Below are 70,077 nucleotides of genomic sequence, written 5' to 3' on the forward strand. Positions count from 1 at the left end.
AATCTGATGGTGCCTCCCTTGCACAGCAGGGTCTGAGCTGTGGGGCCTCTGTTACACCACTGGCTCCTAGTAGTTTGACTTGCTACAATAGAGAGAGGTATGGATTAATATCCTTAGTTCATAATATTAATCCTCATTCCTCAACCATAACAAGCATAAAGAGTACCTAATATCACTGCAGAGGGAATAACAGAGTATCTGACTGGAAAATGTAGAAATCAATGAATATCTAGAAAATAACCCTTTTTAGCTAAATGTCCTAAACTTAGAATTTGTATTGTAATTTCGATCAAAGCAGTAGAATTTATAATGCAGATGGGGGCTTCTCTGGGATCTAACACATCCTGAAGCAGCTCAACACTGTCCCAACACACTGGTTTTAGGATGTCTACCCCGGCCCCACGCCGGAACCTGCATGGTCAATAAAGCAGTCAAGCCACATGTTATGTTGAGCACTCTCAATCAACAAATGTGGGAACTCCCACGATGAAAGACATAAAATTGATCAAGAAAATTAACAGATATAAATAAACAGACATGAATTTGTATAAACAATTTTATTAAGAGTATGTTATTGTCCACTTGAAGGGGACGGTTAATAATTAGTTTAATTATTTGCTATTTTAGATTTAATAATTATGTCAAAATTCTATGATATTATGGTTACTAACTAAAAGTTCATATTTTAAAATTCAGATTAGCAATGGTTGCTGAAATTGATGACTCTGACGTGCCTTATGAGGAAGAAGTGTTGAGGAATTCCTACAATGTCAAATCCTGGATGCGGTATATTGAACACAAAGCAAGTGGCCCCAAGATCCCCTTGTACATGGTGTACGAGAGAGCTTTGAAGGAACTTCCCTGTAGCTACAAGATATGGTACAAGTATCTGTGTCTAAGAAGGAGGGGCACCAGGGGTAGATGCATTGATGATCCAGAAATGAACAGAGTTACCAACTGTTATGAGAGAGCTCTTGTCTTCCTTCACAAGGTTTTTACTTGATGTACAATTTTCGATATTCAGATGAAACATGGTTCTACTATACATTCAATGGCCAGTACAATTGATAAGACTTATTATCTAATACTGTCTAAAACATTTTATTTTTCAGATGCCCAGAATATGGATAGACTACTGTCAATTCACAGTTGATTTGAACTACATTACCAAAGCAAGACACACACTTGACCGAGCCCTGCGCTCTCTTCCGATCACCCAACACTGTCGGATTTGGCCCATATACCTGAACTTTATTAAAAAGCACACCATTAAGGAGCAAGCACTCAGACTTTACAGACGGTACTTACAACTTGCTCCCGATGATGCTGAGGTTTGAGAAGCTTTCATGTTATGTTGTATTTACAGCATATTTTATGCTGTGGGGTTATGTGTCGAATTTGGGTACAATTCATTTGATGTCCAAGTAATAAGAGCAAATTTGGTATCCCGATATTTATTTCAAACTATATAGTAATTTTATTCTTTTTTCACTGCCTATGTGAATTTATCTGCTCTCAGATATTGATTGATTTTCTGTTGTCTGTGGAGCACCTTGACGAAGCAGCAGTTCTCTTAACCAAGTGTCTGAACAACGAAGATTTCCAGTCGAAGAAAGGTTTTCTTCAAGTTTTAATATTCTAATTTTGATATTTTGTACATTTTTTCTTTTTCAAAAGTTTTTAAATTCGAAACCATTATTTAGCTTTTTATTATATTGAGTTGTTGTTGGTTAGCATTTAATTAGTGAGTGACATTACGATAAGCTAAATTATTGATAATACACAGGTCAGTCTAAGCATCAGATGTGGGTACAGTTGTGTCAGCTGTTGAGTGAGAATCCCAACAAGATCACGAGTATCAAAGTGGAGCCTATCATTAGACAAGGACTTCAGCGATTCACTGACATGACAGGTGAGTAGTTGAGTTTTATTAGTTTCAACTTTTCAGATTAAAATATCATTTTCTGGTTCACTTTCAATTTTTGTTTCATTTTAAGTACCAACTTCAGTTTCAGATTCATGTTACTTCAAGTCAATCTTATCTCGTTAGACGTTCCTTAATCCATTCCATTCTCGATCTCCACATAATGTTGACTATACAACATCCAGGTAAACTGTGGATATCACTGGCAGACTACTACATCAGAAAACACCAGTTTGACAAAGCACGTGATATTTACGAAGAGGCTGTGAAAACTGTGATGACCGTCAGAGATTTTGGCCAGGTTTGTTTTGCTCCTTCATAAAGATATTTGTTAAATGTTAACTTGCACTTCTTCAAGATGATCTGCTCCGAGCAACCATGTCCCTCTCATCATTTGTTATGGAGTCTCATTTTGTTGATGCACTCTAAATCAAATTTACAAGTTCCGTTTAGCAAACAAAGCATCTACGCTCAAGCATCATTGTCTCTCTTTGCTAGGTGTTTGACGTGTATGCGGAATTTGAAGAACAACTGATAACACTGAAGATAGAAAACAGGAATAAGAACGGCAAAACACCTGATAATGAATTAGATCTGCAGCTCAGACTCAGGCGATTCGAAAAGTTAGTTACTCTTGAAAGTTGTACTAGCCCTTTACGATTTTTCGTTCTTAGTCTTCATTAGATTTAATGTGATATTGTCTTCTGTGTGTTTAGGAATATTGTGAAAATTATCTTTGGGAGTTCGTGATATTTATGAACAGATGAATGCGGGATATGTAATTATGAAATACTCAATATTATCGTTATCCGCACTATTATCCGTACTACTATCCGTAGGTACTGTTATCTGCACTAATATCCGTACTATTAATTATTATCCGTACTGTTATCTGCACTAATATCCGTACTATTAATTATTATCCGTACTGTTATCTGCACTAATATCCGTACTTCTAACCAGGTTGATGCAGAGAAGACCACTCCTTCTCAACTCTGTTCTCCTCCGTCAGAACCCTCACAATGTAGATGAGTGGCTAAAACGTGTCTCTCTGTTTGAAGGTTGGCAGATCAGTAATGTGCATTAGTTTATTCACTGTACTTTCTTACTTTACATTACTTTAAGGACATGATCATTGATCAATACTTTAACATGATCAATACTTAGTGTTTCACCCCCGAGTTTGAAAGCAGAAAACAAGACTACTAATCGATCACTCCTTTGAAAAAGCAAATTGATTAATTAATTAATTAATTAATTGCTCGTTACCCAGGGAAGCCGCGTGAGATAGTTAACACCTACACAGAAGCGATAAAGACAATAGACCCGAAGCTCGCTACAGGCAAACTCAGCTCCCTTTGGATTGAGTTCGCCAAATTCTACGAGGACAACAAACAGCTGAAAGAAACTCGCGTTATATTCGACAAAGCGGTCCTCGTCCCATTTGTCAAGGTGGACGAGTTGGCGGACGTGTGGTCTCACTACATTGAGATGGAGCTGCGCCACGAGTGCTACGACGAAGCGCTGAAGCACGTGCGCACCGCGACCACGCCTCCTCCCCACAAACCAAGCTACTTCGACCGCACGGAATCAGTGCAGAACCGCGTCTACCGGAGCCTCAAACTGTGGTCAATGTACGCAGATCTGGAGGAGTCACTTGGAGACTTCACTACCACTAAAAACGTGTACTACAGAATCCTAGATTTGAGAATCGCCTCCCCACAGGTCATCCTCAACTTCGCGGGACTTCTCGAAGAGAAGAACTATTTCGAGGAGTCCTTCAAGATCTACGAACGGGGGATAGGCATGTTCAAATGGCCACTTGTCTACGATTTATGGACTACGTATCTGACTAAGTTCGTGACACGTTACGGAGGAGACAAGCTGGAGAGAGCACGTGACCTGTTTGAGCAGTCTCTGGACCAGTGTCCTGAGAAGTTTGCTAAGTCTATATTTCTGTTGTATGCTAAGTTGGAGGAGGACTTCGGGTTAAAGAGACACGCCATGGCGGTGTACAACAGGGCCACGCAAGCTGTGCTCAAGGTTGGTTACTATCTGTCATTTTAACAGGTGTTGTAATGTCACAACAAAGTAATCGCTTTATTGTTCTTCGTGCTGATTAATGATGTATAACTTCCTAATTCAGAACTTTTCTTAAGAATCCCATGGCTAATGACTAGATAATTGTGATTTTATTGATTATCAAAGCAACAAAGTGAAAAGTAAAACAATACTAAATCACCAATAATCAGGAGGAGCAAGCGGAAATGTTCCAGATCTACATAACCAGAGCAACAGCCTGTTTCGGAGTGACCCACACTCGTCAGATATACGAGCAAGCGTTGGAGACACTACCCGACACTGACGCTCGTGTCTTCGGACAGCGCTTTGCGGAACTGGAGACAAAACTTGGAGAGATTGACCGGGCGCGCAGCATCTACATTCACACTTCACAATTCGCAGATCCTAGACAGTGCAGTGAATTCTGGAGGGTAAGTTAACAACTTTAAAAGTGTTAAAACATGTTGTTATTGTTGATGGTGTGTGTAGTTATTGTTGTTATTGTACTTTGTGAGTGCGGATACCACCCTGATATCTCTACTAGTATGAGGTTTACTTTACACTCAAATTGTGCAATTATAAAGTAGGTAATTGACTTATGTTTAAGTAAGTTAAATCTAACCCCTGCTCCAACAGCTATGGCAGACATTTGAAGTAGCGCACGGCAACGAGGACACATTCGGGAGATGCTGCGTATCAAGCGGAGCGTGCGTGACAAGTACAGCACCCAGAGCAGCTTCAACCTGCCACCTGATGCTGACACTACAACTGCGGCGGCGGCTGATCCCATGGCACAGTTACAGAAGGACGTACAGTTCGTCAGAGGTAATGTTTTATGTTTCAAATATTTAGGGTTGGTCACAGTTTTAGTGTTTTGAAGTTAGTTTTTAGAGAATGTGAGTTTTAGTGGGACTGTCACATAATATTTTAAGATTATTGTGATAGATATTATACTACCTAAACAACTATAAATTTAAAATCATAACTTTCCTTGAATTAATCAATTGTACTGATAAGCTTTCTAATATCTCTTTCATTTCAGGAAATGAACAGACCCAGGCAAGCACTGTACAGAACCCAGATGAGATAGCTCTTGATGACGATGACGAAGACGAAGACGATGAAGATGAAGATGATGAACAAGAAGAGGAAGAAGCAGGAGAAGAAGAAGGAGAAGATGGTATAGTGAAACAGTGTGTACCTGATGAAGTTTTTGGGAAACTTGCAGAGCAAGTCAACCAAGACGAGGACGAACTGCAGTGAAAGTGGAAGTGAAAGTGGAAGTGAAAGTGAAAGTTAAAATTTATAAGCCCATCAATATTTGACTGCCCTTTTAAGCTTTAAATTATTGCAGCAAGACGTTTTATTTTAAATTTTAAAACACAAATTTTTTAACTTTTTATCAAAACTTCATAGTTTCAATTATAAATTGACCTTGGTATTGAAAGATGTGTAACCATATATTCAGTATATTCCGCTTCTAATTCGAAGTTTGTTTGTGCTTTATTGTGCATAAAGGCTATATTTAATCATCGCATTATCTTTTATTTTAATGGTCGGAATTAAACCTTAAAACTTATGAGTCAGGGAGTGTGCATTTTCAGCCGAAGCTGTTTTAGTATATTAGTGTAATCATATATTATATGTATAAATACTAATTTAAGTATATTTTGAATTACCGAATTAGTGTAGTTTTGGATAATAAACCTTCAATTCATTTAGGTCTCTGATCAGTATGAGTTTATGTCTATATCGGACAAAGACTCTCTCAAAATGGCAAGTTTTAGAACTAATTCTTTATTTGCTAAATGAAGTTAAGTATCTAGCAATTCTAAGTTTATCCAAATATTTCGGTTTGTGACATTTTGACGGCGGTTTGTGACATTTTGACGGCGAATATGCAAAGTTTAAGTAATTTCCCGAATCCCGGCCTTAGTATTCCAAAAAGTGGGTAGTACTGTAATAGAAATCACTGCACCCAACATTTTGAAGTCAAGCAAAGTACGATTTAAAAATAAGTTAATTAAATACTATACTGATAAACCAATGAGTTATCTCTCTGCAGTTTAACACCAGTGATACAGCAAGTTGCTCATTACAATGACAAGTACGTCGCCAGAAAGAAAAGGTGGCCTGAACACGTTAACAATATGAGAAAAACAAAGGTCCTCAGGAAGATTCTTAATGAAGTAGAGGTAACTTTCAAATTCACTCTCACTTTCACTTTCACTTTCACTTTCGCTAACTAAACTGGCTAAACTCACAAATTTACTCTCACATTATGCTGGCAAACAAAGCCCCCTTTTCGGAAGGCTTGTAACTAAATACATAATAGACTGTCGACGACTCGACTATCATGATATTGAAACTTGTAGCAAATCTTCTCTGAGAATTTCCAGCCAATCGTTTAGTGTGGATCAAACAACTATTACACAATAATCTATTATTGATTTTGTAATTTTTGTTACAAGTCACTAATTTTAAAGTAAATTTGTTTTGACAGCCGACCCCACACGACACGATGCTGGAGGAAGCGTTGAGATTCAGCGAAGGGGAGTTTAGAGCCCAACTATTACATCTTAGAGGTGTTTATTTTATTTTATAACCATTACTATTAGCATATTTAGTGGGTTGTACTTTTTTAATTTCCTATATTGTCAAATTAACTGTCAGTTTGCAATGTTTGCTATTGTTATCATGATACACTGCAATTTCTAAAACTAACTACATTATTTTTAGCTTTCAAAATCTAGATTTCAATGATGTACAGTTTAAAAAAATCAGATCACAGAATATGACTCTTTCTAAGTATTTCTCTCGTTATTAAACAGATTTATTTTCTTTTAGAGGAGTGGGGTAAGATGTACAATGTCCGGGAAGAAACAGCACGTGCAACAAGTGCTGCGCAGCACAAGGAACTGGAAAAAGAGCGATGGACCTTTGTGAAGCAGTTAAACGCGAAACAAGCTAAAAAGAGGCGCAAGAATAACAACAAAATACCTATGATACATTCTGAAATGGAACGGTTCGTTTTTAATTTGTAAATTCAAAATTAGAGGTTTTATTGACGACACTAACTGAGCTTGTTACAATTTGCAGAAATTGTACACAAAACATCAATGCGCGTTTCGTTGCTTTAAATGATTTGTTGTGATAAGCTGACATTAACGCTCATACTATACTACCGTAAAATATCGATCAGGGAATATTTAGAACTTTGTTATTATCGACGAATAAAACTGCGTACGGTTTTAAGTGGTACTATATAATGACGAATAAGGATATTGTACTGATGTTAAAAGTTGAAACTAGTGAGCTTATGAAAAATGTCTAGGACATTGTTCGTTTTCCTAAATCTAAGCGATGATGGGCGTTATTAAATTATTATACTTTTTAAATTTGTTAAAAATTAGAAAAGTTTATTCACCCAATGACTCCGCAATTCATTTTTTAGAAAAAACAAAATGAAATAAAAATCATGAGGAGTACACAAACACACGCTAAATATTATATCAATCATGTAATTGGTAGTTATGTATTTATTCGGTATGCCATAAGGATCGGAATCTGTCAAGCAAAATTGTGATAAAATGATCACAGGCACATTTTATATTATATAGAAACATATTATCATGATGGTCAAATTATGAAGGAAAAATATTTATTCAGACAGTTAATTTTAAAAATATAACTTGAAACATCTTCTTTCATATCAAGGCGATATTGTCTTTTTCGTAAAATAATTCACAAAATAGAGATGAATTCCGATATCAATCGAACGAATTTCAATTATTTCAATCATCTTAATCATTAATCAATAACCTTTTTTTCTTTTTTTATGATCATCAATCTTCTTAATCATTGAACATCTTAATCAATAATATTTTTTTCTTTTTTACATTTTTTAAAAAGGCGTGACTTCACGTCACGCCTGTGACGTGAAGCAAAATTAATTATTTTAACAAACCATCTTAATCATAGCAAATTTAATTATCGGCCTAAATCAGAGTTTTAAAACAAAAATAATCACTTAATGTGGAAAGAGGGTCCAGAAATCAAATTGTCCAACCGTTCCTTATGTCATAAATGATCAACCATGTATAAGGTAGTTATGATCAGATCTCTAATTGTATATCATATATTATTCTTTGAGCAAAATAACAAACTTTGCCGAGTATGTAGGTAGTCCTGATCAAATCTCTGCATATCCTCGTCTTCTTTGAGCCAGATAACGAACTTTTCCATAGATGGTGAGTGGCAGAAGGAGGACTTTTGTTATGTAGTTTCTGTACCGTGCTCTCAGTTCCGGTTTACGAAGGATCAGGATGGTTGGGAACACTGCTGCGTTTATCAAGGGAAGGGTGAATTCTAACAATACGAGGAGGGGTGCTGGGAGGATGTTATACACCCAGATATCAACAATCACAAATACACACCGATATAACAATCGCTATCTGCAGATAGCGATTGTATTCACCCCAGTCATGACCGTCTATAACTATGGAGGTATTAGGAGGCGAGTTTGTGGTACTCATATTGTTTGTCCAGATCATTGTTCTGCGGGGTAACTTTACGAGGTTTTGGAGGGAATAGAACGAACTAACTATACGATCCAGAAATGAACTGCGAAAAATATTAGGAAACTTGCTCTTTTATATAAAAGTATCTCTAAGGAAGATAATGCAGCTTGAGAATCTCACTTATAGTAGCTACAGTGACATTTGGATTGTAGTGACTTTATTTCCTATTATTCATCTATACCAATATTTGTATCCTAAAAACATAATCTTTTGTATCAAATTTCGTATTAGGAAGATAATTGATAATGCACCATGGAAATTTCACGTATAGTAGCTACAGTGAGTTCTGGCATCTGGATTGTCATGACTTTATTTCCTATTAGCAATTAGCATTATTTATTTCCTATTTATTCTAATACAAGAACGTTGAGACAAAGATGGGTAAGAAAATGTTATTCGATCACCAATTTACAAAAAAAATATACCAATTTTAGGTCTTTGCTGTTTTTCCAAGGTCCAATGTTAGCATCTACGCCGCTACAACATCTTGATCGCGAAAGATGTATCGCCTTCATCGTTTCACAAATCATAATTTACATGAACAGTAAAATCGCTATTATTTACTTAGGTACCAGACAGAAGGCAACCCAAACGAATGGATGAGCTCGAATAATTTACTTAACAATATTCCGGGACTGCCAAACGCTCACTGCTCAGTCATTACAACAGAAATCAATAATCTAGAATTGTTTTAAGCGTTCACCCTGACAAACTAATAAGCTGAGTCGTGCGACTTACGACTTCTTCACATATATTATATTGTTTTACAATCACAGTGCTGACAAGCTCGACCATCAGCCTGTATAGTGTATACCCCTTTTACAATTTGTATCCATTTGTATTCATTGAATATTCAATAATAGCAAGTCAAAACAAATTAAATTATGATATCAGCTGATAAAATCGTGGCTGATTATTTAACAATTAATCGACACTGAATGGTAAAAAGTGAATACATAGTTGAGAACAGATGTTACTTTACATTTACATTCAAGAAGCAACTAATAGTAATATCAAGATTGCGGTATGCTTTTAAAGAATCCTATATCAAATAAAAGGCTCGATAGTCGATGGTGCTGTAGATGTGTCGAGTAAGCATCAAATGTGTTAGTTTATGTTAGATACAAATAATAACTAAGACGAGACAGAATATTTTATTACAGTCAATAAAGTTGGCATACGATGCAATAATATGACGTGACATGATACGCATCGTTAACACGAAACGAAACCGCGCAAAGTATGAAATGATCTACAACCAAACCACATACAGAGCCATCGCTGTAGCGAGCAATCTCGGAAAGCTCTTTGCAAGCATATTGCTGAAAAGATTGATATCATTCCGTGATCAATGTGATCCTGATACAGCCAACCAACTAGGTTTCTGTAAAGACGCACAGACAGCAGACCACATTTTCACACTTTCAACCTGCGTGGAAAAGTATGTCACCAAGAAACGCCAAAGGCTATACACATGCTTTGTCGATTATGCCAAAGCGTTTGATTCCATCTGTCGTGAGGCACTCCTATACAAGTTGTGGAAAATGGGTATTCAAGGGAGATTCTTTGAGTGCATTAAGTTCATGTACTCAAACTCCTCAGCCAAAGTGAAGCTACTAGACAAGCTGTCACAGAAGATCGACATATTATGTGGTACCGAGCAAGGACACCCCATGTCCCCTGAACTGTTTAAATGCTTTGTCCACCAGCTTTCACATGATCTCAACAACATCGAAGGAGTGAAAGTCCCTGTCCTAAATGATACAGATATAACTCATCTGCTATGGGCAGACGACCTTGTCCTTCTAGCCCTCAACAAACACAGTCTTCAACAAATGCTTGATGTCCTAAACAATTACTGCTCAGAATGGGGCCTGACAGTAAACATTGGAAAAACTTCAGTCCTTGTGTTTAACCCAACAGGAAGGCATCTGAAGGAAAGTCATGAGTTCAAACTGGGAGAACAACAGATCCCCTCCGGGAGAGAGTACTGTTACCTTGGCATTACATTTACTCTGAGCGGATCACTTAAGCTAACACAACAAAAGCTGAGGCAAAAAGCATTAAGAAGTTATTTCTCTTTGAAAAGCTACATTGATACCCGCCACATCAGGAAATCTATACTGTTCAAGCTATATGATACACTTATTGTACCTGTGGTGTCGTATGGTTGCCAAGTGTGGCTGCCAAGCACAGCTCTGTTCCGCAACTTCCCCACAAACACGAGCACCACACCAGAAACAGGAAACGTGTGTACACTCATAGCCAGGGACCCTCTAGAGAACTTTCATCTGTCTCTTTTGAAATGGACCTTAGGGGTGAGGAAGTCAACATCCAATGCTGCGATATGGGGTGACACAGGCAGGCATCCACTAGGCATCACGCTATCAAAGCAAGTGTTTAACTACAAAGAAAGACTTGAACAAATGGTTGTAGACGGTCGTGACTGCTTTGCTAGACACGCTTTCGAAGAGCAGGCGACCCTAAACCTGAGCTGGTTCTCCACTCTCGAGCAGATGCAAGAAACCATCGAGGCATCAGAGAGAAACCAAGGATTAAGACCAAGCCAGATTAGAAAGAGTTTGCAAAAGTGGTTTATAAACTCATGGGAAACAGAAAGGACATCTAACAGAAAACTATCATTCTACAACTTAGTGAAGAGAAAGTTTGCTCAAGAGACGTATCTAGCCCTTGATCTTAAACCTAACTGCTCAAAGAAGATCGCGCAATTCAGAAGCAGCTCCCACCGCTTTAACGTTGAAACTGGTCGCTACGGCAAAAAGCGGTTTAACATAAAACATCGGGCCTGCAGACATTGCTGCTCAAATGACGATGACTTGTTAGATCTTCTTTATGAGCTACCAGGGGCCTATCCAGTGATAGAAGATGAGCATCACATCCTCTACGAATGCCCCCTATACGAAGACCTACGCAAAAACCTGCATCAACGAACGAGGGACCTGTTAGTAATGAGAGAAGAACCGGGAGAAATCTTCGACGACTCAACAACTATTAGAGACATTGGACGGTTTTTAAATAAGGTCGATGAACGGAGGTTCCCGAAGAAAAATACTGAATGAATGTCGTGTTTTGTATATTTTGATAAGTGTGTGGACATTGTATGATACTTTCTTTGTCATTGTTGAGTGCTCTTGGCTGAGTTTTTTCTGCATACGACTGTGCTATCTGTGCTTTATTCTTTTACATGGCTATCTACTTTTACCACCTTGTTTGGTTATTTGTTACTTTGGGGTAGTTTTGAATATTAAACCTTCTATTCCTATATTGGTCAGACACGGCATCTGCCGTTTGACCCAATTTTGTTTAATTCCTGGGCAATTCCACCGTGACGGACACCACGATTTTGTTGTTTTTTAAAGTTCAAACGAATGTTGTACTCGAGATGTTGTTTATTTATCAGCTCCAACTGTTTATTAGTCCACATTTAACCTTTCTACAGGTTGTGTGAAAATTTCAGACCCCTACCATTATTACTTTCTGAGATAGCACCCCTGTGACGGACGTGACGTAAATATGACACTTTTTTTGGGTGTCTACTCAGATGGTACCCAAATTTATCTCAAAAAGTTATCTATTGTATCTAATTTGGAATTACAATGATAGAAGAAGGTTTAGGGATTTCTGAGATGCCATTTTCTTAGAGATTGCTCAATTTTTGTTTGCGTGGCGCCATTTTCAAATTGTGACAGACGTGACTGTGACGGACACACGTTTTTTTTCAATTTTTCCAAATCTTCCACTTGACACTTTTATCTTGTTCAGTGACATCTACTCTGTATTCATGCCAATTTTTAGGCCTCAAATACCCCCAAGAGGTCTGCAACAGCCAAAATCGTCCATTTTGGGCATACGCTAGGGTATCAGTCTAGGGGCATCAATTATTTCTCTACTTGAACAAATTTATAACTCTGGTAAAACATTCATCACTGTTCAACGCATCATACTGTTGAGACCATCTCCTAAAAGTTTCATTACTTTAGTGTTTAAAATGTGGAAGATATTGAATTTTTACTTCAAAAATATGCGAAAATAGGGTTAAGTCCATTTTTTGTGCCTTTTACCTCTGAAAAAGTTGTAAGCAAATAAAATGGCAAAAAATCAGTAAATTAAATTATTGAATTACATATGATGTTATTTGATAGTCTAGTCAACATAGTCAACACAATCCAACCTTATTTGACTTCTATTTGTCTTGGTTTTAGTCAAAATAATGGAAATATGGATAAAAATGGCTAAAAGTGAGCCGTATGCCCATATATGGGCATATACAAAATTATACATAACTCGGTCATTTTCTGTCCAATTTTTGATTTGACGACATAGTTTTGTTGAGGACGGCCTCAGCTTTAAGAAAAATGCCTTTAAAGTCTGTTTAAAGATTTTTTGGAGCATTTTCAAAAAAATGTGACGGACGCGACAAGTTGGGACCCCCCTTACAAAATTTTTTTCTTAAAAGATACAAGCCTGATAATTTCTACGGTTCTCCCTTACCTTCAGAAGAGATAGGTTAAAGTGGTTTTTTGAATATAAATAGCACTATGTGGCTCTGAAAAAACTTTTTTGCTTAATTTTGTGACGGACGTGACACCATCTTTGTGGAAATTTTTTAGAAAAAGTATTTGAGTAACGGTTTTGAAACTTTGCATAGCTCTCATTCTTATGCATATGCCTAAGTGTATGGAATTTCATAGAGAAATATTGCTGCATACCCAAACTATGGCCCTTTGAAAATTTGAACGATTTTTTTCATTTCCGAGTAGTGTTCCTTTGAATGAGAAAAATCAAAAGTTAACGCAATATGAAACAAAAAACTTTTGTTGACTTGTAAGGTTAAGAGTCTAATGAACATATTTTAACCAAAATTAGGTGCCTATCTTAACATTTTTCATTTTCACCAAGTGGAACCTTACCGTGGAATTGCCCTCCTGTTTAATTCCTGTTTAATTCCTGTTTACAGATCGACGGCGACACCTCAGATGCGCGCAGAATTTTTCAAGTTCTGCACGCCTAATATAATGTAAACAATTATCACGTGCGTCAAACACCACTCTGGGATACAATAAAGTAGAACAATTACATTGTAGAATGTAGGCAGTAGGGAAATTTGATCGTGCATGGTGTTACCGCGGCGAAAATCTTGTACTTACTTTATAATATAAGGAAATTGAAAAATGAAGAAGTATAATTATTATCTCCAGGCTCTCGATAGAAGAAGACTACAGAAGATCCCAGCTCACTTCCCCAAATGTAGAGGTTGATAGTTTCCTTCAACAACAAAGCGACCAGTCTATTCTTACTCCTGATAATTTTGATTCCATTCTCGATCAGTAAGTTGATCGTGAAAGCGAAAGTGAAAGTGAAAGTTGTAGCTTCAAATTGAAAATTAAAGTGATTCAATCGTTTCTTATAGTATTACTTCGATGATCATCAGTCAAGTCTCATTTAGTGCTATGTGCCGGATTCAATTATAAATATCATTCATTTGTCCCCGATTAAATTCCAGTAATCTAGTAAAGCGCTAAAATTTCTTTAGCGGATAAATTAATATGCTAATTAAGATTAATCACTTGATTAATTAATTATTGTATCCGCAGAGTATTGTCCGAATCTAAAGTTGACACAGCATTCAGATTGAATGTGAAGAAGAAAACAACACGTCTTGCTCCGTTTGTCACCCACAATATCGAATTCCTGCTTGACAACGTCCCTGCAAATAGATAGCACGGAAATTAACGTTGAAAATTAAAACGTCTGAGAATTTTTATAAAATCACTTTCCCATTGATGTAAGGGACTTTTCTTACTTCAATAGTTTGATTCCGAGGAAACTATAAACTTTTCGTTTGGCCCTATTTTCGGAACTTTTTTTCAAGTTTTCTTATTAAGGTTTTGTTGGCGTATTGAAAAGGTTGTATTAAACATACTATCCCGAATACAATGCCATTATCAATCACAGTTATTATTAATTTATTAATCGTTTCGTACATGATTTCATATTGTGTTCAGTTGGTACAGGTCATAATATTACATCAAAGAATTCGAATCGGTGCAAAGTGTCCAGCCAGTCAACTTACTTGCAAAGTATCCAGCCAGTCAACTTAATTGCAAAGTGTCCAGCCAGTCAACTTAATTGCAAATTGTCCGGCCAGTCAACTTAATTGCAAAGTGTCCAGCCAGTCAACTTAATTGCAAAGTGTCCAGCCAGTCAACTTAATTGCAAAGTGTCCAGCCAGTCAACTTAATTGCAACGTGTCCAGCCAGTCAACTTAATTGCAAAGTGTCCAGCCAGTCAACTTAATTGCAACGTGTCCAGCCAGTCAACTTAATTGCAAAGTGTCCAGCCAGTCAACTTAATTGCAAAGTTTCCAGCCAGTCAACTTAATTGCAAAGTGTCCAGCCAGTCAACTTAATTGCAGAGTGTCCAGACTCCAGCCAGTCAACTTAATTGCAAAGTGTCTAGCCAGTCAACTTAATTACTTCCCTTATTGCTATCTGATAATCAAATATATTCGAAAACATTTGAAAGCAATAGTTAGGAAAACTGAAATAAATAGTGTATACTGATTATTGAAGCTATAATTTAGGAAAAAAGGTCTGTTTTTCAACAAACAATTTTGCGCAAAATGTGCGCACATTTATCACTTTTTCTACTGTTAATGTAACCTAATATATTGAATTCCCCCACCAGAATAGGAGGATAGGTATGTGGAAATCTATGATCAGCAGTCCCAGAGCCTCAACGTTAGTCTCCGCTATCAGACTACGTTCCCTCCAACGGACCCTCTCAGTAGTAGCTAGTGAAGAAGTGGAGACTCAAATTGTGGCAAATGAGGCAGTGGAGATAACAGAAGTGGAGTCTGAGATTGCAGAGGACACCATGTCACGTGTCAAGATGGGCATTCCTTTTTGGGTTACTAAAACATTGATTGGGGTGGGGGGTGCGAATATAAAGCAGATGAGTAGCGAGTTTAATTCCCTTATCAAGGTCTCAAAATATGGAAATAACTTCCCCGGTACCAGTGAGGCAGTGGTTTTGATTGAAGGTGAGCGAGATGACGTTATTGCAGCTGTCAACAAGACTGTTGATTTTGTCCGCTCCACAGAAATTCCAGAGGGGATAAAAGATCGAGAAAGAGCTGAAAGGAGGCAAAAATATTCTCGTTTGATAATCCCTTCGTCTTTGTCTGGTAAATTCATCGGGAAAGGAGGAGCAGTAGCAACGAAAATACGGGAACAATTTGAGCTAGAAACCTTCAGTGTTCAAGGTAGGGAATATATTCCAGAAGGGTTTGAAGAGAGGTCAATAATTATTTCAGGGGAGGAAGAAAACGTCAAAGAGGCCATGGCCCATGTGATGGAGGAGTTGCGATCTCAATCTGGACGCGCTCAGTTAGATGAAAACTTAAACTATTAGCGATATAATCCTAATTCATAGACCGAGTTGAGATTTTAATGTTGAACTGTTCCTGTTTCCATGCAATTTCTCAGCAGTTTCGGACATCACGAGAACAAAAATACTTTCCTGTACTCTCTCGTTCAGCTGAATTTGATTTGAACTTAATTTTTAGTTGAAACGGAATGTATCACAGTGATTTCTGGGAGTTATGATCGGAATCTGTATAAATAGCTCGTGTAATTTCATTTGGGATATTGTGGTATTCAAAGTTTGGTGTGTCCTGCTCAATCAGAATGGATATTATCAGCTGTACAATGACCCTTAAAAATGAAGCTTTAAAAATGAACCTTATTAAGGTTCATCATGATCTGTCATCTGCTATAATTTATTAATTTATTAATTCATTTTTCATAGCAACATGTTTTTTACTACGGTTTTATACTTCATAATTATCTGCTAAATTTACAGAACTTTCTCTTAAATTAAAAAAACTATGTGGGTTCAAATTTAACTAATTGTTTAATCATTAACTTCTTTTGAAAAATGGTTAATTATGCTGATGGTCTGGGCTGGACAGCATATTTTGAACCACAACTAAATTGTTTTTTTCAGTTTAAAGACATCCTTGAATAATGTTTGCTACGAACAATTAATGTTATATTATGTTAATTTCTATATATTACTAAAGTTAACAATTCAGGAAATGCGGTTCCAGAATGGCATCAATAGAGGACGATATAGTGATCTCGTGTATCCGGACAGTGGTGGTAAAAACATGCAGTACTGCTGCTACACTGACAAAGTTCACAGGTGAACGTCTACTTGACCTGGTTGGACTCGTGTTTAATCTAGCTGCTATTTGCACCATCGTCAGGGCTTACCCCACTGTAAAGTTGATCTGGCGGTATAGAGATGATAAAGCGTGGAGGTTCTGGGTGTGGCGGGGTGGGGGGTTACTGCAACTTGCTATCTTTATCTCTGACATTCCTTTTGCTGTCATGTTCATCCTTGAAACTGTTTTCTTCTGGAGATTAGCACTTCTGATACGCAAGAAAATAAAGAAGGATAGGAGTTGGTTTGAAAAGTATTGCTGGAAAGATTTTGGTTACATCGGATTCCAAATTCGTGCTGATATTTTCAAATCCTTTTTAGGCTTGACAACTGACATTCTTGTCATACCATTCGCAATAACTGTGTTCTCGTCGTGGCGATTTAAGCGTGCATACGATAAGTTAAAAAGTGAGGATAGGGATCTAAAACGTAAACTGATACTCCTGCAACAGTTTCTCTTGTTACTGCTCGACATTGCAGTCTTGATCATGTTTCTTATCCAGTGCCTGACATGGAGATTACCTGTTATGATCTTACACTGTAAAAAGATAGGCGAAGAATACAGTGCAACGTCCGATGCAACGACTATAGATGAGTTTGACAAGATCGACTGGGACTTTCGGCGACGGACATTCCATAATTTTTTGCGTCTCATCCTGGATATTTTAATGCTACCACTGGTCTTACTTCTCTTCTTTTCTTGGAGAGCTCCAATTCTTATTAAGAAATTTAAGAAGTTTGCAGAAAAATTGTCCGATAAAAGCAGCTCGATGTCGAGATGGGATGCCGAATCGCAGCTCAGAGGTGGAATACTAACACATTTCTGGAGGTACTGTATTGATCTGGCAACACTGGTCCCCATTCTTGTGGTGCTGTGCTCTTGGAGGTTTCCAATTCTAATCCTGAAGTTTCAGCGGTTCTTCAAGACAAAGATGAAGCGGCAAGATGAACTCAAACTTAGATATTCCATTTTCTTTCATGCTGGACAGGTTTTGATTGATCTTTTATCCATTCCACCAATGCTTATCACGATATTTTCATGGAGGTTAGTTGTCTTCGTTCAAATCTTCCCATTAGATTCGAATAAGACAGTAGCCCGAAAGTTCAAAAAAGTGAGATTGCAATTTTGGTGGGAATTCCTGTATTTTTTGTTGGACTTACCCGTTATCGTGGCCTTTTGTGGCACAACTTGTCTTAGTTGGTGCTTCCCTTGGAGACTCCTTAAAATATTCAAAGAATTTAAAGAATTCGGGGCAACATGGAAGTGGAAAACTACAGTACCAGAAGGACATGCGAATGATAATTCTAGCCTCGTTTGGTTTTACTCTTTGCGATCTTTTTACCGCCATATTTTGTGTAATAACAGTCGTAACAGGATGGAGACTTCCTTTCCTCATTAAATCAGTACAGAAAGAAAGAAACGAGCAGTCAAAAAGGAGAACCTCGTTCAGTTCGCACTTTGTTATTCACAAGGCTGTTTTTAAGCAGTTTGCGTTGCTCTTTGTCGACCTAGTAATGCTTGTGTTTCTGGCTATGATATTCGGGACCATTTGGAGAATACGACCAATGGTAAGAAAGATTCTCAAACACAGTAAATATGAGGATCCTAATAAGAAAAGTGATGATGATGATGATGATGACGATGCAGAAGATGATGAAGGTGAAGGCTTGGAAGCCAAATATACTGGTGAAACATCTGATGGTACCACAGGAACGAAGCAGCCATGAGGGCAGTGATGCCATTAAATCTCAAGAGGTTACGCAGGAAACCATCGAGTTGGGACAAGTAACGGAGTCCACTGCTATTGGAATGACTGAGGCTGATAGTGCAGCGAAACCTGAGGATAGCTCAAATATAGTGGATAAAAAGGATGAAGACCCAGTACCAAGCAATCCATCATTCTCTGACAAATTCTTCGGAGTCAGAGGCTGGAAAATCCGCAAAGCAATCTGCCTGAACATATTTGGTCTGCTGCTTGACATACCATCGTTTATAATGCTCATAATTAACTGTGCTTTTATGTACCAAATACCCTTCCTTCTACAAAGGTTTTTGGAGTGTGGTGATTTCTATCAAGAGTTTTTCTTCATCATGGTGGATGAAACCAATCATCTGCTCCAAGACATTGCCTTTTTCCTCCTGTTCCTTGTTCTCACAATCGTTCGTCCTATTTCCGTTTGGATCAACATTTTCGAAGACAACGATCACCTAAAAGCAAAGAAATCAAAAGAGTACCTAAAGAAACTTCGTCACATCATCAAGCAAAGAAAGAACATGCAGCTACGCATAGACTCTGCTTTGTCTGTTTTTGTGAAGTACAATCAGCTTTATGCTGCAAGTCCAGACTCTGTCACAAAGAGGTTCATTGACGAAGTGATGGTATACAATGACGAGATAAAGGACTCAAGAGACAAGATGCTTGACAGAGAACTAGATGATAAGCTTATCTACATTCTCGCCAACATTTACTTTTATGAGAGTAAAAAGCCATACTTATTCACACGACGATTTAAACTTGAAGAGATGTACTGCCTAAGACCTTGTGTAGCAGCAAGGGAATCAAATCTAAAGATGTGGACTGAGGAGATTAAGCTTGTTAATGATAAACTGGAAATATTTTATGAGCAAATTGTATCCTTTAAAATCAAGACGCCTCCTCTGTGGGGTGACAAAAACGGCTTCTTTTTGAGAACCAGAAAGCAAAACCAAAAAGTCATCATCCACACAATAACATCCGGCTACTTCGGGACTGTTGCCCTGTTTGTTCTGAACTCCATTTTCATATACAGGATCCCAATAATGATAAGGAACATGCTGAAGGTGTCCTACTGTCGATTCAGAGTCCGTGATGCTTGCCTGGAACAGACGAAGCAGTATCTCCTAGACTGGCTCGCAATGTTTAAAGTTCTAATCGTTGTTTTGTCATTATACCGCTGTCTTGCTCTTCTGAGTGACCTTGCTCACGATATTCTGAGCAAGAGAAGCCTCTCTGCTGCAAGAAAAACTGCTGATAAATACCCAGTAAATATACTGAAGGACCTGTTTAAACTGCTAAAACTGTTTTTCAAATGGGACACGGTCGTGTTCCTTTTTGCATCGATACTGTTTATCATCCTCATTCCACTCTCTGTTATCATCAATACCATTCGAGCAGCCAATGTAATACAGAGTATCGGAATAGTGTTCATTCTGTCTTTACCCTATTTACGGTGTAATCATGGCTGGACCGTTTGTTATCGTCCACAAAGTCTCTGATATCGTGCTGAGCAATGAAGGGATCAGCAATAACCACATCGCTATCTACATAGCAGGTTACCTTGGTATCGTGTCCCTCATTTTGGCAGCATTTGTGATGGCAAAGACCAAAGAGAAAGACGCCGTTAGCAGAAAGGTTAAGAGTATTGACTACATACGGTTCAATTGGTTCAACGCACAAGTTGTTTTCCTTGAAGTTCTAGAGCTTGTTCAGCTCCTTGCACTTGTCTTCTCCATTCGGAATCTCATCATGCCTTATGCTGAAGACATAAGAACAGTTGCACAATACATTCTACTTGATATCTACAGCTACAAGCTAAGATTCGGCTTCTCAGTTGCTTTGTTCATTATCTGGCTTGTTGTTTGCACTGTTCCTACTCTCCTGGAAGGAGTAACAAAGAAATTCAGCAAAGGACACTTCAGTGAAAGACATTTTGTGTGGCGCTCTTTTTTGAGCTTCTTTGGAATAACTCTGTTTGTCAGCCTACCCGAGATGAACATATCCCTTCTGGCATGTGATTACACTGAGTGCTCAAATTCCATTGTTTGTCCCTCACTTTTTGATGATCCCGATATAGCATGTTGGTCCGGAATACACCTCATCATAGCACCAATCAGCTTCTTTATGATGGTATGGTATCTGTTGACTTCACTGCTGTACTGTTTGCAGTACACTGATGTCGGCAACAAAAAGGTTGACTTGCAATTCTCTCCACCTTTCTCTGCGCTGGTCAATCTGTTCAAACTGGCCTTGATTATCGGTGTTGGCCTGTTCAGCGAGGAGAAGGTTGCAGTTCTTGGATTTGTAGTCGCTCTGATGGTTCTTCTCATTATTGCCTCGTTACTGTTTCCTCTTGTCACTGGAATGGAAGTCTGCAACACAAAAGCACTTCTCATTTGGAGAATCGAAACGTTTGTTGTTGTTGTTCTCGTTGCTTTGGGGATATTGGCTTTTGAAGTTATTGAGATGACAGAATCCTTTAAATCGTGGTCAGACGGAAAGTTCATATTTAACGAGACAACAAAATTTATTGATTTCGTCATTCCTCTGACAGTTCTGATATTGATTGTTATCAGTGTGATTATTTCTCTGATTCTCACCAAAATATTCAAAACAACTTCTAAAGAAGAGAAAGCAAGATCCCAATTTAAAGATATCATCAAAAAGATCGTGAAGCCTAAGATATCAGAGCACGAACCTGACTTCATCCCTCATTGGAGGAAAGTTCACAAGCCCTTCATGAGAATGCTCCAGGCTGTAAGAGTCGCCGATAAAAACGACAAAGACTTCACGTCTCCTGAGGCGGAGTACGTGCAGGTTGATGGGGTTCCTCCACCAAGTTATGACCCAGACATGATGTATCTCCCTCCCCCACCATCTTATGATAATGTTGTTGACAGCCCTGAACATGCCGTGAACTCTGTTTCTGGCCTTGAAGTTGAAATTGGTATCCCCAAACCGGGAGACGACGAGTTCTTCCTTCCTACTCCTGCAATGTATCTCAATCCTATTGGATCGTATGAGAAATATGATGCAACCTGCCTTCTCGACTCCATTACAACTAGAGATCCTAATCCAGGTGGTATTTTCAAAGCAGGTTGGGTACTGAATGAGACAGTTCCAGGAGGGAAAGAGAAGCAACTAACTGATTCACACTGCACCGGGATTGACTTGCTACTCCTACTAGAAGAACACATATATTACACCGCTTGCAGCTACGATTTTATTGTCTGCTTGCAAGGGTGGCGGGACGAGGTGAAGGAATCTAACTGGATTGGATTACGAGATTGTGCTCTGAAACTGCGTGACAATCTCACGGCCTCCTATCACAAACCCCGGGATATTGTCAAAGCTGAGGAATATGACATTCTCCCCCCTCACGTGGACCACTCTCATATTCCTGAGTATGTGGCTCTGTCTGATATCACGGCCCTGAAACTGGACCTACATCGTAGAGGAGTGGAGAAGCTAATGTCTATCTTGCCTGAACCTTGGGTTACAGTCTTCCGACGAATCATTCCCTCCTCCGACTCCGACACTCCACTCATCTATAAAGTAAGCTCGGGAAGGGAAGACAGCAGTAACATGTGGGATATAAAGGTGGAAATGTTCCAGGAGGTGGAGATTGTTATAAAGGGGATTGAAGGTGAGGGGTTCAAAGCTGCAGTGGGAGCAAGCATCGTGTTGACTAACCCTATTGTCATTTCGAGGATCCGGAAGTGGAACAAACGGATTAACTTTGGGAAACCTTACCCGTACGGCAAGAAAGGAATGTTGTCCCACAGTATCACTTCGTGTGGGTGCAAGAGGAAGAACGGGGAGTTCAGTCTGGTTGCTGCAGGGAAAAGTGTGAAACTACACAAAGTGCTGTCCAGTCTGGCTGACTTGGAGTGGAGATTCAGAGATTAAACTGGATGTTTTACTGTACTATTAAAAACAATGTAACAACTTTAATATTTGATTCTTTGTATTGCTGTTGTTTTGTTTCTTTTCCATAATGTAATATTGTATCCTTGATGATTGCCAGGATGATGTTAGTTTTAGATTTTTCATTTAAGTTTTGAATTGTTGCTGTGTTATTCAGATTAGAATCATAATATTATATAATATAGAAATTTTGATTTAAATCATAATACACTTTTATCCTTTTATCATATGAATATCTTTTGTGATTTGTTGGCAGTTTTAGTTTTAGTATTAAGTATTTGCTCCTTTTTCAACTTTGATATTAACCGGTTTTGTGTTTTCAAAATGGAACTTAATGTGTTTGTTCTGTTTTTGATATACATAATAACTATACAGTTGACATTGACGCTGTATCACCTGACATAAAATAGTACAAACACGTTGGGTTAAGTTTGCATAGCAACCTTACAGCAACAACCACGTTTTCATTTAACTTAATAAACGCATGTTTTTCTACTTTTTAACTTTTAAGAATAATGTTTCACAGGTTTTATGAACTGGTAATAAATTAAATATTATAGTGCCATGTTTTGAAATTATCAGTCATACCAATTTTTATAGATTGCTGCTTCAGTAATTGCTGAATTTTGTAATTACATGTATTTAGATCCATGTCTGTTTTGTACAATTTGAAGATAACGAATGATAAAGAATGAAGTTTTGCTGTATTATATTTGTGTTGTTCAATAGGTTGTAAAGATTGAGTTAGTTTCTGTATAGATTGCTCTTTTGCTGTTTACGATATTCTAGTTTTACTCGGTAAGATGATAACTTCAAACATAAAACACGGTTATAACTATTAAAGTAAAATAAGTAGTTGAATGGAAGTATTAAACTCACCGTACAAGATAAAGTTACTGAAAATTTAAGAACAATTTAAGTACAATTTAAGTACAATTTAAGTACAATTCAGTTACAATTTAAGTACAATTTAAGTACAAGATATAACAACACGTTATGAAAACTAACATTCCACTAACTTACACATCACACCAAGATACAATGTGAATGTAGAACAAGCTTTCTTGTGATGTCCCGGTTAAACAGAGCTACGTCTCTGTTGAAATCCTCTCTTCCTGGCAGAGCAGCTGCCGATTCTGGTTAGTTATTATTTATTGTATATCATTAATACATACTTCCAACTCTACTAACTGTCTTAAGTAATAATCTGTGCGTGCGTGCGTGCGTGCGTGCGTGCGTGCGTGCGTGAATGCGTGCGTGCGTGCGTGCGTGACGAAGCCAATAAGCAAATCTTTTAAAAATCGGCCGGTGGTAAGTGGTTTAATTGATGGTTTTGTAACACAAATGTGACATAAAGTGGCTGACTTTTTCTCCCTCCTCGCTCTCTCTCTCCCATTACTGCATATTACGCAGCGTTGGTACATGAATCATAATTAGGTTCACTGTAATGTAATACTATAAGCTTATTAGGGGAAGGCACTCATTGCAGTCTGTTTGGACTGTAGAGAGTTCATACTTTCATTATTCATACGACAATGTTATCAGTTGTGCGTGTTTTCAAATATAATAGACGGGTTTATACTGCCTATCAACTTCGATAGTTAAGTCCTGGCCGTAGGCACGGGTTACACTAGTATAGAAAATACTTTGGGTTTGATAAAATTGCGGCCACAGATAAATCAATCAAAGATATCATTCATTCCAATAAGTTGTGGTATTAATCTGTTCAACAGTCAAGCTGCTAAAAGAATTAACTAAAATCAACATATTCAATGGGGCTAGTAAACAATCGCCCAACCATTAAACTATGTACTTCTTATTTCAGCTAATTATATAACATCTCATTAATTAATTAATTTCATTAAAGGTGAAAAGAAGCCCCCTGGTAGATTGAAGCGGATGTTGCTATGGTTGTACAACCCAACTGTCCAGGCTGGTAAAGATTACAAGGATGTTGTTATTGAAACAGGTATTTTTCTCCTTTAAATTAGCAATAAACTTGATTATTTTTCATCTTCTCGTTATTTCGCCTACTTACAATACATATTTTACACGAATCTCATTTACCAAGTTATGAGGTTCGGACTGCAGCAAAATATACAAAATCTTCATAAGAATAATTTTTCAGGAAAGAAAATGATCAAGAAACCTGTGAAGTCGACCATAATATTGACTTTTCTGGGGACATGCACGTATCTGCGATATTTTAATCCAACTCTGGAGAATTACAGGGACACTTCCCTTTATAACCATCACAAACTGCTCATGCTCAGGTACGTCACTACACTCTTAATTCCACTTTCATTTTCACTTTCATTTTCACTTTCACTTTCGCTGTACTCTCACCTGAAATGGTTAACCAGTTGATTAATAAATGCAATAATTTCACTGAAATTTGTTTATCATTTTATTATTGATTTAAATTAAATTTCAATTTAAAATTGTGATAAAATGATAAATAAATAAACTAAAAACTGTAAACATTCCAGTTGGAGAGTTCGGAACAAAACCTCGGACGAGTTCGTGGACACAGTCCGTAAACTAGACCGAGAAGGTCGCCTCGGACACCAGTCCTTCTTCCTGTTCTCTGTGGTATACAGCGCGCATGTTAACACTGACTTGTGTGAGTTCAGTAAAACATACCTATCCCCTCGGTGGAGTGGGTATTTGGATAGGGTGGTGGATGTGGGGTGCCTGGGCAAGTGGTATTATATGGACAATGCTATGTTGGACTATGATATTAATCAGGATGAGTGGAAGTAGTGGGTGAAGTAGGGTGGGACTGGTTCAGTTTGTTTGATGAAGTTTTTTAAATTGATGTTTTTATATTTATTTTCGTTTCTATGTTTAAGTAGGATTTTTAGGATATAGTTGGCGATAGTAATTTATTAAGCTTTATGTATTTTTGGAAGATGTTGGAGGTTGATGTATTGTTTGAAATGATTGACCACTGACACATTTTGATTAAGTTATTGTTTGAGAAAAAGCTGAGTGCTGGGTAAAACAACTTAAGTGTATTCAATTAATAACAATGTATTGTTAGAGAAACTATTTGAAGATGAAATCCATCGAACAAAACAGTTTACAACTCAATATTTATTAGCATCGTTTTTTTTGAACATTTAATTTTCATTTTGAATATTGCTCTCTTTTGCGCTTGAAGTGGGGCCTGGATCAGGGATTTATAAGCAATGTCGGGAGATTTAAGCAACCTTACTGACTCTATACTTTTACTAGGGTGTTAGTTACTTAGTAACCTTAGTAACCCTAGTAACCTTAGTAACCTTAGTAACCATGTAACCTTAGTAACCTTAGTAACATTAGTAACCTTAGTAACCTCAGTAACCTTAGTAACCTTAGAAACCTCAGTAACCCTAGTAACCTTAGTAACCCTGTAACCTTAGTAACCCTAGTAACCTTAGTAACCTTAGTAACCATGTAACCTTAGTAACCTCAGTAACCTCAGTAACCTTAGTAACCTTAGTAACCCTGTAACCTTAGTAACCTTAGTAACCTTAGTAACCTGTACCCTTACTAGGATGTTAGTAACCTGGTGACTGTAGCTCTCCATCAGTAAGATACACTGACCAGAATGTTGCAGGACCTAGTAAAGCAGCATCTCTCCAGTGTCATTATCACTGGAGCTGTTGCTGCTATATCTGCTTACGTGCTGTGGGGAGGCGAGACTAAGAGCTGGAAAAAAGGTTTGTCAAACTGTTTCACGTTCTCTTTCCAAACTGTTTCACTTTCTTCTTCATGGGCGCTATACTATGTACGTGATGTACCACGCCCTTTAATGAAGGGTTTTAAAATACCATTTAAAAAGTGCCAGAAGTGCTGATATTACAACTTTAACACGTTATTTTGGATCCATGCATATCACGATATTAGTGATTACTCTGTATTATCATAGTGTCAAATTATTAGATAAACTTAAATAGTGTGGAGAATAAGGATATTTAATATGCTCTCTGATTCTGATTAGTTATTGATTGGTAGTATCTTTAATTAATAGTGCGTGTATTGCGATATCAGATTTCAAAACCCCCATTAATTGAACCTCTCACTTTATTGATGTCTCTATTACTGTTGATCTTTGTTTGCTCCCTGTAAAAGGTTTGTCAGTACAGTAATTTAGCAACATACTGCAAATCGTTCATGAAATTAGTTATCTTTTTGCTGAAAGCTGAACCCTGAAACTGCGGCCCTAGCTATCTTCAAATATATCGACATATTTATCTCTAATTTTTGTTTTGACTGAATTTTGGTCCTTTTAGTACCAAATTAATAATGTTTGAACTTCAAACTTTGAAGAAAAATTATCTTGAATAATTGTTTAGCTTGAACACAAGGGTCCAACATACATTTTGTACAAATTTTTTTACAAATTTTGTTAATCACATCATACAATACCAGTTCTGCTCTCCCACAAGCTACTCAACAAATAATTATCTCAAGCCCAAGTTGGTAGGCGTGAGACTGATTATATTATCTCTGAGAAGTTCAGAGGACTAATTAATCTACTCTCTCAGAAATTCACAGGGCTTGTTAAAAAACTGCCATTGAATTATAATACTTTCTAACTCTGAGAGCAGTTCTTTCTAAGTTAGGTAACACTTTCTAGTAACAACATAAACTGGTTAAAAATATACCCAACTTAAATGTTCTCGTCAAACTGTGAAACAATGACACCCTGCCTGTAATTAAAGTTAGCAAACCCAATCGACGGTGCTTTGTTATAATCTACCGGGTTATATGATCTTATGATGAAATATTTACAGTTCTACAGTATAAACCCTAAAATTATGATTGGTAAAAGTTTCTTGCAGTACTCTGTCCAAATTATTGCCTACGATCTTAAAATGTGACCGACAATTACTGATAACTGTACCATTATGCTTTATTGCTTTATTGCCGTTCAATGAAAATGTTCTGTACAAAATATGTTCGTCATTAATAACTCAACAAATACTCAGTTTAAATTCATAACCCATATTACCATACCATCTACCTCTATAACACTCAGTTCGCTCTCACAGGGAGGCTGCGTCCGTCGCTAGAAAACCTGGGAAACACATGTTTCCTGAACTGTGTAACACAAGCACTCTCCTCCGTGGACAGTTTCTACGACTGGATACAAGAGATCCTGCTGGCCCAGCACAGAGAGAGTGAAGTGCAGCATGTGCAGCATGTGCAGGATGTGCAGCATGTTGAGAGTGTACCGCCGCGCTCTGAGGTGGAGATATCGGAGGAGTTAAGGAAGTCAGCTCCCATGATCTCAGCTTTGTACGAGGTGCTGACTACACTGCAGTTATCTACTGATGGTTCACAGAGTACCTCTCTTGGCAAGGTACTATTTTAATGAGAGGTTTTCACGTGATCGCGTGAGGTCACTTGATCGTTTCTTTGTTTTAATACTTGGGTTCGATTTATTCATGCTATAGAATTATCAGTCACTGTCTCGTTTCAAACTTGCACCTGCCCGCTAATTTACACTGTTATTTATAATATGTATTATGTACCGTGGAATCTTTGAAACAGTCAATTAGCTGAGTCCCCTGTTTAGTTTAAGTCAAAATCAGCCTTCTGAAGTGAACTCAAATTTAACAGGATTGGTCTGCCAATCATGCATATTTGATTCTCTCAAGGTGAGAGGATGATGTGTTTCAAGGATCGGAAACTTTTAATGTGGCTCGGAAACATATGATTGATACGATTGGAAAATAAATCTTAAATTTCATAACAACTTCTTATAATATCCACCAAGTTTCTATTTCACACTTCACAGGTGCACAGAGCTATGACAGAGCACGGTTGGGATACACTATTCACACAAGAAGACGCCTATGAAGCTTTCCAAGTCCTGATCACATCCATTGAGCGCGAAGCACATATGCTCCTCGAGTCCGACACCAACCGTCAACTAACCGCACCCGTACAAGGGAAATTCCTCATCTCCTTGGAATGCACGGAATGCCACACAGAGAGCTCCAAGAAGATTGAACCCTTTGATAACATAACCCTGCACCTGTCCCGGAAACAGAACATTAGCCTGATGAACCTGTCGTTTAACAGTCTGCGCGACATGCTCCACACTTACTTCTCCCCCGAAACCCTGTCTGATGTGGAATGTGAGGCATGCTCTGAGAAGCTGGCTATCACTACTGCCTGCGACTTTAAGAAGCAGGTGAAAATAGCTAAAGCTCCCAAGTGTTTGTGTATTCAGATCAATAGAACAGAGTACGAGAACGGGTCCATGACTAAAAACAACCAGCATGTATCATTTCCTATCGGCTCAATGGACCTGACATTGTTCGCATACCAAGCATTGCTGTTTGATAACGAGAATGAAGTAATAGAGCAGGAACCAGCTGTAAGTAGACCAGTAGACGGGTACGAGGTAGTGCGCACTTACAACATCAAGGACAAATCCCCACCCATGATGGAAGGCCTGAACTACACGTTGAAGTCTGTTATAGTGCACCATGGGACTGCTAACTCAGGTCACTATGTCACGTACAGGAGGCTGAGCAACAGCACGTGGCTTTACGCGTCTGATGATGTGGTGCGGTTAGTTACGCGCGACGAGCTCGAGCGGCAACAGATTTACCTGCTCTTCTACGAGCGCGTGTCAATGCCTGAGATACTGACTGAAAGTGCATCACGACGGGAGGTAATTACTCCGGTAACAATGCCTAAGGATGATATCCTGCCTCTAAAAGAAGACAATATGTCTGATATTTCTCAAGATAACGTCTCAGAAACTATGTCGTTAGAGCATGTGCCTCGAGATAACATGTCACCCCCGCTTATTGTGAGTGAGCCAACTAGCCCGGGTGTAATGGTTACACCCCCCTCATTCGACCTAGATATCAACCAACTTGATTCTTAGTTGGTACCTTGAAACTGAGTTTATCTTGTAGGAGTGACAAATGGGAGTGTCCTTTTCAGTCACTCATAGTTGAGTTTTCAGCGTTTATATATGAAATATTCTATGAGATATTTTACATTATGAAATAAAGTAACTTTAAAAAAGTTTGTTTTGAGCAGCATGTTTGAAGGGAAAGAAAAGTTAACAGTAATGTGATCAAAATCACACGTTACTTTTCTTCAGATTGATCAGGTCTATTTTGAGACCTTATCGATGGATGATCATGAAATAAGAATTATTTTTATCCAGCTACTTTATGATTTGATAACGTCTTAATGAGAATTTTTTTAATTTTCTGTGCGTAAGAATTTTTCCACCATGAAAAAAATGTATTTGTGAATTGTTTTACTATATTATTATAATATGTGTATCAAATATGAATCTTCTTTCGGGTCAACCGGTTTGTACCAAATTGACCGTATTTACTGTCTTGACTACAATTAATAAATTCAAATTTCCTAGATAACAAAAACATGCCATTTCGCATTTATATATTCATATATTTTACATTTGTTTTTTAGCTCAAGTTGTGAAACATTTTTGTTACTATTACTAATCTACAATTCCCACTAGCAATGTTGACAGAATGTACAATTGAACGATCAATATGGTGAGAAATATTACATTTTTGTTTAAATCCTTTGGTAAGAATGTATTGTTACTTTTAACTGTTGAAGTACATGAATGTGTTCGTTGCATTCCTCTGTAGGTATTTCATCACGTGATTTCCCAACATGTTCCCTAAAACCACGTCACATGGTTTGTAAATTCCCCAAGTTTATTTTCTGTGCCGGTATGGAAGTCCAGCGCTGGCTCCCCAAAAGAATACGGAGTCCTGTTTAGTTTAAGATGTAAGAGAGTAAAAGTACAGGCTCTCCTTGGCAGTAAGTAGTAACCTAACATAGATTAAACTATTAAAGTTGCCTGAACGTTGTAACCGATCCTATTGGCCTAGTTACTAACCGCTGTACCAAATGGTGTCCATTACTTTCTTGGCTATGAGTAGATGGCTCTGTTTGACCCTTTACTGCTCAGTTTCTGACTACATTGACACTTACTGCCGTGGTAAATGGTAGACGTTATGATGAAGTTATGAAGCTGTGCAGTAAAAGGAAAATAAGAAACTTGGTATTGTGCAGTGTGAAATCCCGACTTATTGATTCTGTTAGGGAAATTTCAATAGCAAATGTGTGCTGTGATTTTTTCCAAAACCGAAAACAATACTCAAATCCCCACGTTACAATCTAGCATTTATACTTTAAAGCATACTTTATGAAGGAAAACATCCTTTATGTGATATCCGTTCTAACTAAGAAACGATAATATTATAAAAATGTGTCTGACAATACCAACGATAACATGTTGTTAACGTGTACCAACTAACCTCTCTGTTATTTGTCTTATCTTGTGTAAACATACAATTTGCAGTTTTAACAACACACAGCACACTCGTTAGATGGGGGGTATTCATACTTCCACTGTTCAACTCATTCATTCAATGAACACAAGGTTCTGTCACAGTGGCGTAACGTTACGCCACTGTTCTGTCACCAAAACCAAGTTTACACCTCACCTCTAATCTTGGTTAGGGATAGTAAACGCGAACTGTATTATGTTGTTATTTTCTATGCGGAACCAAAAGGATAATACAAATTGTAGCATTTTATGAAATGGGTGAGCTAATTTTTTAATACATCAAACTGATGGGGATAGAGTTTGACTCAGGAGTTCGGGCTTCTATATTCTGCGCTCTAGATAAATTTAAATTTCTTTTCCACAGTTTCGTCACCACTGCGGTACCAGTTTAAAATAGCATAGTCGTTACGCGCGGTGACTTTTATTTAACCAAGTGCAATAAAACAGTGTTTTTGTTGCGCGGCTCTTATGCAATGCGCTGCGCGCAATCAGAAAATATGGTCCGGTGATGCGCATGCAGTCGATATAATATACCTGTATTTGACTGTTTAATACCAGTCTTCAGATCATATACTAGATCATCAAGGGAAATTGTATGATTTCCATTCTCTAAATTTTAATTTCAATCGTGATCCATACTCATATTTTGTGTTAACAATCTCCGAAACTTATTCCAGCCATGTCATTGACTTCTGAGACAGTTAAAAGGGGCGAGGAAGCGGCAGGAGAAGAAGAGGAAGAAGAAGAAGAAGAGGAAGAAGAGCGGTACTGTGTTTGTCGTGGACCGTACGGTAACAAGTTCATGATAGCATGTGACGGGTGCGAGGAGTGGTTCCACGGCTCATGTATCAGCATCAACAGCGATCAGGCTAAAACCGTTGACAAGTACTATTGTCCGTTTTGTAGAGGTTAGAATACAATTTATCTTGAATTAAGGGCCGATCGGTTGCTAATTAACCTTAAAATTTCTACGTTTTCGATTATTTTACCCTCACTTTACCAAATTACCCTTAAATCAATCATGCATCCATAAAAATGTCCTCAATCAAATGTTAACTATTTTGCTTTCAGAAAAAGACCCATCCTTAAAGACGGTATTCAAGACAAAAATAAAAGACAAGGAACGGGACAAGCATCGAGAGAAGAGACACAAGGAGAAGCTGAAGCGCCGTGAAGAGAAGAAGAAACGAGAAGAAAAGAGAGGCAAACATTCGTTAAACAGTGACTCGGAGGATCAGGTGCCCGTCAAGAAAGTGAAACCAGAACTATCGTTCAAGAAGAAGTCAGATACCCGTGATGCTTTGAACAAAGAGGAACACAAGAAATTGAAAAAGTCTAAAGAAGACCTTCGGATAAAACCTAAGGAAAGGGATGAATTTAAAGCGAAACAATCCGACGAATCAAAAAGTAGACAACCTCAGCCGGATGTAATCCCAAAAGTGAAGCCGGAGGAACCGGCAAAGTTTAAAATCCCGAAAGAGGCAGAATCTGTGAAAACTAAGACTGTAAAGATAAAGGATGAGAGGGAGGTTCGTGCTCCTGCTCTCGCTACATCGACAGAGGAACCTTCTAAAAAGAAGGAGAAGAAAAAGGTTGAGGTGCCAGTTAAAATAGACGAGGTGAAGGATTTTAAAAAAGATGAAGAGAAGAAAGAGAAAGCTGACGAACCAACACCGCCATCGAAGCCTTCAAAATCCGTACAATCCCCAAAACCTACCAAAGCCACACCTCCCTCAAAGCATTCGAAACCAACGCCGCCCCCAAAGCCTTCTAAACCTTCGGTATAGTAAATTTTTACAAAAATTAAAGTTGCCATTCGCATTATATTAAGTCATGCTTATATAAAAATCATACTCTTGATTTAAAATTTCAAAAACTACACGTCCTCAATATACGGAAAGTTTCATTTCTTAATTATTAGATATTAAATTGATCCCTTTTAGGAGTCGGACGACGATGATGCTGATTTTGACGTTTTCTTAAAGTAAGCGTGAATAATTTGAATAAGTCTGCATTCTGATTTTCTATAGAGTCTATATATCTAGATACTGGCATATTTTGATCGATCTGTTTTTATTCAACATGTTAATTATAATCAGCAAGTCAGCCATCGGTAAACAAACTATTCCCTCAGTGCGTTATCAAAACAATCCAAACCGAAAGACCCAGTCGTTTCAAGTTCTGAAGATGAAGATGTCGATGTAGGAATGGACGAAGTTGTGATGGACACGAACAAGAAGCTAACTAAAAGTGTAAAGGACCAGTCTGTAAGATTGGGGAAACCTGCATCCGCACAGGGCCGGAAGAAAGTGCTGAAGAAAAAGGGCAGACCAAAGAAACAGATCGGAGCTAAAAATGAAGTTGTCGGTGGTCAGAATGATAAAGGTGAGGGTGAGGGTCGATAAATCCGTTACATTCAATGTTATTCCTAATAATAATATTAATTTGGGCGACCGCAGTCGGGTAGCTGATTTACCTATCTAATAGCGTTTCGCTTTTAACGATTTTCATTATTCTTCGTTGGTAGTCTTATAAATTTTATAACCTTGTGTGATATTTCCTTGTGTTTCAGAATCGTCAGAAGAAGAAGAAAAGCAGTGTTTAGGACCAGGTTGTTGTAATGAAGCCCGACGTAGGTCTCGGTATTGCAGTGACGATTGTGGTGTCCAGCTAGCTGTGAAGAGAATCAGGTTAGTGAGTACACACTTTCTAACTGGGGGTACTGATCCTAGATAGACGGCACGTGATAGGTTCGCAATAAATTCCTGATTGAAATACAAATTGATAAAATTGTGAAATTGTCAGAACCTTCCTACCGGAGCGAAAGGAAGAGATGAAGAGAGGTGGAACAGCCAGAAGGTTCGACGAGGAAATGATCAGTGATCTGGAGAAACAACAGACTGTAATTATCATCTTGCTTTTAACTTACCTGATAATCTGTTGTAGCTGTATGGTTGTTGTCTTACTGAGATTCAAGTATTTTAATTGTTCATCCATTGCGCTGTTCTTGTTCTTTAATTTGCAGGCTTTTGATTCTTCTTGAAATGACAGCACATGATTTAAAATGACATTCCTTCTTGCAGGTGGCACATCAGAAGATATTAGAGCTGCAGAACCAGAGAATGGTGATAATGAACCTGGTAGAGAACGCACGTGCTACTATTCTAGATAATAACAGTGAGGAGGACCTAAGTGATGAGGAGATGCTGGTTAGTTCACACTATTATCCTAAAATCTAACATATCTAACATATTTAACATATTTAACATATTTAACAAATTTAACATATTTTTTTACTATCATCTGATCTGACGACTTTCTGCTCCAGTGCTTTTTGTTTCAGATATTTCAGATTCTCATTTGGGAAATTTTACCTAATCAGTGCTAACAATATCAGTGAGAGAGTTATGACTAATTTCCAGAAATTTATTAAATTGTCTAAAAGTTTATATCCTTCCCTCTTACCCAGGGTGATAATGAGGAGGTGGACTGTGTGATATGTGGCATGGCTTGCACTGACAAGAACGCTGTGAGGCACATGGAGAGGTGCTACAATAAGGTATTATATAATCTTTTCATTGATTTATGAGTGATCTTTATATATTGGTCTTGTGATTGGTTTAAAATTGTTCTATTAGGTACTGTGTGATTTACATACGGCTTGGGCTCCAGTTGACTTGTGACGAAAAAAGGTCGAGGTTGTATAAAATGTATAATGTATATCTTAATAACCTCTATATTAACGCTTCAGTTCGAGTCTAAGCTAGGACTGGGCAGCACGGTGAAATGTCACGTGACTTGGGAGAGCCCTGTGTGTGACGCTTACGACAGACAGCAGGGTACTTACTGTAAGAAACTCAGAGTTCTCTGTCCTGATCACAACAAGGACAAGGTACGTTTTGAGTTAGATAAATCTTTAGTTTATGTTTTTAAAAGTGAGGTTTTACATTTTCAAATCTCTCATAATGTACCTTTCACGTGGACCCCAATTGATCATTTAGAACAAATCATTTTGATTGTCCAGGAGGAACATGATGGGGTATGTGGTTGTCCGTTGGATCTGAGTGAAATATCCGAGAACAGCACTATTTGTCACAAGGGTAAACGAGCTTGTAACAAACACACCGGCTGGGAGAAACTCAGATTAGGTAAGTCCTTACTCCTTACCTTATTTGGGCATGTACCCTATTTGGTGAGCTGTTTATGTAAGATGTGATTTCTGGTGAATGGTTTTCCCAGCGTAACTTTATTCAGTATCACGTTTAACTTGTCTTCTTTAATTATTATTTATTATTATTACTTAACAGGATCATACCAACAAAAATGATTTAAAAGATTAAATACCTTAATCTGGTAATCTGTGCTCATAACACAAATTGTCCCAACATTTATTGCACGTAGACATTTTTAATTAATTAATTTGTCTGATCCATTTCACCTCTCCAGCCGAGATAGACATGGAGCGAGTTCTTCAGGACTTAAAACTAGAAGACAGTTTCGAGGAGATGAGGAAAGTGAAGTACAGGATGGCGTACAGAACTAACTTGCTTCAAATACTGTTAAATGGAACAATTTGCCACGGCCAAGAGAGTCGGTCTAGTGTCACGTGAGCTGTCAGGCGAGATCACATGAGCTGTCACGCGGGATCACATTTGACCATATCTGGTAAAGATCGTGTTTTAAAGTTTGTTTTTACCTTATGAACTTATGAAGTTCATTTCACATTGTGCTCTAAGATTAGCCTAATATTTTAGCGCTAAAAACTCTCGCCCTGTTGACGGAAATATTGAAATTCTACTCAGATTGTAACATTGATTTTATTTTGTGTTTGTTATATGTATTTTGTAATTATCTTTATTTATTGTACCTGCTGATATTCCTATGTATCTGGTAAAATGCCTCATTCATCAATCAGTGGACTATGAGTTTCGTTTAGATAAAATATATTCAGTAGTTGTTTTCTCTAATCTATTCCAATTATTTTAAGTTGTGTTCATTTTAGATGCTCCCTACTAAACACTGCAATCTTAAAAACTCACGCTCAACCTTACGAGATCTATAAATGGATGAAAGCATATCAATTACTATCATTGATCAATTTATTATATTATACTAGTTTCATAATAATCTAATCATATAATTAGTTCCCAGCCAAGGAATGTTTTCGCAACTCTTCAACAGCATGGCGGACATACCGTTCGAACATGACTACAAGTGTTACCCAGTTTCTTTTATGGCCGGTAAGTGTCATGTTAACCACTGAAATTGTCTTGGTAACCAGTATAGAAGTGTTGTTGTCATGGTAACCAGTATAGAAGACTAGAAGTGTTGTTGTCATGGTAACCAGTGTAGTTTTCAGGGGAAAATAGAAAAGATGTTGACACGGGAGGTAAAATAATAATGCCGCCCTCCGCGCTGGACGCAGTTACTCGACTCAACATTCCTTACCCGCTCCTCTTCTCCCTGAGGAATCCTGTAGCGGATAGGACAACTCATTGTGGTGAGAAATCACGTGATTTTTGACATTTTCATGTGCCTCACTTTGCGAATAATCATGTTTACATATTATATAGTGAACCTTGTTTGGTTTCACTTTTTCTTCACAAAGTTTAACTTTCAATTCCATTTAATTAGGAGTGTTAGAGTTTGTGGCTGAGGAGGGACGCATCTACATTCCTTACTGGATGTTCAGAAACCTTTGTTTACAAGAGGGCCAGAGAGTTACTGTCAAATCAGGGAACCTGCCCAAAGGAGACTTCGTCAAGTTTCAGCCTCAATCTCCCGAATTTATTGATATTCACAACCCAAAAGTAAGAAAATATTCATTCATACCTTACGTTTCCTTCACAGTTGCAGCTTGTTATATACATAATACATATGTATGTGTAATTTCAAATTTGTTTTAAAACAAATTAACGTTATGGCTACTTGAACCTTTTAGAACTATTTCCTTGATATTCTCCCTGATATATTTCCCTGATATTCTCAGGCTGTTCTGGAGCGAGTGTTGCGGAAGTTTGCGTGTCTCACAAAAGGGGACACAATCAGTCTCAACTATAATAACCATGAGTACGAGCTCTGCGTTCTCGAGTGCAAACCAGCAGACGTAAGTGGCTTAGTTCTATCTCTAAACTTTCTTTTAATACATAGTTTAATCAATCTCAGAATTGCCAAATAACTCGGAAAATTTATAACACAGAAATTTTAACTTTGTTTAAATAAGATGTATTCGATATAATGATGTCATATCCCCAGGCTATATCCATTATAGAATGTGATCTAAATGTAGATTTCGCCGAGCCGATAGGTTACGTACCTCCCACGAAACAGAGAGCCCCAGTTGAGGAGGACGAACCAGCCCCACTCGTGGTCGACTCTGCTTTCTCTGCATTTGCAGGTTTCTGCTCCTAAAATCTTTTGTTTCATCAAATCATTTATTTGTCGCTTACAATTTATTTCTCTTTCAATGTTTCTCTATCTGTTTTTGGGTATGTTTTAATCCCCAAACTATTTCTCCTATCCTCATTATCATTAAACTGACTGGAACCTCTTTCAGGGCAAGGTAACGTGTTAGGACGTCGCAAGAAGAAGATCACCACAGATTCAGCAGTGTCTCCAAATGTAATCATCAGAGGACCCGACCTGGACTTCAAGATCGGTAAAATTGTCTTCACACGTGCAATACCTGTTGTAGGAGGGGGTGATGGGTTTGAGGCTGGGTTCGAGGCGTTTACTGGCAGTGGCAACACTATCAAACAGAAGAGAAAGAAGTGAAACTGAAAAGAGTTGGAAGTGAAACTACCTTGAGTTTGGGTTGCAGATGAGCTAGTAGAGTCGCATAACAGCTTCGTGAATCGTGATGCTACATTGTTGAAATAAGACTGAAGTTTTCCAAAGCGGTTTATTTGGGTTGTGCTATGAAACATTGAACACGAGCAGAATATTATGGGCTTTTTGTAAAGATATATTTAACTAATTTTGATTTTGATCTGGTAATTTACCGCTCAAATTAGTGGTTATAAGGGTAATGATTCAGCGGGCCTGATAACTGGGTGAAATGATAGACGAAATTATCAGTGAGTGAAAATGATATAACTTTGAATTGCTGTTAGTGTTCGTTATTTATTGTTTTTAATTGTTGCTGAAATTGTCTCTTATCCATTATCACTGTTTTGTGTTTCGTCCATCAAAGAAGGCCAAAGGCGCAGTTTATATATCATGTATCTCCCGCGAAAGCACACTCCCCAAATTGCGCGCATTGAAGTATATAACTTCTTTCAAACTTCATGAATCGACATCAAATCTTTTGCAATGTATTTAGAATCAATATATGCACTTATATGAATCACTTGTTGAAAGATATCAACAAGCTCTATAACGATATTGACATTGTCGTAAAACGCACAATAACGTGAGTAGCTTTTGTCAAGGTGCTTCATAGGTGATTTTAAACGATTTCTCGTTTAATTTTGATCCGGTCGTAATGAACATCAACTTAGTGCAGAATAAAACAAGTTATAGAATTTATTTATGCGTATCAAATTGGATGTGCTTTCGGTGGAGATATAACTTGTCATACGTTGTACGACCCGCCGCGCATGAGTGCACGGCTCCCCTGCATATCGTAAAAACTGTACAGGTAGTGAAACGACATTGGGGGTCACGACGTGGTAAAAAAAAATACTTGTAGGTTTATAACCTGTACCTACCAAGACGCGCAAAAAACTCGATTTAGGGCCAAAAAACCACGGGTTTTGATTTGTCTATTGTTAATGGACTCGGCGCGCGCTACTTCGTAGCACTTGCATTTCGAGAAGAAAACGGCGAGCGCTACTTCGAAGAAATTTAAACGAGTAATTGTAGCGCGATGCACTACTGGCCCGCGCCGCACATCAAATAATTATTCTGATCGCAACTTACTGGTAGGGGGTGCACGATAAAAATAAACTTGCTCGGATTTTAAAAATTTTTGTACCACTGTTTTCTAGAGACTGTGAGAATTTTCACAATACCAAATTTGTCATACCTTTTTGGAAAGATCAGTGAGTTTCACCTAGGTGCCATATTTGATGGTGCGCGGCTTTTGGAGCAAAAGTAGTTGTTAAAGTCGCGTAATTTGACCAAATTCGTCCAAATTTGACCATTTTTGTCGTATTATTCGGATTTATCTCCAGTTCCTTAAATGAGATCATTCTGGAAATTGGCGACGACCTTCTAATAGAGCTTTCACAACTGTCCGAAAAATTTGGTGGATATCGGAGTTGATATAGTGATCAAAATGGGGCAAAATACGTTGCTTTTAGCTGTAACATAATGTCTGATGGTTGGATATGCTTTAAATTTTTCGGACACTTTCCTTGTAAGTATATGAGTAAGCTTAGCAATTTTTGTTGCGATTAGAGGTCGGGAAGGATACTCAATATCTATATGTTTGAAGAAAATTGTGCTGGCCGAAATTAGCGCTAAAAAACCATCCTACAGTCGGCACGCGCGGCTCACTGTCGATGGCGCACTAACTATTACTGGGCCGCGCTCAGCTTGTCATTCCGCCAAATCTTTAATGTTTATGAACATAATAGCCTGGGGTCCCCAGGTAACTCGCAACCACATATCGGCAAGATGGCCCACTGTGCCTCGCGCGCCGAGCTGCGAATGATTGAATCAAGACGAGTAACATCCGTCAAGTTTTGATCAATTTTGAACAAGCTATTAATTTTCTAGCATGTTTCTGGTATCAAACTTGTAGCGCGATGCACTACTGGGTTTCACATAGCCATGTGCCTACGCGTACTGCGTGACGCGCTTGTTTCACAAGTAGGATAGGATCTTTGCCGCCTCCGGCGGTCGCGCGCTACTGCAAGCGAGAGGGCTCTGGTTAGAGCAACTACTGGGTCGCGCCGCGCATCAAATAATTCTTCTCGCAACCACGGTAGATCGGCAAAATGCACTACTGTGCCTCGGCCTCACCGAGCTGCAAAGGATTGACATCGTGAATCAAGTATCAAAAATTTTTTATAAAGCTGTATTTGCTCTAACCAGAGCCCTCTCGCTTGCAGTATTAAGCTCTAATCAGATCCAGAGCCCTCTCGCTTGCAGTAGCGCGCGACTGGGTTGTGAAACAAGCGCGTCACGCAGTACGCGTATACACATGGCTATGTGAAAAGCTGTATTAGTATAGACCTAATTCATAATTGTGCATAATCAATAATATCATACAGAATTATTTTATAATGTTTCATAACTTCTTTTAAAAATCTTTGGAGGACTTCGACGCGCCGCGCAAATAAGCATTCTTGCATGCTTCGCATCGAAGCAACTATCCTGACGAGATGATTGCAGAGCAATGATCTGGAAGGGTTGATATCGTCAATCAAAAAAATCTTAAAAAGTGGTCACGATTTGTTTTACTATACCTAGATTGCTAGTTCTCGTTCGGTTCCTTTTCACTTTTACATAAAACATAATGTAGAACTATTACAGCATATTATATAGCCAATCTAATGCAGTATATAATTAATGCAGTGTGGCCTTATGTTTTGTTTTGGGAAAAACATTAGGGCTAATAATAATGCAGCTGGAACTTGGAAGATGAAGCGTGACAAGCATAGTACCTCACTCCTTGACTATCATCACCAATAAGGGTCTGGTGTTGTAGGTGTGACTCAGCGGAGTGATCGATAAAACCGTGATTGTGAGTTTAGTTACTTGGGAAGTTTGATTAGGTTTAGTTATGTATAGGAGCCATGCCAAAAGATTTTGAATATTGTAAGGTCACCTTTGATCAGAAAATGGTATCTACTCATTGTCAACTTTTGGTTTTCTATATCATAAAAAGAGGCTATTTATAGTAACACCAGATGAACTATACGAGGGTGCCGAAATTTTAGATCACAAAAACCTATTTTCTGCCGTTTCTACTGTTATTTACCAAAATCTTTTTCCATCTGTCAGTCATCATGAAGAATGCTTGGTTTTCTTCTATGTTTGTACTTATTAATATTATAGATATATATATGTAGAGGTCCCTACAAGCAAATACCTACTATAAAAAAATGTTTGTAATGAATTTTATTGTCCATTGTTAATGAAATCAATTAACTTCTCAGCCAAAATAAAATTCTCAGCCAAAAACATTGGTCAAGAGACACAAACCATGTTTTTAATTGCTCAGACTTATGGCACAATTTTGTAGATAGTCACCCAATTTCATGTTTAAATGACCAAGCTAATGGTAAACTAAGTTTAAAACAACAACAAATATATGTGCTAAACAGTGACTCTCCTCTGATTGCTGGTTTTAATGAATTGATAAAATGCTCAAATCCTAATTGCACAGTTTACATTCGTTTTATCTTTAGTGAATTTAAATTATTAACAATTGCAGGATGTACAGATGTTTGAGGAAGTTGAAAAATGTGGGTCTTCGTCAAATTGCTCAGAGAAGATGCTTGTACACTGCTGGAGAAAAGTTACACGGGTACACTGTGACATCTGTAGATGAAGTAGCAGACTTTAACCTCACCTCTGTTGAATTAATTCATGACAAGACGGGGGCAAGACATTGTCATGTCATTAAGGATGATTCCAACAATTGCTTCAGTGTAGGGTTTGCCACCACGCCACGTGATGATACAGGAGTTGCACACATTCTGGAACACACAGCTCTATGTGGCTCTCACAAGTATCCTGTAAGAGATCCCTTCTTTAAAATGTTAACTCGTTCTTTTTCTACCTTCATGAACGCATTTACTGGACCAGACTTTACGATGTATCCCTTCTCCACACAGAATGAGCAGGATTTTTATAATCTACTGTCCGTTTACTGTGATGCAGCTCTTTTTCCGAACCTTAACAAGTTGGATTTCTTGCAAGAGGGCTGGAGACTAGAGCATTCTGATGCACAGGACATCACATCTGACATTGTGTTTAAGGGGGTAGTTTTCAATGAAATGAAGGGTTATACCAACAATACAGGATACATATTTGGGCAGAGTGTACTCAACGGACTACTTCCTAGTCATACATATGGTAGTTGTAGTGGGGGAGATCCGCTAGCAATTCCCAGTCTCTCACATGATCAGCTAGTGAACTTCCACAGCTCACACTACCATCCCAGCAATGCTACTTTCTATACTTATGGCGATCTGCCCCTCGAAAAACACTTAGAAAAAATTGGGGAAGTGGTCAGTAAGTTTGAGCCAATTTCTCCCAACACCCTTGTTCCATCTGAGCAGAGCTGGTCTGATCCCAGAGAGATAACTGTGAGAGGACCCCACGACCCTAGTGTGTCTGATAATGAGAATAATCTAACTGTTGCTGTAAGTTACAAGTTGCCTACTCTCAATGATAGGTATAACAATACTGCTTTGTCAGTTGTGACAGATGTGCTAACTTCAGGAACGCAGAGCAAGTTTTACGAAGCTCTGATAATCTCAGGACTAGGGAGTGATTTTGCTCCAGGAACTGGTCTTCACTCCTACACTAAAGACAGCTACTTTACAATAGGTGTGAAGGGAGTGGCTAAAGATCAGGTGGAAAAGGTGTTGCAAGCCATTGAAGAGGTATGGAATGAGGTCGTTGAGGAGGGGTGTGATGAGGTACAAGTTGCTGCCATCCTCCATCAGATAGAAATCTCCAAGAAACATCAGACGACCTCATTTGGACTGAATCTGGGTGTTGGAGTGCTAGCGGCCTGGTTACACGGTGCAAAACCTGCTGATTACATCCAGCTGAACACTCATCTCGATCGGTTCAAAGAGCTGGAGAGTTGTGGGAATCACATAAAGGATCTTGTAAAGGAGCATTTTGTGGACAACCAGCACAAACTAACCGTTACATTAGTTCCAGATGAAGAGTATGGGAAAAAGCTAGGAGAAAGAGAAGAGGAGATGTTAAGAGAGAAAACATCTCAACTTAGCCAAACAGACAAGGAGGAGCTACAGAAACAGGCATCAGAACTGAAATCTGCTCAGGATACTGTGCAGGATATGTCATGTTTACCATGTATCCAGCTGGGTGACGTACCACTTACATCCCTACACTACCCGGTACACAGTACCAGTATTGAGGGGGTACCTGTTCAGATATACACAGGACCTACCAATGGTATTTCATACTTCAGATGTCTCATTTCAGATTGTGATCTGGCTGATGAACAGGAATCAGTGCTACCTTTGTACAGTAGTATTTTGAGTGAGGTGGGTGCCGGTGGGAGGACTTATCAGGATTGTGACTTACAGAAAATGCTGAGGACAGGAAAATTCTCATGTTCAACCCACACTGCTGCGGACAAAGATCAAATAGATAAATACAAGTTGGGGACTCTACTGAGTTCATTTTGCTTGAATGATAACCTCCCTTACATGTACTCTCTGTGGCAGGAGTTGCTGTCTAAGCCACACTTCAACGAAACAGACAGGATCAAAGCTCTTCTGGATGCTGACGTAGCAGGACAAAAGGACCACATAACTGGTTCAGGTCACCAGTTTGCTCTCACAAGATCACGCTCACACATATCACCTCTGGGAGAGCTCAGTGAGCAGATGGGTGGCTTCAAACAGGCCCAAACAGTACAGCAGTTCCACTCAGGTGACATACAGAAGCTTGTAAGTGAGGTGGCGGGTACACACGTGTCACACCAAGACAGGTCACTGTTCAGCATGGCCCTCAATACTACTCCAGATAAAGTGGATGAGAACTTGGAGGCTCTCTCTCAGCTGCTGAGAGGAGTTCCTGATATTAAATCCGGCAAGGACTACGGTATAATTTCTAGAGATATTGTTTCAGTGGACAGTGTGAACGAGTTTATTGAGATCAGTAACTTGGGAGTGAACTTCTGCGCCAGGTCGTACCGGGCAGTACCGGCCGCTCACCCGGACTCTCCTACACTAACCCTCCTCGGTTCTTTACTCTCCTCCAAGTTCCTTCACCGAGAGATCAGAGAGAAGGGCGGAGCGTATGGCAGCGGTGCTATGATGCAACAGCAAGCCTTCTCTTTCTTCTCCTATAGAGATCCAAATAACTTATCCACTTTATCTGTATTCGATCAAGCTATCACGTGGGCCACTCAGGGATCTTTCAGTGACGAGCAGCTTCAAGAAGCTAAGATATCAGTGATAGGGAAACTAGACGCTCCTATAGCCCCAGGATCTAGAGGTCTTTCTGAATTCTCTGGTGGTTTAAACTTTGATCAGAGACAGGCTTTTAGGACGGGTATATTAAATGCGTCCCGGTCTGACTTGCAGCAAGTTGCTGGTCTGTATTTATCAGGGGATAGTCCCCATGGTAATGTGGTAGTTGGTGCTGAAACTGAGACTGCTAAATTCAGAGATTTGGGGTATCGTATTGATACTTTTGGCCAAAACAACTGAGCACAAGATTTCAATAATGCTGTTTTCTATTAGAATTGCCGTGACCTGCTTATTTTTGATTGATAACTTTTTATTGCTTTCATGGTTTAATTTATTATGTTGATTAGTACACTGTCAAATCATCTGCTCTTTTACATCTAGGCCGAGTCGATAGTGACAGGAGATCTTGTTTTATTGGGAGCTGGAAACAACAAAATAATTAATTGAAATTAAAATTTAATAATTAAGTTTTAGTTGTATTGTCAAGAAGGTTGAGTTAAGATGATGATATTTATATTAAGATCAGTATGATTACACTTTTCTAATTCATTAACTATGCGATAAGGTCATTATGGGTAAAGATTACTACCAAGTTCTCGGAGTGAATAAAGGAGCAAGTGCTGAGGAGATCAAGAAAGCTTACAGAAAATCAGCACTGAAATTTCATCCTGACAAAAATAAAAATCCTGGAGCAGAGGATAAGTTTAAAGAAATCGCTGAGGCATTCGAAGTGAGGCTCTTACCGTGGTGGATACAGTTATTTCGATTTTTCACTTCAGAATATGTATTTTAAATTTACCTAGATCTTGTCTGTTCCTGAATTTATCTGATGTCACGTGATAATTGGAACTAATTAACTAATTAACCTAATTAAACCATGCTCCAGGTATTAAGTGATCCGGATAAGAAGGAGACGTATGACCGGTATGGGGAGGAGGGATTGAAGGGAGGTATGGGAGGAGGACCTGGTCCTGGAGGCGCTAAAAACTTTCACAACTATCAATTTCACGGCGATCCTTTTGCTACTTTCTCTTCTTTCTTCGGAGATGAAGACCCTTTCAAAGACTTGTTTGGAGACAATGGCGGATTCGGTGGCTTCGGTCAAGTTAGTCTTTATTATATACTTTCAAATAGTGTTTACTGTGTGTGTTAATTTTTTACTTTCAGGATTGATTTTAGAGTGTGATAATTTTGTAACAAAATCTTGCAAATAATAATTGTACGTGATTAATAGTTGGTAGGGGTTTTCACAGAGCAAATTAATGACAATAAAGGATAAAAAATACCAAAGTTTTAGCCCTAAAAGGAATGATTGTTATGAGATGCTACCAACATGACCGTCTATCATTAGTTCACCCGTTATTGGCCCTATTATTTATGTACATTGTACAACCTATAAATAAACCTTGACACATTTTCAGCGAATGGGTGGTGGAATGCCTGGAGGAATGGGAGGATTTGGAGGGATGGGTGGAATGCCTAGTGGTATGGGTGGAATGCCCGGTGGTATGGGTGGTGGTATGCCAGGTGGGTCTGGTATGTTTGGAATGCCTGGAGGATTTGGAGGAGGTTCTCCAAAGCAAGCAGCTATTGAGAAGGTGAGTTGTAGAAATTAGAATTCTTTAAAGAAGTCATATTATAATATTTTGTAAATGTGTTAAAATCTAACTGTTGCTTCGCCTTCCTGTGCAAACTGTATTATATCAGTACATGGTGTAATTGTAAAGGTACCAGAAGGCAGTAATGCATAACTTGTATTATATCAGTTTCACAGTAATACTCCAATATTCCTCAGACTATACCGTTATCTCTTGAGGAACTGTACGAGGGATGCTCTAAGAAGATGAAGATAACACGAACAATCCATCAGAATAATGGTACATCATCGCAGGTAAACTGTTTTCAGGGTACATCACTGACAGTTAAAGTGATGTTAGCATGAACATACTACTACTTCCATGTAAGATAATGTTAATTGCTTCATCGCCTTGTGTGTTTATAATTGTTACGGACATGAAGGGAAACACACAAATGAGGCTTGAAATCTTCGTTTAAAAACATCATGAGAGCCTCAAATAATAGATTTGAGGTGTTGTAAGGTAATTTAACCACGTGATCTAACCACGTGATCTAATTTAACCACGTGATCTAACTGATACTATAATGTCAACAGGATGAGAACATCTTGACTCTGAACATTAAACCCGGATGGAAAGCTGGAACTAAGTTAACATTCCCTAATGAGGTAGAACATTTTAACAGATCTATTACTAGGTTTAGTAATAAGGTTAATGGTTATTGGGTTTCATAAATGGCTAGAAATGAGCATTTTAATAATTTCCATACAACTTTACGACGCTCAAATACCACAATTTAGTGTATATTTTGACCTTAATCATCCAAATAAATAATAATTTAAAAAGGGTCCCGACACTCGTATCCACGCAACCCTGCTCAAATGGTGTAAAATCTAGCCAGAAGTATTAAATATGTTTCCATTTAGGGCGACGTGTATCCAGGTAAGAAAGCTCAGGACGTTGTATTCATAATTGCAGAAAAACCTCATTCTTTCTTCAAACGAGAAGGTAATTGGTTTAATAAGATAATTAGTTAATTATTAATGTCTTTACATTGGTTTCCGGAGATAAGGTGAATTAGTATATATATATATATATATAAATTGTATAAAGATTGCGGCTTTATACAAGTCAATTTACCATTCAATAATAAGATAAAAACTATTTAACATTTTGAAAACTTACTCCAAATACTCCTCCTGTGCGTGTGTTTGTTAATAAAATAATATGACTGCCAGGTAATAACATTTATCGTAAGATTAAAAACCAGATAAGATACTTACAACAGGTAATTATTCCAGGTAACGATCTCCACTACACAGCTCAGATATCCTTAGTGGAGGCGCTGTGTGGTAACATGGAGCTAGTTGTTCCTGCCATCACACAAGAGGTAATTACATCTCACTTACAGTTACTTACAGTTACTTATATGTTAATTATTTAATTATCTGTTAATTACATGTTATTTATTTGTGAGGTTCTTCATCAAGAACGCTGTTACTAAGTACCTAGTTACTAGAGTAGTTACTAAGTAGTTACTAAGTACCTAGTTACTAGAGTAGTTACTAAGTAGTTACTAAAGTAGTTACTAAGTAGTTACTAAAGTAGTTACTAAGTAGTTACTAAAGTAGTTACTAAGTAGTTACTAAAGTAGTTACTAAGTAGTTACTAAGTAGTTACTAAGTAGTTACTAAAGTAGTTACTAAGTAGTTACTAAAGTAGTTACTAAGTAGTTACTAAAGTAGTTACTAAGTAGTTACTAAAGTAGTTACTAAGTAGTTACTAAAGTAGTTACTAAGTAGTTACTAAAGTAGTTACTAAGTAGTTACTAAAGTAGTTACTAAGTAGTTACTAAAAGTTCACCCTCAGACAGTTTTTGCTCATATTTATTTCTTGTCTGAGATACACATAACAAGATAACAGATATATACTGTAGTCGCAGATCAAAGGGTTTTTAGTTAAGCTATATATATATATATAGAAATATAAGGGTTATATATAACCCTTATATTTCTCATGCTTCAAGTAAACAAGTAAACAAGGTTAACCACTTAAAATAGCAAATTCACCATAATAAACCCTCCAATTATTACATTACGTCCATATAATAGGGTGTTACTTGAGACTCGTGTCCAAATCTTGAATGGCTCTCAAAATCTAATTTTTGTTTTAAATTGTAGACAAATTATTACATTTTGAAATACATAATACACATGTATAATGTATAATGTATATATACATCTATACTATAATTTAAACTTGACGAAATTTCCCCGGCAACGGGGACATAGAAGAAAAAACACCGAAAATCGACCTCAAAATGACCCTCTGGTGAAATCAAACCCAGCTCGCAAATGGAGTTGAAACCTCGCCATTTTTAGCAGGGTTGTAGAAAAAGGATAGGAATAGGCTATAGCATTCTTAGAATTTTGATTTAGGCTTTAGATTTTTTATAATTAACGTCGGAAGTGAGGTAAAATAACCCTTAGAATAATGTCGTTATTTTAGCAAAGGTTTACTGCGCTGTTGCGTAGCAACGTTAAAATGCACGTGCGCGAGCAAGAACATCTTAACTACGCGCGTTGTTATGCTGTATGCTACGTCATAATTTCAAAACTAGCTCACATTTACGCTCACGCTATGATTTATATTCATAACTTTGGTTGTGATTGGTATTTTTTGATGCGGTAAAAGGTATCGTTTTGGGAATCCGAATACTAACAACGCTGTCGCCATTGTTAGATAAATTCCATTATGTCTACAGTATAACAGAGCTATATGATGAAGAGAAATTAAAACATAACTGATTTTTAAAATTTCCTCGAACAAAGCTTTCGACTAGCGGGTTTCTAGTGTATAATAATGTATAATGTATATGGAATAAGTAACAATTATCATCTCCTCAGAAAGTGCCTATACCACTAGGAAACAACACAATCAAACCTGGCTCTAAACGCAAGATAAAAGGGTACGGAATGCCAATCAGCAAGCAACTGGGACAATACGGCGACATGTTGGTCACAATTAATGTGGATTTTCCTATGTCACTGTCAGATCAGCAGAAATCTGAAGTGAGGAGGATCTTCAGTTGAGTCACGTGATCTTATGTACAGTTTTGGGAGTGTTTATAAGACTGTTTATAAGCGGGAGTGTTTCCGGGAGAATTTCCACTCTAATAGATTGTGGTATGTAGCTACAAGTGAACTGTTACTTGTGAGGTTATTACAAGTAAGACATTCAGAACTGAGCTGCGAGTACTGATTCTGGGCCAAAATTATTGTACAATTTTAATTAAATATGGCTTGTTTACTTCATAGATTTTTGGGTTCTTACTTCTAACTAATTTCGAAAAGATTGTTTTAAAAATTTGTTTGTTAACAATTAAATGTTCTACATTCATGTAGTAAACCACTGTACCACGGAAAAGCTTATAAAATTGGGTCATCTACTTCTGAAACGCCGCATAGCATGTTTGAAACGTTTATTATACTTCGCCACCGGTTACAAAATACAATCATGAATAATTTTATTGTTCATTATAGTAATGGAAATAGATGACCTTCAGGAACAGCGAACTAGCTATTATCAATTATTGTCAGATGAAGATATATGAGACGTACAAGTTTAAGATATCAACGCATGAAAGCATGATTTAGCGTAAATATTTTTATACTTCGAAAGAATTTACGTTTACATTGAATATTTATTGTAAAACTGTACTGTTCTACTGTTAAATTGTGATTTTACAAAATGTACAGGGTGGGCCAAAAGTCAGTGTGCAAACGTTGGCCTTAATAGCTCAGTCACTGAGTGCCCAATTGAAATACTTCCTTCTGGTATGACTTAGTACCACCACTGGTTCGAGGAATTGTCAACTCGAAAAATATTCGCGTTCATTTTTTTCAAATGGATGTTCATTTTCACATTTATTTGATAGTTTGGATAGTCGGATCAAGCTAAATGTTATTGAATTGTGTTTGGCCATTCGAATTACGTTTGTCCTGAAAGAATTAGAACTGTAGCTTCTCAGATGACCGAGATTTGAAGCATAACGAGTATATTCATTACGTGTGATCAGGTGATTGGTTTACCTAATCACGTGATAAGGTGACCCCGTTAACGACCCCGTTAAACATTATGGGAATTGTTAAGGGTGCCCAATTAAGGTGTCGTGTCACGGTGTCACATAATCACCCAGTCAATTTTGTTAACGAGATACACAAAATGCTTGATAACTTCGTCATTTCTAATCCGTTTTGCCTCATGTTTTCAGATCATATGCAACATTTGATAATCTACAGTCTCTAAAAAAAATTAGGCGTTCAGCATGTTCAGAGAAAACAATATAGGTGTTTTAATATTGAATGGGCGTGGTCTAAAATATTCGAATTTTCAAATTTTGACGACGGAATCCTCGAACCAGTAAGTACAGTATGCCATCTGCAAAGCAACAGCTCTCAAATATAAAACACGGCGGAGGTATAAGACCCAACGTTTGCACACTGACTTTTGGCCCACCCTGTATATTTCCGTTTAAATTTCATTCTAGCTTATTTGGTAAAAACTAAAAGATCTGATTTGTATATTTACAAAAAATAGTATTTATAAATACAGTTTTGTTGATCATTGCTTTTTGGGACCACTTCAATATCGTTTATTCTCTGTGTTTTAAGGAACAATTCCTCGCGATTCTTCTTTACTCAGATTTAATAATTGTATGTAGAAGTTACAAAGTACAGAACTGTAGATTATTATCGGCCAACATACATGATTTGTTTTTGATGATAAGTTGATCGAAAAAGGAGAAAGCCAACTTATAGGGAATCAAAATTATTTCATTAATTTATCATGGGTTAAACGCACTAAAAACCACACCTTATATTTTTCATTTATTATATTTTTTAAAGTTCACATAAAAGTATATTGAATCAAATTTTCCGCCAATTCACGGTTGAAAATAATGCCCAGGATTAATTCTGCCAGATCAAGGCAATCAACAAAACCAGTACTTTCATTAGCACCACTCTTTTGTTTGAAACGATGCGACATTGCTATTGGTCGATACTGTTAACTTAAATGTCATACTTGTGCCATCTCTCTCTGATTGTCGTCATCTGTTTATCTATTGACAATGAACTGTCCGACCTGCACTACGTTGCAGCTCTCTGCCAGAGTCAAATATTTCGGAGACATTTAGACACGCATCATCCGTCAATCATATATTCACTAAAATTCGAATCTTAATTCTTAAATGATATTAAACTTCAAGCTCTCCTAAATCTATTGTTAATAATGCTCCATGTGTTTTTTAGCTCCCTTGTCAGCTTTCTTATCTTTTAAAAAAAAATCAACAGCATTCGTTGTCGACAGATTTATATCATTTAGTTTTCAAGGACAATTGATAACATGTAATTAACATGTAATTAACATGTAATTAACATGTAATTAACATGTAATTAACATGTAACAAACCAAAGTGAAAATTACTTATAATCACGAGACAATATGGGGAGTTTAGTCACTATTATCGTATTATCATCGGCAGCTTACACTCTCAATAAATATTCAAGCTGAAAAACAGAAAATGATGCATACTTGGCTAAATGAATTTCAGAAAATTACCCCTCACAGAAATTAGAGAGGCTACCACGTGGCAACTGTATAACAAAGGAGTAAGCGTCGTGGTTGTAATTTATTCAACGTGTTTCCCAATCCCCGTAATTTTGTTGCCGTTTTGTTTCTCACGCATTTTGAATAATTACTCATAGCCGGCTGCTATTCTATATGTTCACTCGGTAGAATAAATATTCGTGAAAATTGATTAATATGTCTACAGTAACAGTGACACTATTGCACAGTAACAGTGACACTATTGCACAGTAACAGTGACACTATTGCACAGTAACAGTGACACTATTGCACAGTAACAGTAACACTATTGCACAGTAACGGGGGGGTACCAATGGCATAAATGGCATAATGGAGAATTGGCCAATAAAAATTTCCATTTATGCCATAAAACGTATGCCATTTATGCCATTTTTGATATAATACATTTCTATTTTCTTTATTTGTCATATGAATCTTTAACGATCATTCCAAGCGTTATAAAGCATGAAACATGTCTTTTATTCAAGTACTAATAATAATTTGCGAATTTAAAGTCAAATATGAAGACCTAAATTCATGGCATAAATGGAGAATTGGCCAATCAAAATTTCCATTTATGCCATAAAACGTATGCCATTTATGCCATTTTATGCCATTGGTACCCCCCACAGTAACAGTGACACTATTGCACAGTAACAGTAACACTATTGCACAGTAACAGTGACACTATTGCACAGTAACAGTAACACTATTGCACAGTAACAGTGAGACTATTGCACAGTAACAGTGACACTATTGCACAGTAACAGTGACACTATTGCACAGTAACAGTGACACTATTGCACAGTAACAGTAACACTATTGCACAGTAACAGTGACACTATTGCACAGTAACAGTGACACTATTGCACAGTAACAGTGACACTATTGCACAGTAACAGTGACACTATTGCACAGTAACAGTGACACTATTGCACAGTAACAGTGACACTATTGCACAGTAACAGTGACACTATTGCACAGTAACAGTGACACTATTGCACAGTAACAGTGACACTATTGCACAGTAACAGTGACACTATTGCACAGTAACAGTGACACTATTGCACAGTAACAGTGACACTATTGCACAGTAACATTGACACTATTGCACAGTAACAGTGACACTATTGCACAGTAACAGTGACACTATTGCACAGTAACAGTGACACTATTGCACAGTAACAGTGACACTATTGCACAGTAACAGTGACACTATTGCACAGTAACAGTGACACTATTGCACAGTAACAGTGACACTATTGCACAGTAACAGTGACACTATTGCACAGTAACAGTGACACTATTGCACAGTAACAGTGACACTATTGCACAGTAACAGTGACACTATTGCACAGTAACAGTGACACTATTGCACAGTAACAGTGACACTATTGCACAGTAACAGTGACACTATTGCACAGTAACAGTGACACTATTGCACAGTAACAGTGACACTATTGCACAGTAACAGTGACACTATTGCACAGTAACAGTGACACTATTGCACAGTAACAGTGACACTATTGAACAGTAACAGTGACACTATTGCACAGTAACAGTGACACTATTGCACACGGTGCTGGTTTCGTGGTGACCTCATCAGGTTTATACTCTTGTTTGTTGAGATGTTAGGGAGCTGCTGGATGGTGGTTGATATCACCCTCCTCTCTACTTCCACCCTCCTCTGCTACCTAGGCTACAGTTTCATCTTCAACATGTTCAGAAACAAGCCTAGTCTGGGTGTGGCCAGGACGGAGAAATACTGGGGGTTCTCCCTTGGAGTGTCAGATATTATCGCTGCTTCCATTACTGTTCCTATCTTTATCAGCGGTCTTATCATTCAGAGAGAGTTCCTACCTTGGTGGATCTGTTACTTTGCTGGGTTTGTGGCTAATTTCTATATTTTGTCCTTTATAAACTGTAAGGAAGTTAAAAACAAAGTAAGATAATATGGCTAGTATGTTTGTGTTTCACTGATTTGTAAACTGAAGACGTAAATAAAGATTAAAGTGGGAGTTATTAGGTGAACATGCTTATTAGGTGAACATACTATTAGGTGAACATACTATTAGGTGAACATACTATTAGGTGAACATACTATTAGGTGAACATACTATTAGGTGAACATACTATTAGGTGAACATACTATTAGGTGAACATACTATTAGGTGAACATACTATTAGGTGAACATACTATTAGGTGAACATACTATTAGGTGAACATACTATTAGGTGAACATACTATTAGGTGAACATACTATTAGGTGAACATACTATTGGGTGAACATACTATTGGGTGAACATATTATTGGGTGAACATACTATTGGGTGAACATACTATTGGGTGAACATACTATTAGGTGAACATACTATTAGGTGAACATACTATTGGGTGAACATACTATTAGGTGAACATACTATTAGGTGAACATACTATTAGGTGAACATACTATTAGGTGAACATACTATTGGGTGAACATACTATTGGGTGAACATATTATTGGGTGAACATACTATTGGGTGAACATACTATTGGGTGAACATACTATTAGGTGAACATACTATTAGGTGAACTTACTATTGGGTGAACATACTATTGGGTGAACATACTATTAGGTGAACATACTATTAGGTGAACATACTATTGGGTGAACATACTATTAGGTGAACATACTATTGGGTGAACATACTATTAGGTGAACATACTATTAGGTGTACATACTTCAAATTCCTAACACCCATCTTCCCTGAAGGTTTGTAGACAATATCTACCTCATCTCCTCAGTGTGGAGTATAGTTATGTGGAGTTTGTGTAGACTGCTCCACCTGACCCACCCCCTCTCCCCACACCACCACCTCATCACCCACATCAACGTGGTGGCAGTGTGGGTGGTAGCGGTAGTGGTAGCTCTACTTCCCATCCCTCTCGCCTCCTACCACTTCTCCTCTCACTCTCTGTCTTGTAGTTGTAGCAGTTTACAGTTCAACATGGCCCTGGGTTTGCTGGCTATTGTTATACCTCTCATTATCACAGCTGTTTCCTTCTCCTGGACACTGTACATTGCTAGACACGTGGATAAGGTGAAGAGGAGGAGAAGTACGGCGGATACTCTGTACCCACAACTAGATAAGAATTGTAGGGGATCTAAGAAGAAAGTAACAGAGGGAAGTAATGATGTGTATAGGAAGTGTGGTGGTGGTGGTGATGGTTATGGTAGTTGTGTTGGTTTTAATGGAACAGAACGAGATAGTGATAATACTATATGTGGGGGCGAGTCTCGGCAACTACGTTATAGTGACGGTGAGATGAAAGGAGGAAGTGAAAAGACTCCTCTGCCTCCTGCAACTCCAACAAGAGGAGAAGACATGCACACTAAAAGAAGAAAGATAAAAAACCAGTTTTGGGTGGTAGCAGGAGAACTATCTTTGTCTTATCCTGTCTGTTCATCACACAAGTCATGTCCACTTTACCTATATTCTTGTTGTTTCTTTTAGTTTACTTTAGTGAAAACACAAACTTAATCCCTTCTCTTGAAACCACCACTTTCCTGACAACTTTACTGGTTTGTAACACTGGTATTAACCCTGTTATCAGGATTTTCATTAGACCGGATTATAATAATATGTTAATTAAGGGTTTATTAGATGTCTGGTGTAGACTTCGTGCTATGATGGTTCTGTTTATTTCTTTCGCGTGATTCGTGATCTGGAATTTTGGGTGTAAGAAATGTATTTGGTATTTATTTAACTTGCGAACTAGTTAACGAGAAAGGTGTTCTTATGAACTTTTAAGTACAGTAGATTTATTTGTACTTTGGTATTTAGATAAACTTATCACTGCTAAACAGATAAGATAGTCGTCTAAACCGACTGACGGATGTGTCCCTGCTGGAATTTATATGTTTTATTTTGTTCTGATGGAACAAATAACTGTTGTGTCTGACCTCTGGGTTATTCAAATTCTGTTTCTTGAAGTGAATGGTTGTAGTTTTGTTTTTAGTATCGTGATAATCATTGTAATTCGATAACATGACTTGCTCACACGCTTAATGTAGACCTACATAAATCACAAAAATACCGTACTTCTTGTTATTATTGTTCTCTTGAGGTTCTTGTAATTTCATTCAAGATTACTTCTAAAATATGGTGGTAATGTAACTTACCTTGAAAATATGATTCTTCTAGCATCCGACAGTACAAAATTGTACAAACAATAATGAATAATGGCAAATTTAGCGCACTCGCATTTATAAAACGATTGACGAAAGTTGCGTCGCGCAACATTTACAGCAGTCACATTGCCAGTCTTTCTGGAACGTTCTGGCACAATCTCAAATTTAGGAAAACAATAAAAAATCCTCGAAATGTACGGTTACGTAACCAGTGACTTCGGCATCGGCTGCAGCATGCAATTCAACTATTATATCATCGGAAAATAGCGTCTATGTCTTATCACCGAATTTCGTACAAAAGTGCTGGCGCATAATTTGCGCCAATTTCTTAAAATAAAAACGTCTACAACTATTTCTTATTCCTGTCATCTTTGACATTGATTTAGGGGTCGTTCACGTATAACTGTCACCAAGATGTAAATCAGATCGAACGAGAAATTAGATCGAACGAGAAATTAGATCGAACGGCGTCTCAATTCGATCTGATTTACATCTTGGTCACAGTAACGTGACAGTAACGTCCGCGTCATCACTTTTTGGACAATTTTTAACCCCCCCCCCTCCGTAATCAGTTTTACACATAGCTAGTGTGTCAAAATTACACTAGCGTAATCATTTGAAACCCCCTCGGCTGACTACGTAATATCAAACATGTGAACGACCCCGGACCCCTTATAATGTTTTGAACTTAAAATATGCCTGCTGAACCATGAACGACTTCTGATGAGTCTTATTCTTAATGCCTGGAAAACAGTAATATAAAGGGGGTATAATAATATAAAATGAGGTATAATAGTGTTAGTATAATGAGGGCGACGGTCGTGCTTGCCACATGCCATTAACTACATATACCTCCGATGAATTCCTACTGATCGGCAATAGGATATGTCAATTCCGAGAGGTGATAGGATTTGCTCTCGGACCAGATCACAGATAGGAAATTAAAAACCTATCGAATCCGAGCGCTAATCCTAGCGGAGATCAGAGATAGAATTTACAATTTAACAATTCCGAGTGCCGCGCCGATAGGATTTGCTCTCGGACCCGATAGGATACTTAAATCTTATAGGATTCGAGAGGCTAATCGAATCCGAGCGCTAATCCTAGCGGAGATCAGAGATAGAATTTATGATTTAACAATTCCGAGTGCCGCGCCGATAGGATTTGCTCTCGGACCCGATAGGATACTTAAATCTTATAGGATTCGAGAGGCGATACAATTTCAAATATTGCGGGACCGATATCAGATATAATTGGAAGACGACGCATATCTAACTTTAGGTCAACTTCATGCTTTCTGTCAGTTAACTTCGGCTCTTAAAGCAATAAAGCGTCTTCAAAAACAAAACTGATCCCCAGAGGCAGGCAAGGGGCTGTTAAGATGCGTACTCGGGTTTTCGCACGACAACTTACTTAACGGCCTATTTACTGCTCCAATTTTCCATGACTTCTAGAGATTATTTATTTATTATATTTCATTAAATTGTGATGGTATTAATTTAACTACGTATAATGGGCTCCTTTTAACTAGAGTATGGATATTCAGGTTCCGATATTATGGAATACCTCCCGGTTTGAGACTCACTCAGGGCATAGTTCAACCCCAAACTCTCAGTGTACAATGGTAGATTTATGACAGGAATTTATGTTATAATTATGGACTTCGAACTTTTAGGGGAAATTATGTCTAGAGTTTTAACTTCGAACTTTTAGATGAATTTATATCTGGAAGATAACCAATTAAAACAAGTTAATAAGAATTGTAAAATAATGCAAGACCAATCCAATCGTACATAAAATAAGTGTTCAATCTCATGGTAAAGTCCGTTACCCTAAATCAGTTGGGTAGCTGGGTGATCAATGGGAACTGGTGTGTATTATAACGGGCTGGCTGACTCTCTCTCTGGACGATGGACAGGTAGCTGCTATATCATGGCTACGTTCCTTCAATGCTGCCAACGAGGGCAGAATCCGTGGGAGGGGAATGTCCTAGAAAGGGACAAATTATTAGCAAATGACGGATCAATTAAAGACAATAATATACTAACTAGGATAAAATTAAACAAGATAAAGTTAAATTAGAATGAACTGTAGAATACTAAATATGTAAGAACTTATCAATAAATGCTCAAATGACTTACGAGGTAATAATGTAGGTGCTGCTAAGGTTAGGACAAGCAACCAGGTAGGATAGGCTCACCACAATATTACCTAGGAAGGTATAAACCTATTAGAATTTAATTACTAACCAATCGGGAATGACTTTAGTATTACGAACAATGTGAATCAATAATTGGAATTAACATTGCAATGAACAACATCTAATTAATAGTTTAATAATTATAAAAGCTCTACCTCGAGGAACAAACTTCCTAGCCTATTATGAATTCAACAGAAGCGACGGGAACCAATTGCTATTATCTGGCATGACGTTAGGAAAATCCTGGTGAGAGCAACGGATAGTATTTTACCTCGCAATTATATACAGAACTTGAACTCGTGACTTAATCTTAACCAAATTATGCATGATATTGATACGTCTTAGGAACAAAATACTAAGGTCAATCATTTACAATAAAGGATTACAAACCTATTATGAAACTAGTGACATGGGAGAGAGCGCAGCATACTAACACCAACCCGCCGTGAGGAAAACCAATACGTCGATAAGAGAGGCGTTCGGAAAAGGCTAAAGGCAGACGGCCTGAGAATCTTGTGTGTTCATCTTTTGTATCTAGGTGTTCTGTGGAAGAGGACGCCATGGAAAGACGGCCACGCGTTATCCAGGAGGTGGCAAACAAACAGGATATTGCAAACAAGGTTATTGCAAACAAAACAGGTTTAATAATACAAATTACAGGTTTTCAAAACTGGTTAAAATATTGTTCCACTAATTGATGAATACATTACTCTATTAATTCAAATAATTCTTTTGTAAATAATTTCTAATAACACTAAATGTTCCTTTCTGACCGAATGGCTGCAGTGTACAGCAAACCTCTCGAATCATATCTTAAATCATAAAGTGATCACTTAATTTCATCTTTATGAAACACTAATGCCAAGGATTTAAACTGGAATTAAACGCAGCATACTGGGGTTCAACTTAACTTCTAGTTCTGAGGTACTACACACGTCCCTAACAGGGGCCATCTCCTTAAGACGACCGGGCAAATAGGGAGGGGGATTGTTTTGGAATTTCGGACAAATCCGAACAGGGGGAGGGGGGTTAACGGGTGATACTCGTAAAATATTTGTTCCAAATATTTACGAGTATCACCCGTTATTAAACTGGAGCATGTTTGATGTTTTGAGGAGAGGCTGCAGGCCTTGGTGGCCCACAAAAGGATACCATGTGGATGCTTTGCTTAACGGGTGATACTGATACTGATAGTGATACTCGTAAAATATTTATTAATTCAATTTCAAGACCGTCCGCGCATCGAGTCCAACTCGGCGCGCGTCTTGGTAAGTTATAAATCTGCAAATGCTTGGCTTGCCGCTGGGGATTCATTTTGTTTGAAGACGCTTTTAATTGACATGTCAATTCATGGCATCTCGGCGCGGCACAGTAGCGCATTTTTCGCCCGATCTAGCCAGAAAAGCCTCATGAGTCGCGGCGCGCACAGTAACGCATGCATCGCGCTACAAAAGTCGCTTTATCACACTTGCCCCTTGGGGGTCAAGCATAACCGATGCCCTTATATTCACAACCTATTTACCCCCTATAACTATTATAACCCCTTTATTGTTGTCCCGGCATTAAGACTCAATCGAAAGTAGTTTCAGCAGGTATATTTTAGTTCAAACATTCTAATTCAATGTAAAGATGACAGGACTAAAAAAATAGTTATATGAGTAAATTTTAAGAATTTGCGCAAATACGCGCCAGCATGTTATACGAAATTAGTAAAATAACCCAAAATCCCATATTCAAGTGCCTTAAAAAACCATTTAAAATGAAGTTAGAGATCTGAAACTTTGCAGGCACTAGACCACGTCCCAAAACGACGTAAAACAAGAATTTCGCCGCGGTTACACCACGCCGAATTAATTTCCCTCATTAACTGTTAATTAAATATTGCAACGTAAATATATAATTTTAAACGATTAATTAAAATTAGTTATTGGTAATTATTTTGTTGTTAAAAAGTTTGCAATCTATTCCATCGTAATTTGTTATTGCCGCGCGTCAAGTGATTGTATTGCATGTAGTATTAATCGAATATTTAGTACGCCTCGCGCAATATTATTGGGACTATTTTAATTTTGAACGGCCTCGTTGACAATTGAAATTCGCGTTGATACTACTGCAATAACTAACCCATGCCGATCGCCGCGCGCAGCATAACAAGACGCTTCCTATACACTAATTATAGGGGAGTGGTCTATATTTGGCGACGGAGCAACGTTTTCATCACCGCAGTCACGTGATAGCTCCATATAACCAACCCGAATTACTTATTCCCACGCTCTTTTTGCCTTCGGCAGAGCAGGAAAAAAATTTCATGTGTTCAGAGTATCGGAAGTGGAGTTTTCTGGAAACCCCATGTTTTACAACAGATTTGTCGTGAGGATAATATAATATATATGTATAGACCTTTTTGCAGTCAAATGTAGCCTACTACAATTAGAGTGTCCGTAGATTCAAAAGTATAAAAGAAACAGTCCAAATCGAACCACAAGTTTTAAAGATAATCGTTTATATCATTAGTTTTACTTTATATTTAAAAATAAATTTGACGTCAATAAACACCCCTAGATGACGTCATCAAGTTAACCCGTTTTTAAACTGATTTCGACAAAGTTAAAACTTTTAAAAACTGATTTTACACCATCAAGAAGTAATTTTATCAAAATCTGAGGAAATTTTTACCTTAGATAATTGTTTTAAGCATCTGAAAATCTAACGAAAGTTATTCTTATCTTACGCCTTCATAAAGATATTCGCTATTGAAGTTAGTGCTTTTTTTGAAGAATAATTTTTAATAAACACAAAAGTTGTGAATTAGTATTCTCTTTTGGTCCATTGTTGGGTTTGTGGAGCTCAATTTTGCTTCTTCAAGGTCTAAATCTGTGTTATAGGCTAGTTTAAAAGTTAAAAATCGAAAAGTTGCAGACGTGGGGGACACGCAAATTGAATTAAAATACTAAAATCACTGAAAATTGTTATTTTCACATATTTTTAATCAACATTGGGAGTCCCCGTTGTGATTCAAGTTCTTTTTGAAGAATCTCGAAACTTTGCATGCTTATCAAACTATAATATATTTAAAACCACTATGCGCAAAAATTTATGTGATCAATAGTTTATGCGCACGCACAACGTACACTCAAAGTTTGCACGTGCGAAAGGTGAGAATATTGCTCATTATTCGTGATTTCGAATATATTCTGCTTTCCACATATTAAAATGGCATTATATCTGAATTAAAATGCCAACTTGAATGAGTAAAAAGTGCCATATTCAGACTGTATCGACAGATAAACCTACCTGAACACATGGAAACGTTTTCCAAAGGTAAAAATTTACAAATTGTTGAAATTACCTTCCATATTAATGAAGTTTCGACTGTGAAAATTATTCTGACATTATAAATCAAAAAAGAAGATGAATATTTGACCAAAAAACCCATAATCTGGTAGAGTGAACCGCTGCCAGTGTCCTCACTTTTCAAAAAAAGGAAATGATATAAAATTTAGAACCGTCCCGCCATTCAGGAGTCTCGCTATCTTTGATCCCGAAATGAAATCGGTCTCTACGCTTTTCCTTCCCAATCTTCACGCCTTACGAATATGTAACCAAACAAGCTGTCATTGATTCATGGAGCTCAAAGCTATCGCCCGAATTATCATCTCTGTATCAATTTAGCATTTGCGGGGACTGGATACCTCACATATATCATTTCCTTTTTTTTAAAAAGATAGTACACTGGCAGCGGTAGCACACAACCCATGATTAATGGTTTGGTCAAATAATATTACTACATATATATAAACTATTAAAATTTATTTTATTTAAAATAATAATATAAAAGTTTAATTAACCATTTCACCTCGTAGATGGACAAGTCCTACTGCAAACAAAGGAAAAAATATTTCACATTCGTAGTGGTAAACATTGATTGACCATAGCATGCGGAGAGTGGTTTTCCATTTATGCGCGGGTTTAGTGCCGGTAGATTTTCGTCCAGTGCCTGTCTTTAAAATAGGAATACATATGAAAACTTCCTAAAAATCTTTGTGTAACAAATAATTTACTTTTCAATATGAAATAAATTCACAAAAAATACCATGAAAACAAGAAATACCAATCAATAAAAAAATCCATTTATCATCTTTTAATTTTAAGCTGCTAAATAATAATGATCATAGAGAGAAGTCACACGAATTTTCAACATTGATCACTCATCTGATTTGGTATGAATTCTAAAAACATCTCAGGCACGTACCTTTTGAAGAATTGTGAGAAAAATGGACGCGAGGCGAGAATTTGCTTCCAACCAAACCCATAGTGCAATTCTCATTGTTTTCAACTTATCACCGTCCTCTTGTCCACCTTCTCAGACACCACTTCCGACGATCAAAGAGGGAGAGCTAAATAAGATAGTCAGCCGAAGAGCCAGGGAGGACCGGAGTATCTGGCTACGTTCCACTGTTGCATATACTATCTGATTTAACCGTCAATCTCTACGGCAACATAACATTGATTTTTAAGTGCCGCCGTGCAGGAGAGTGTTCTGTGTTAGACGGAGTTTATTAGAGATTGAGAAGACGTCTGTTGAAGAAGTGGGCTCAGAAAAACCTTTCACTCACAAACGCACAGTCATACAGTGACCGAAGTTATCAATCTATCGTCTTGGAGGAGCGTAGCCAGGAGAGGAGGATTGGCAAAATCAAAGTTCAACACGTCCGCCCTAACTGGTTTACAACATAAAACACCATGTGAGTCGTATTCCAGTGAGCATTACCAACCACAGGGTATAAAATGGCTGCATCACGCTCTGCTGTAACGTACAGCGATCTAGACTATGTGCTGAGATTCCTACATCTCGGGGGTGGATCTCATGTAGGAGCAGCCTGGCACGACTTCATTAAACGAAAGGCCAAACAATGACGCCCCTGTTCATTCCCCGGCTCGTTCCTCCAAAGCTGCTTTTAAGGCCGTGTAAATGAGAATCTGTTGAAACACCAGAGCCTGGTTTAGTTGGGACAGATAGACCAGAGTCTCTCCTGAGAGACTGGTCATGTGCTCTCCTAGATTCTGGAACATTCTGTCTATCTGGTCGTACAAGAGACGGTACCATTCACCAGTGCTCATGGCGTTGACACGCAACTGTAGTGTTCTCATCAAAACGTTAAACTTTGTGGAATGAGACGCTTTCCCAAAGTTTTGTAGAGAGGGGAAATAGTCTGTTGAACCCGAAACTCAGATTCTAATCTGTGTACGGGCAGATTACTGTGTCAACATTACTTGTAATTAGGTCTGAATGAATTTGTGATAGTCGTCCAGCATGTTGACTCTTTTGAAGCCGTCCCTCCCACCCGAGGGACCCCTCATCCTCGGGACCGTTTGAAGGTATACATGAGGTAGGACGACGATCAAGGCCGCGGAGACTTATCCCTTGATCGTGTTGTCGTAGAGTTTTATGTACTCTGACACATACAATGACTTGTTAGGGTTCGTTTCGTACCTGTTAAAGTAGAGCCGGATAATAGTGACAGGTGACAATCTACTCAAATTCTACGAAATCAAATCGTTTTGTTCTCGATGCCTAAATGATATTTTCGAGAAAATAATGCACGGAGATTTATCTTTTTGGGTATCACTGAGTAGACACCTCACTTAGATTGTACAACCGTTTTTGTGCAAGTAAAAGGATCTGACGACTAAAATTCACAATCAGAAAAAGTAAGAGCAAGTTGTTTTGAAATCGGAGAACCTAAATCTTCTCTTAAGACCTTGTTTGTTTTAGCGTAGAAACCCACGTAAGACGGATGACGGAGGATTATCGTTTTTATTCTCCGTGCCTGCTCAACTACTTCTTCTCGAACATTCGTCAGAAACCTGAACCATACATTTAGCTGGTTTAAATGACGATACTAACCAAGTAGAGAACAAGGGGATGGGATATGAGAGTACTGACGGCGCATGCACTCTGTCCCTCTGGAATGGTCCGCGAGTCACGCCTGTCACTAAACAGCTCAGCTATTACCCCATTAGGAGATAAAGGTTAGAATAGAAATTAAGTGTTAGTTGGTGCGATGTGCAGCGCGGCGCGCGCTCTTATCACAACAGTAGTAGTGATGAACCAGTTGTATAAGTAGTTATATGAGATGAGGATATTTAAGGAAAATAAAGAGACTGTGTATAACGACTGCAAGTTTGAATGGAGCTTATCCTATATAAATCTATGTGGAGATATACGCCTAGGGATCGACAATGGAGTATTACAAGGACACTAATAAGCCACCTACAATACCTCATGTCTTTAAAATAGAATATATTATTGGTGGGGTTAATGATACGTCAATGAGCCCACATACAATGAAATACAATGCCCCAGAACTTGTGGATATTCGCAATTGTGTCAGTTCGTTTATTTACAGCCTACATAACAAGAGAAAACTCATGGAATAGATAAACTTATTATGTATTCAGTCACATTATCAGCAATGAAAATAAGAATTCTAGCTAATGTTACATATTTAGCGGCATTAATTGAAAGTGTACTACGGGCAATAATTGCTAATGTGAAATGATCTTTGTAAGTCAAAACTAATGTATAAACCGGAATAGAGTAATCTTCTTGAAATATTTATGCATATGGCAGCTGTCCCTGCACTTGGACTGATAGCATAATGAAAATACCGAAATAATTGGATGTAACTGTAGCACAGAACACCACATGTTTACTAAAACTTTTATATTGTTTCACAATACCATTGTACTTCACTTTTCCACAGATGTACTCAACTGTCAAAGCTACGGCCAATATAGTTTAAACCACTGTTATGTTCACTACTACATTCAAATTTACTCAATTCTATTTCCCATTTTCACAATCCCTTCTAGCTTTTAACTTGAATTGTCCACCATACATCAGCAGATAAGAGACAAGTGCAAGCACAATGAACCTCTTTCCATATCATAATTAACCTCGTCCAGACCAGCTTCCCTCGTATGAAACTTACACTTTGGAAGAGCACGCTCGCTGCCCCACACTCTTAGTGTGTTAATGCCTGAAAGTGAAAGTAATGGTGTAAGTAGAAGTGAAAGTGAAAGTGAAAGTGTATAAGTAGGAGATTTCTGCGCAGAGTAAAGTGAAAGTCAACTGGAGATTCTCTCACTCAGAGAAATACCTCCGTCGAGTACACACCCCATAGGAGATGCGTGATGATAACAATCTAAAATTCAATGCTACAATACAAATGAGAGCATTGTACACAATTTATCTAAAAATGGCTGACAAATAATAATTCTTAAAACGTTATAAAAGATGACGATGCAATGCTAATTTTCTCATATCGCTATCATGTCCAGTAACCGCCCCGAAAATTGTGTCACTGTTGAAAGATAAGCAGTTTTATCAATCAGAAATTAACCAATTTATGATGAAAAATTTGATAAGTGATAACAAACATTTTCAGCTCTTGGTACTCTTGAAGGCATAGAAATCTTTTAGGGGTAGTCACTGTTTTACGACACTAATAACAATCAGCGAGGCGGCACATTTTAGTCTCAATTAGAAGGTAAACAGTATAATAAGTGAGTAAAAAGGCGGAAAAATAAAAGGTCGGCAATACTTTCCGGAAAACTTAAGGTCGATAAAAAATACCTACTACAAAAGAGGTACGCAAATATGTGACACATTAGATCAAGAATAAACAACGACATACCTCATACACGCACAAACTCAAAGAGAGCGTTGAACGTTTAATCGAGGGTGCATTCTCCAACACAGACAGCTGAACCTGTGTTAGCACCCTTTAAAGGAAGACCAGTCTCAAATCACTACGAAACTCAAACTTATTCTGTCCCTCATCAATGATTAATAGACGATATGAATTTGTGATTAACACGTTGAGACTAACACCCGAATATCTTGAGCGTACTGAGACACTGTGATGCAGTACATATCTGCATGTAAGTTCTTACATTGATTAGTGGTACCTAGGATTTTTGTGGAACCACAACCTCCACCCACTTACATTGACAACATTTCAATGAAGACGATCACTACTTTCCTATATGACGTCACTACTGTCCGTTATTAATTATTGACTGACTAAATTGTCTCACAGCTCTGAGACGCAGATGAGAGTACCAAATGTATTGTCTAAGCAAACCACACGGTAGATATTTTACAAGATTTAGTACGCACCGGAATTACATCGTACCCGACCAGCCGAGACAACACTCCTAAATCCTCTCCTAATGCTTGGGTTCACTACTCTCGTGCCTATAGCCCAACCTACTCAACAAATAGACCTGATTATATATCACAGTCACTGTTCCAGAGATCCACAAGTGCGCAGAGCGTGGCAGTTCCCCCATTCCCAACTAATTAGTCTGATAATTCCTGATAGAAAGTTATCGGTATTTTTCACCTCGCTGGACTGCAGGGTATTGCACAGGCGGTACAAGATGCGTGTACATCTGAAAAGTGAAATAAATGAAACTGACAGTGAAAGTGCGTAAGCGAGCGGACCAAGTAATTACGAGTAGAAACATATGTAACCAGAGTTTGAAAAAGTTTGCGTTATTTTGCAAGTTTAATAGTCTTTATAGTAGAATTCGTTGGATAAAATGTCCTCATAATTGTACACTTCAATCGCATTGTTTTTATTCAACTCGTCCGTAGCATTTGTATACGTTTTTTACTAGTGACGAGTTATGTATTCGTGATAAATAACAAATTGTAGAGATCGAGATGAAATTAGGCTTATACTAAATTCGTTGAAATAAAATGTCTCAATAATTGTACACTTCAATCGCATTGTTTTATTCAACTCGTCCGTAGCATTTGTAAACGTTTTTACTAGTTCCGAGTTATGTAATCGTGACAAAAAACAAATGAATAATATACATCTCGGATTTTTAGATCATTCTCACCTGGATGGGAAGCGATTAGAATAGGGGAGAATTCTCTCTGCTAATCGTGAGTCACGATCTGAGACACAAATTTTTGAACGATTGCACAGCCTCGTTTTTAGCGCAGCCGAGAGGTGCTTTAATAGTTCTCTTGAAAATATGTGCCATAAGCTTAGCACCAACAATCGATAAATAATGACAACTAACATATCTATGTATAACTACAATAGAGAGGGCGGGCAGGCTCGCAGTTTCCTCACGGTACGATAATAAATAATGATTATTAGTAATATAAAAACTAATAATCAGGGAATTCCCCAGAAAACACACCCTTACTTGATCTTGTCTTTGCTTCTGCTATTCCTGGCTGGATTACAACACTGATCTGCAAGTCGCCCCTCAGGATCTTTAACTTCGTCTAATTTTATAACAAGTCTTCTAAACTGATGGGGGACGGTTAGGTATAGTGAAAACCTATTGAATCGGAGAAATTATAACTACATACAATTAAAATGATAAAGAAAGTGAAAGTGAAACATTTAACATACCTGATTGTAGTGTGATTTGAAGAGATGAGCCTTGTTGATATCGATATCAGCAGCAGTATCAATGCCATGAAACACGACTACACCCCGCCCCTGCACCACCCCTTGCAAACATACCACCTTACTGTAAACCCAGGTTAACCTAGCAAGGGGTCTGAACCTCACATCATTGTCCTTAGCAAGTGGGTCAGATACAACCCCCGCTGCATGCAGATCAGATAAAACATATCCCGGAACAGTTCCGTTTACCTGGAGGCGGTTATTAAGCTTAACTTGTGCTCGGTGGTGAGGGTTCAGCAGGTTCAGTATATCTGATAGCTGGTCTGGTGGGATGTCAGACTGGACTAGCCAGTCACTTCCTGAGAGATCAACTTCCAGGGAGGTGGTGAGGTGGTGGAGTGAGGCTAGGTAAACTGAGGTAAGCAGACAAAACATTGCTTCAGTCAACAGACCTGTTTTAGGTAAGCAACATACTGTAAATGATACGTCTTAGACATTAGATACTGGTTTTTTGTGTTAATCACACTTTTTAGATAAAATGTGTACTATGAAATTTGAAATATGATCCACGCAAAATGACGCGTTATCGTTTATATGACCCTCGTACTGCGAGAGTAATGATTTGCTGTATCCCGCGCTTTTGTAGGGTGTTGACACTAAAATTAGAACTTACCAAAGTATTATCCTGTTACCCTATAGTCCCTACTATCCCACCAAGTAATATCTTTACGATCTTAGCTGACTCCTCAGCTAGCAGCACACTCGACACTTGTCTTATGACAGATCTGTAACCAACACGCTGATATTAATAACAGACGTGCTGTGACGTTAAGAACTGTACATGACGTCATAGTCCCCGAAAAAATTACGTCCAATCACATACAATGACGTCATTTCCTATATAATGACGTCATTTCACATATAATGACATCACACCATGTGCCACGACTTCAGACCAGGTGGTATATGAGGGAACCGGACAGTACTTTCGTATTGGTACTAATGTTCATGCTGTGGCTGACGCAAGGAAAAGAGGGGTCAACTTCAAGTCCTTGTTAAAATAACGGGGGCGGCGGTCCTGATAAGATTCTCTGCTCGCTCTCTGCCCAATGATTCCTAATCATATAATTACCCACTCGCAGGCCTAGTACCCACTACAGACAAGCCCCAGTTTAGCTGGAAGTCTCGTTTCCCTGGCCGGGGATTAAACCTCCTCTTTAGCCCTGCTCACCTGACTAATACCCCAAGCAATCACTCGCTTATTATGAGCGGGGTATTACGCGAGCTTTCAGTTCCGTCAGCCCGCGTCCTTTGTCGTTAAAATAATTATAGCTGGTCGCCGTAATTACATTTGCTGTAGTCGTTCGTCCTCTGCCGATCAATGTCCTGCAGCCGTGTCCTTCGTCCACCGCTCCCATTCGCGCTCACAGTCTCTCATGGGGGTTGCCTTGGTAACACGTGATCCATCACGTGAGCAAATGTTAAGACAATGCGGCAATCACGCTGCTGCTGCGTGGGCCGTACAATAGGGCGGCTCATGAGTTGTGGTCAAGGACCTGTTTTTAGCTGCTCGGAGGCTATATACCAAACACACTGCCCTGTTGCTAGAGCTGCTTATTAAAAAAACCTTTTTTACGACATCGGTCACGGAGCTGGCGAGACGATAAATCCTTGCGTCTATTATCCGTGCTGCCGTCTGATCTTGTATTGCCAGTTATTAAGTGTTCTTCTTGTTTTGTTATATGGAGAGCTTGACCATCAATCCCGTCTCCTCTGTTGAGAGTATCATTGTGTCTGAGGCTGCGGCTATTCTCGAGAATGGTAAGATTTATTTTATGTTGTGTATAGAGGATATAATACAGTCCGACGTGTGAAGGTGCTAATATTGGTGTAGTCAGGGTGTGAAGTATTAGTGGTACTTGTTAACAGTACAGATACTTAACATCGAGATACTGATAGCCATGGTACTCATAGTAATGATTGTCTGTGTCAATAGTCATGCATAGGCTATCAGAACCATGTGCCCATGGCTACCAGTACCATAACATACAAACAGAACTTACAGTTACCTCGAAGCCGTGGTACCATGGTAAGGTGCTGGTAGTCATGGTGCTGGTTACCATGGTACTGAACTGGTACTATACTTTTGCCAATGAGGAGGGCAGGTGGTAACCGAAGCCATTGCATAAATTCAGGTACTGACAGGTGAAGTCCACCTGCCAGTGTACCTGATCATAAGACGAGGGGCCCCCCCAAGATTTTATGGTACACAGAAGACATGGATAGAGGTTAGGTCATGGGTACTTGGTTGCTGGGAACTGTCGTGACCGCCATCCATAGTACTCTGACACATTGTGTATCACAGCTCTTTGTTGATTACATGAATGATAGCGCGACAAGGACCTTATGATAGGTAGAACTACTGTTTAATTTTCTGTGGTAGTAAATTATACTGTCTCAATGTTGTAGGGGGGGGGAGGAAGCCGTTTATAATAAACGTTTTTTTGTGCCTAATTTTGTGTATATGCCAGCCAGCAAAAGACGGAGATTGGAAACACCTACTTCAACTGTAGAGAGCATTGTCGAAGTTGTCATGGAGACCCCTATTACCATGGCAACCACCACATCAGGTGGGGCTAGTGTAGAGGAAGTAAAGGTTATGTTCTAGTCCCAATACATGGTCATGGCAAACGGAAGTCAGACCCGAACTTCGCCGCAAACTCATCAGAATCAACTGAACCAACAACAGAACCAACAACAAATGCAGCAACAGAACCAACAGAACCAACAGCAGAATCAGCAGCAAAACCAGCAGCAAAACCAGCAGCAAAACCAGCAGCAAAACCATGCACCAGAAGCAGATCTGTTAAATACCGTTTTCTACAACATGCAAAACATAAACAGATTCGGCCCCAAATTACTGCCCTGTCACAGGTTGTGTCTTGTACCCAGGAGGCAGTGAAAATACTCCGGGAGAGTCAGGTAACTTTCACTTCTTGTTTCACTTTAACTTCTTGTTTCGCTTTCATACCCAGTTTCTGTTTCAATTTCCCTTTCAATTTA

At 38.2% G+C, this 70,077-nt stretch overlaps 10 protein-coding genes and 2 long non-coding RNA genes across 12 annotated transcripts in view; 11 read left to right on the forward strand and 1 right to left on the reverse strand.

The window, feature by feature from the left end:
* The first annotated feature begins 694 nt into the window (after positions 1-694).
* Positions 695-5,338, forward strand: LOC134823442 (pre-mRNA-splicing factor SYF1-like). The gene is given in 12 exon segments (XM_063834898.1): positions 695-991; positions 1,113-1,331; positions 1,520-1,616; positions 1,787-1,912; positions 2,110-2,225; positions 2,423-2,547; positions 2,888-2,985; positions 3,198-3,967; positions 4,177-4,416; positions 4,622-4,664; positions 4,667-4,810; positions 5,028-5,338. Coding segments are annotated over 12 exon segments (2,487 nt in total). The 5' UTR covers positions 695-703; the 3' UTR covers positions 5,249-5,338.
* A 365-nt stretch (positions 5,339-5,703) lies between these two features.
* On the forward strand, positions 5,704-14,578 carry LOC134822914 (uncharacterized). The gene is made up of 6 exons (XM_063834193.1): positions 5,704-5,761; positions 6,051-6,180; positions 6,489-6,570; positions 6,833-7,010; positions 13,785-13,913; positions 14,181-14,578. The coding sequence occupies exons 1-6, from the start codon at positions 5,721-5,723 to the stop codon at positions 14,305-14,307; spliced, it is 687 nt and encodes a 228-aa protein (XP_063690263.1). The 5' UTR covers positions 5,704-5,720; the 3' UTR covers positions 14,308-14,578.
* A 699-nt stretch (positions 14,579-15,277) lies between these two features.
* LOC134823679 (uncharacterized) lies at positions 15,278-23,228 on the forward strand. Its single transcript, XM_063835212.1, is given in 3 exon segments — positions 15,278-18,209; positions 18,401-20,062; positions 20,064-23,228. Coding segments are annotated over 3 exon segments (5,589 nt in total). The 5' UTR covers positions 15,278-16,697; the 3' UTR covers positions 22,479-23,228.
* On the forward strand, positions 15,289-15,999 carry LOC134823678 (RNA-binding protein Nova-2-like). The gene has a single exon (XM_063835211.1). It carries the CDS (start codon positions 15,289-15,291, stop codon positions 15,997-15,999), a length of 711 nt encoding a protein of 236 aa, XP_063691281.1.
* Positions 23,229-23,536: 308 nt separating the features above from the next.
* On the forward strand, positions 23,537-25,615 carry LOC134823574 (mitochondrial import inner membrane translocase subunit Tim29-like). Its single transcript, XM_063835108.1, has 4 exons — positions 23,537-23,635; positions 24,364-24,465; positions 24,625-24,769; positions 24,986-25,615. Exons 1-4 carry the CDS (start codon positions 23,566-23,568, stop codon positions 25,257-25,259), a joined length of 591 nt encoding a protein of 196 aa, XP_063691178.1. The 5' UTR covers positions 23,537-23,565; the 3' UTR covers positions 25,260-25,615.
* Positions 25,616-26,032: 417 nt separating this feature from the next.
* On the forward strand, positions 26,033-29,839 carry LOC134823573 (ubiquitin carboxyl-terminal hydrolase 30-like). The gene is made up of 3 exons (XM_063835107.1): positions 26,033-26,200; positions 27,536-27,846; positions 28,285-29,839. The coding sequence occupies exons 1-3, from the start codon at positions 26,089-26,091 to the stop codon at positions 29,386-29,388; spliced, it is 1,527 nt and encodes a 508-aa protein (XP_063691177.1). The 5' UTR covers positions 26,033-26,088; the 3' UTR covers positions 29,389-29,839.
* A 159-nt stretch (positions 29,840-29,998) lies between these two features.
* On the forward strand, positions 29,999-35,987 carry LOC134823576 (CXXC-type zinc finger protein 1-like). Its single transcript, XM_063835109.1, has 11 exons — positions 29,999-31,751; positions 31,915-32,624; positions 32,787-32,827; positions 32,978-33,228; positions 33,416-33,533; positions 33,649-33,745; positions 33,927-34,052; positions 34,313-34,402; positions 34,595-34,735; positions 34,868-34,991; positions 35,290-35,987. The coding sequence occupies exons 1-11, from the start codon at positions 31,523-31,525 to the stop codon at positions 35,451-35,453; spliced, it is 2,091 nt and encodes a 696-aa protein (XP_063691179.1). The 5' UTR covers positions 29,999-31,522; the 3' UTR covers positions 35,454-35,987.
* Positions 35,959-37,978, forward strand: LOC134823577 (ubiquitin recognition factor in ER-associated degradation protein 1-like). Its single transcript, XM_063835110.1, has 6 exons — positions 35,959-36,083; positions 36,203-36,343; positions 36,478-36,653; positions 36,833-36,949; positions 37,099-37,240; positions 37,400-37,978. Exons 1-6 carry the CDS (start codon positions 36,002-36,004, stop codon positions 37,615-37,617), a joined length of 876 nt encoding a protein of 291 aa, XP_063691180.1. The 5' UTR covers positions 35,959-36,001; the 3' UTR covers positions 37,618-37,978.
* A 3,235-nt stretch (positions 37,979-41,213) lies between these two features.
* Positions 41,214-44,290, forward strand: LOC134822651 (presequence protease, mitochondrial-like). The gene has a single exon (XM_063833821.1). The coding sequence runs from the start codon at positions 41,229-41,231 to the stop codon at positions 44,211-44,213; it is 2,985 nt and encodes a 994-aa protein (XP_063689891.1). The 5' UTR covers positions 41,214-41,228; the 3' UTR covers positions 44,214-44,290.
* A 252-nt stretch (positions 44,291-44,542) lies between these two features.
* LOC134822708 (dnaJ homolog subfamily B member 4-like) lies at positions 44,543-49,296 on the forward strand. Its single transcript, XM_063833907.1, has 8 exons — positions 44,543-44,703; positions 44,860-45,078; positions 45,395-45,571; positions 45,769-45,864; positions 46,147-46,218; positions 46,477-46,558; positions 46,852-46,940; positions 48,457-49,296. The coding sequence occupies exons 1-8, from the start codon at positions 44,545-44,547 to the stop codon at positions 48,640-48,642; spliced, it is 1,080 nt and encodes a 359-aa protein (XP_063689977.1). The 5' UTR covers positions 44,543-44,544; the 3' UTR covers positions 48,643-49,296.
* Positions 49,297-57,120: 7,824 nt separating this feature from the next.
* On the reverse strand, positions 57,121-57,816 carry LOC134823524 (uncharacterized). The gene is made up of 3 exons (XR_010161310.1): positions 57,730-57,816; positions 57,516-57,585; positions 57,121-57,363 (listed from the first exon to the last, which is right to left on the reverse strand). It is a non-coding gene; the product is annotated as an uncharacterized LOC134823524 (long non-coding RNA).
* Positions 57,817-68,606: 10,790 nt separating this feature from the next.
* LOC134822878 (uncharacterized) overlaps positions 68,607-70,077 on the forward strand; it is a 5,196-nt gene continuing 3,725 nt past the window's right edge. Inside the window, exons 1-2 of the long non-coding RNA XR_010161231.1 lie at positions 68,607-68,835; positions 69,546-69,996. This is a non-coding gene — a long non-coding RNA (uncharacterized LOC134822878). The remainder of the gene's footprint in view (positions 68,836-69,545; positions 69,997-70,077) is intronic.

Source organism: Bolinopsis microptera, chromosome 11 (assembly GCF_026151205.1).
Source record: "Bolinopsis microptera isolate Bmic1 chromosome 11, MBARI_Bmic_1.0, whole genome shotgun sequence".
Lineage (NCBI taxonomy): Eukaryota > Metazoa > Ctenophora > Tentaculata > Lobata > Bolinopsidae > Bolinopsis > Bolinopsis microptera.

Bases quoted from the DNA above. Each gene is read 5' to 3' on its own strand.
- LOC134822651 (XM_063833821.1), top strand. From the start codon at position 41,229: ATGTACAGATGTTTGAGGAAGTTGAAAAATGTGGGTCTTCGTCAAATT.
- LOC134823573 (XM_063835107.1), top strand. From the start codon at position 26,089: ATGTTGCAGGACCTAGTAAAGCAGCATCTCTCCAGTGTCATTATCACT. The intron at 26,201-27,535 runs GTTTGTCAAACT...TCGCTCTCACAG, and splicing joins GACTAAGAGCTGGAAAAAAG to GGAGGCTGCGTCCGTCGCTA. The intron at 27,847-28,284 runs GTACTATTTTAA...CACACTTCACAG, and splicing joins AGAGTACCTCTCTTGGCAAG to GTGCACAGAGCTATGACAGA.
- LOC134822914 (XM_063834193.1), top strand. From the start codon at position 5,721: ATGAGTTTATGTCTATATCGGACAAAGACTCTCTCAAAATG. The intron at 6,571-6,832 runs GTGTTTATTTTA...ATTTTCTTTTAG, and splicing joins CCAACTATTACATCTTAGAG to AGGAGTGGGGTAAGATGTAC. The intron at 7,011-13,784 runs GTTCGTTTTTAA...TATTATCTCCAG, and splicing joins ATACATTCTGAAATGGAACG to GCTCTCGATAGAAGAAGACT.
- LOC134823577 (XM_063835110.1), top strand. From the start codon at position 36,002: ATGTTTTCGCAACTCTTCAACAGCATGGCGGACATACCGTTCGAACAT. The intron at 36,084-36,202 runs GTAAGTGTCATG...TGTAGTTTTCAG, and splicing joins CCCAGTTTCTTTTATGGCCG to GGGAAAATAGAAAAGATGTT. The intron at 36,950-37,098 runs GTAAGTGGCTTA...TCATATCCCCAG, and splicing joins TCGAGTGCAAACCAGCAGAC to GCTATATCCATTATAGAATG.
- LOC134823574 (XM_063835108.1), top strand. From the start codon at position 23,566: ATGTCCCGGTTAAACAGAGCTACGTCTCTGTTGAAATCCTCTCTTCCT. The intron at 24,466-24,624 runs GTATTTTTCTCC...ATAATTTTTCAG, and splicing joins GGATGTTGTTATTGAAACAG to GAAAGAAAATGATCAAGAAA. The intron at 24,770-24,985 runs GTACGTCACTAC...TAAACATTCCAG, and splicing joins CACAAACTGCTCATGCTCAG to TTGGAGAGTTCGGAACAAAA.
- LOC134823678 (XM_063835211.1), top strand. From the start codon at position 15,289: ATGTGGAAATCTATGATCAGCAGTCCCAGAGCCTCAACGTTAGTCTCC.
- LOC134823576 (XM_063835109.1), top strand. From the start codon at position 31,523: ATGTCATTGACTTCTGAGACAGTTAAAAGGGGCGAGGAAGCGGCAGGA. The intron at 32,625-32,786 runs GTATAGTAAATT...GATCCCTTTTAG, and splicing joins CAAAGCCTTCTAAACCTTCG to GAGTCGGACGACGATGATGC. The intron at 33,229-33,415 runs GTGAGGGTGAGG...CTTGTGTTTCAG, and splicing joins CGGTGGTCAGAATGATAAAG to AATCGTCAGAAGAAGAAGAA.
- LOC134822708 (XM_063833907.1), top strand. From the start codon at position 44,545: ATGGGTAAAGATTACTACCAAGTTCTCGGAGTGAATAAAGGAGCAAGT. The intron at 46,219-46,476 runs GTAGAACATTTT...GTTTCCATTTAG, and splicing joins AGTTAACATTCCCTAATGAG to GGCGACGTGTATCCAGGTAA. The intron at 46,941-48,456 runs GTAATTACATCT...TCATCTCCTCAG, and splicing joins TTCCTGCCATCACACAAGAG to AAAGTGCCTATACCACTAGG.